Consider the following 72,089-nt stretch of genomic DNA (forward strand, 5'->3'; position numbering starts at 1 on the left):
TTTCTCATTAAAGTCATGAGAAATAGTGGGAGGTGAGAAAAAGGATATAAACTTGAATATGATTGGTTTATAGTTGTCTAATTAATAATAGTACTTCACTATTATTAAGAGTTTGTAATTTTAATTGTTAAAAGACTCAAGCTTTTCAAAACGTTAAAATTCTATGTTGTGTAAACATTCTAAAGAATAGTCTATGAATGTTGGTTTCGTCAACCTAGCATAAAATGGTTATATGTTGGGAGTTGTCCATCATTCTCTTTTATGAGAACAAGCTAATAACAAAGCATATGGACAAATTGATGAAACAAAAGGGAATAGTTTCAAAATGAGTCACAACATATGGTTTAACAACAAGACAATCCAAATTCGGCACCTCTTGTAACTATAACGCTCTATGTAGTTTTGATAAAGAATTATATCAACCACCTAGAAGGTATGGTTGAGTTTCTATATCCTTAGTAGGAGCCATGCTTCCACTAATGACTTGGATAATTCTTATATGACTACATTAAAGGTCTTAGTATGACTAAAACTTGAAGTATGGTGTATGACACCATATAATTTAAATGAATGGACTTGATAAAGCAAGTCACACATTTCAAATGGAATTACTTGAGAAGGAATTCTTTTGTGTATCTTCGTTTAAATAACTTGTGTTAGCTAGAGTTGTTGATAGTCCCAAAATTGTTGAGACATCATCAATAAGCTAATGGATCTCAATGATTGTCAATGGATCCAAGACAAGTTAGTGGGAGCAATAGGCATTCAAATCAATTTAAGTGTTAAGTTTTTAAATGAATGCTAAGTTACAACAAGGCCAGTGGGAGTGATGTCATATTTTGAGCAACAAGATATGAATAAAGTCTATTTGATAGACTTGATAAAACATAGATGTTACTCAAAAATGACAAAATTGTGACACGGTCAATTTTGAAGTATAGACTTGAAATTGGACTTAAAGATATAGCAAGGCTATCTCAAGAATGTTTAATAGGGAAATTAAATCTCAAATGTTGAAGATTTGAGAAGGTGTTTTCCTATATGATAGAAAATCACTTTCATAACCCTTATAATGAATGTGTCATAAAATCACAAAAGGGACACATGTATAGACTTGTGAGATGATATCCAAAGGTGAAAAACCACATGGGTTGTCACTTTAAGATATTACTATAGCCCAGGATCAGAACCATAGCAACTGATAGAGTATTATTGCCTTTAAGAAAGGAACATCAGAGTAGAACTCTGGAAGCGTGCATTCACTTAGGTTATTAACCAAAGTGAAAATAACTCATTTTAACAAATGGAACTTCATAATGGATGAAGTACTAATCATATGAATGTATTGTTAGTATTGTACTACAATTGTCTCAAGGTTGGAGCAATGTATGTATAAAGTATACAAACGAAATATATGGCAATATATTTTTTTAGAAACTGCTTCAAAAGGTGTTTTAAATAGAAGGGGTTCTTATAGAACCAATGATTGAATCCAAACCATAAGGTCGTTAGTTGGACACTACGACGTAATGGGGTGATAGCTCAAGCCATGGAATCAAGGTCTCATCAAAGTATTTGAACACAAGAAAGAGACATCATCAAATGTTTTAGAAACATTTGATAAGTAAATCCCTTGTAAATAAAAATGATTAATACATAACCAAGTTAACCTACAAGCATAAGTTCACTCAACTAGCATCTATGAGATACACTAGTGATTGACTTTAGTGCAAGTGGGAGATTGTTGGAAATATGCCCTGAAAGTCAATCTTTGGAAGAAACCTTTCAGGACAATGAATGTGTGTATAGATGACTCTTATAAATCCAAAGGCAAAGATACTAATTAGGACTATCTCAATTAACGATATATGTCCTAAATAGTGAATCCATGGACAATGGATCGATGGAAGAAGTAATCTAATGATGTTAGACTACAGAGACCTTCTTCTCATAACCATATTCAAGTATGTCAAATTTTTTGTTAACATGCTCCATAAATGCATTTTTTTATTATTTTACATCATTTATCACTGATGTTGTTAAGAAATTAACTTTAAAAGAGCTTAATTACTTCTTTTGTTTTTCACCAATAGCCCACTTAGGGTTTTCTTAAAATGATAAATCAACTTTGTGGAGGAGTTTCAATACAAAGGCAAAATTGTGAATTTTAGAAGAATATAGATTTGAATACCCTTCCAATTTACCTAGAGATGTGCAATATATGCATGGAAAGCTAAATCAGGCCTATAAGTCATACAACGTTTTCACAACCCAAAAAAGCTTCTTTTCTATAATTTTTTCATTACCAAAGTTGAAGCCAAAAAGGAAACAGAAAGCCAATAACATGCTAAAAAGTAACCAAACTAACAAAGAGAGCTAATGGAAATAATGAAGGACGTTGCAAAGAAAGCCACGATGCCATCCCCTCACACTATCTTATCAAAACTAACTTGGAAGGCATGGAAGCTTGTCTTGGTTGAGAATTCTGACAAATGAAGATGGGGGTCTTTCAACCTTAACAGAGTTGCTCATCTTTGCACCTTGATGCGATGCCACAAAATCCATCGCAACATTAGCTGACTTTGAGACGCAAGACCAGTTGCATGCTTGGAAGGAATTCCTTAACTCCGAATACGACTGAGAATAGAGAATGCCTCCCAGTTGCCATTTTCAATATTTCCTTTCATAGATGAAATCACCTCCTTAGAATCTGACTCCACTATTATTTTAAAGAAACCCCGCTAGTGGGTAAGAAGACACCCTTCAAGGAACGCCAGGGCTTTAGGAACACACACATTTGGGGCCCAAATCTCCTTTCTTCTGACCGCAAAAAAAAATATGGCCCGCATGTTGACCAACCTTCTAACTCGCATCAACGTTGATTTTCAATCTTTGAGGATATGGGTGACTAAGGGGTTTCATTGGATTGCTTCGATGCCCTGGGACCTAAACTGCAGACTTTTTCGATCATTGCATCCAAGAAAGATGAAGTATTAAATGAGATGACATGGATGGTTTGAAGGGGCAACGCTTGTTTGTTATTGAAAACCACTTTCCACCGAGCCTTCCAAATGTAACTACACGTGAATGCAAGATGTATTAGGGTTTTCATCCTCTCCACATTACTTCCATGATCATCTTTCATCAGCTTTCCAAGGCAACATCAAAGGTGGTAATAGAGCACTTGTCAACCTGATAACCCATCAAACCCCCCTCCCCAAAAAAAACCAAACATGGTCAACTCACAGGCTGAGAAGTAGAGTGTGTTCACCAAACATGGTCATTTCAGATTGGGCATACGGGGGAACGAGCACACCGTCTTTTCTAAAAATCTAACTTTGTTGCATTCACCCTCTTTAAAGCCCTCCACATGAAGTTGTTTTTATTTAGGGGGAGCCTTCATTTTCCAAATGCATTTCCACACATAGGAGTCTATATGCAATGAAGAGGAAGGGTGTTGAATTTGCCGTCTTCTGACCTTATTATGTAGCCAATAATACTCAGACTTCATCGAATACTTTCTTTTTCTGCTAACATGCCAAATAAATCTATCCTCTCCCTTGAGATCTTCAATTGGAATATCCAAATTAGCATAATGGTCATCTGTCGACAGCATAATGGTTCATATCAAAGGTAACTTCAAAGGGATGGATAGGGGGCCCAGAGGCAATTGCTAGGATCCACATTTCCACTAGCAACTTGGTTTGATCACCACCCAAAATTTGCCAATAAGCACCATTAAGTAACAAGTCTATTCCATATAATAAGGTCGATCAAGCCCATGTGGCCCTCTCCTTCACTCTTAGCTACTCTCATAGACTCCCACTAACCAGTGGATTTTTTTTTCTTTTCTTTCTTTTTTCACCCCACTCCAAAACCTTGTGATTGCTACATTAATATCTCTATAAAGATTATCAGGGAAGCGGAAAGTATTCATCGAATAGGTAGGAACAACTTGATCGAAAACCTTTATCAAAATTTTCTTACCCATTTGGGATAGAAATTTTTGCTTTCAACCTAAATCTTTGCCATTATTCGATCCTTAACATAAGCCAAAGCCTCCATTTTCGATGTTCCGCAAAGAATTATAATGCCAAAATATTTCCCAAGGTCCTCCACTTTTATCATGCCCAAGATCTCACACAGGTCAACTCGCACATTCTCCAGAGTATTGATGCCAAAGTAGACATAGGATTTTTGCAAACGAACTTCTTGACTAAACCCTTGACAATAGGTGTCGAGAAGACGAACTATATTATGCCAGTTGATAGTGGAAGCTTTAAGGAAAACTAAAATATCTTTACAAAAAAGAATGTGATACAGAATTGGTCAATACATGCTATGTTCCATACCCTCCAGAAAACCAATATCAACAACTCTCTGGGTAAGCAGGGAAATAACTTCACTAACATCAAGAAATAAATAAGGCGAGATTGGGTAGCCTTGTCTCAGGCCTCTAGTGGGTTTAAACTTATTGCCCAGTTGATCAGTGATAAGGACAAAGAATTCTACCGTCATCACGTAACCTATCACCAATTAGATCTAACTTCTATCTAAACCCATTCTTTTCATCACACCCTCCGAAAAATCCCACTTGGTTCAATCGTAAGTCTTGTTCATGTCAATCTTGATTCTTAATTTGAATTTTTTCTTAACCTTACTAAGTTTTGAGAAACGGAAAGCCTTATGGTAATGAACATATTATCCTAGATTTATCTCCCTTCCACGAAGGTGTTCTAGCTTGGGGAGATGATATCATACAACTAGGGCTTTAGACGATTCGCTAGGATCTTGGATAAGATTTTATAAGAGTAATTGTAGAGACTAATAGGCTAGAATTGACCCACAATTTTGAGATTTGAAGAGTTGGGAATCAATACAGTATGGGTGGAATTAAGGTGCTTGGGGCTTGTCCCCCTACTCGAGAAATCCTGAACTAGGCCATTGATCTCTTCCGAGATAATATCCAAAAAGGAATGGGGAAAAACTCTTTCAAAACCACAAGGCCTAGAGCCTTTAAACACCCTACTTGGAACAAATCACACCTGATCTCTTCATTACTAATTGGCTTTGTAAAACCGTGGTTCACATTCTCGGATATTATTGGGATAACATAGTTAAGGATAGCCCCCAATCTTGCTAACCATCGGACATGAACAAGTTGATGAAATGCTCCTCCACTGTCTGCAATGTAACATTCGCCTCTTTTATCCATACCGCTTGAAAGTGGTGGTCTGGTGAAAGAACTTTGAGTTAGAATCCCCAGCCTGCATCCATTTGATTCGAGACCTAGCTAAAACTTTTTTTCTCTTTCTTTCAATTTGTTAATACACTCTATCAAGGCCTTAATATGCTCACCATGTTCCTCCCAATCATCTTGGAGACAACCCAAATAATGCATTAGATGATCAATTTCCTCCCTTCATTGGTTAAATTTTCTTCTGCTCCTTTTCATCAAATTTTCTCTAGAATAGTTTAATTCTCGTTGCCACTTCTCCAACCATCCACACCTACTTTAAATACTCCAGCTCTTTTCAACAATCTCCCTACATCCTTCTTCCGCCAGCCAAAAAGCTTCAAATCTAAACAGCTTCTTCCCTCTAAAAGCTCTTGGTTCATTATTGACAAATAACAGACAGTGGTTGGAACCCCTCACTGCACCATGAATGACAGAAGTATTTGGCCAACACTCTTGCCACATTTCGTTTAGTAGGCCTCTATCAAAGCACTTATCAACCGGACTATTATCCCGAGTACCTCGCCACGTAAATCTCGGCCCACTAAAACCTAGACCAACTAACTCCATTATTTTCATTAATTCTTGCCAAAACTGAGGACAAATGTTCGATTCCTCACTACCACTATCTTCTCGCAATCCCATAAAAACTCATTCCAGTTTCCCTTACAAAATTATGGTGAACTAATCGGCTCCAAGACCTCTATGAGCCATCATTAAAAATCCCCTTTTTGGCTTTATAAGGGTTACCATACATTCATGATGCTTGGATCCAATCACTATTACTTCCAACTCGCACATTTGTATGAATTATATTTATTTTTTTGTGAAAACTAATATCATTACCTCAATTGGGTCGTTCCAACAGAGACTTAATCCACCAGTCGCACCAATATGAGGCACCTTAAAACCATAGTTATAATCCATTCGTCATCTTACACCTTCGATTTTATGGCTTTTCATTTTTGTTTCTGGGAGAAAACCACAGAGGTTCTATGTTGTCTTATGAGCCTGTGGAGCCGTGTGTGACCCAAAACCATTCCATAGTAAGTATATCATATCTTGCGATTGTTTCAGGCCAGCTGTTACTATCCTGGGTTTCCCTACCCGCACTTCTTGCCTGTAGAGCAGCTCTTTCTGCGTTCACAATTTCTCTCAAGATAGGCCATTATATCTTCACCTTGTGTGACCGGTACCTTTTGTAGGTCATCTTCAGCAAATAAACTCCACTCAACTTCTAAGCATCGCTCCCTCAACCTCTTGAGGAACTACCCTCACCCTTCTTCGCTTTCTTCTAGCGTGATTAATAGCTACCTTTCTCCTTTTTATCTGATTTATGTTTCAATCCAACGCCCAAGAAAGTGCAAGGCTTAGCTTTCTAGTATCGCACTTTCCACAACGAGGTGGTGCATACTAAGTGATGTAAGCCTTTTATGATGACTTGGAAAGATCATTATTGTCACTCATGTTGTTGGTACCTACAAAAACAATTCAAGGAGAAATTTTTTTCATATTTTGAGCCACTACTTGCCTCTTCACTCTTCTGGTAGGCCCCCCACTACAACTATTGTTCCCTATACGATCATCCGATCATGTGTTACCCCCATTCCTCTGAGACTCTACTCTGTGGTACTTCCTTACCGCCCTAGCATGCTGGCATTCACCTTGGTTTGTCACTGCGGATTTTCTTGCATATCTCAAACTTTTTTCGTCCTGGTCCACTCTCCATAACCTATTGTACCTCCACGATTAGGCCAAGCAATCCGAGTTCATGTAGCCGATCCTCTCACACCGATAACAAAAGTCTTGGAGACGTTCATACCGAAATTTCAATCCAAGAATCAATATTCCCCGATAGTAGAAGCCAACATCCAGTGACGAAGGTATTTTTTTTGTATCAACCAAGATCCTGACCCTTAGGAATCTCTGAGCTTAAGTCATATCTTCAAACTCCACAAACTTGCCTAGTTCCCTTGCCTTTATGTTCAGATTTAAGGGAACACCCTTTATTTGGTCCCATAAAGGGATCATGTTTAGCTTCACTTCCTCCAAAGCTATGTCATTGGGTCATCTTTTCACTAAAAAGTTATGGCTCATGACTGCCCAAGAATCTTGTTCTCCATCTCTTCATCCCTGATAATAATGACGAAGTTGTTATCCTAGACCTAGTTGATTTCAACTTCCTCTGTTATCTAAGTAGTTCTTCTAGAAAGTTCTTCTAGATAGTTAGTGTGGCCCTCAAATTGTCTGTTTGTATCCACTCTGACACCTTACTTTCTCCAGGTGGTGGAGACTCTTGAAGCCTTATAAGATACGAACCCAAAGAATAGATATTGCATAAACGCCAAGTTTGCGTTGTAAACAGAGTGGAGAGTAGTTTGATTGACTTAAAATTGGGAGTAAAGATAGACAATTAATGAAAATATGGTGGTGGATGGTAACTCTTTCTGAATAAGCAACATCTCATGTAGTTAAGGATGTCTTATCTCATTACTCCCACCATAAATGGCTTGAGAAACAGAAGACAAACAATCTCGTGAGGAAGAAACTAAGTGGAACAAGGAATAAACTTAGTTGGTCTGAGGGTTTATGGGTATTAACTAGGCAAGTGGAATGAGTGAAACAAGTAGGAAATAGGAATGGAAATAGACTCTCATGACAAAGATAAGTACTCTCAAATAGTGAGAAATTACATTGTTTTGATCTCTAAGCATTCGATAGTGAAAACTACATGCAAAATGAAAAGAAAATGACGATTTCGGGTGTCTAGATTAATTTCAATGGAATAAGATTTTGATTAATTATGTCAAGGCATATGCATTACAATAAGAAGATGAGATACAACGATTTTGAAAATCAAATTAACATGGGAATGTTGTTAATGGATGACACACCCTAACCCGGAATGTCCACTAAGACTCCGAATCGAGCTGTGCTGGCCGACACCTGGAAGACGACGAAGCCATAAAGTATAGTGATGTGAAAAATATGAATAAATTTAAACCTAATAATGTCTAAAGACAAGAATGCACTGTGAGTGGGAATGAACCCATTTCACACGCGACGTCAGAGTATAAGTAAAGTACAGTAGTGTGGGTAAGGATCATACCATCAAAGGTCGCCACCTAAACTGAGATTCACCAAGAATCCTTGTCGATACAAACTTTTAGTAGCTAAAATCTGGAGGGGAGAAAAACAAAAAATGTGAGTGGGCAAAAACAAAGCTTTTTGAAATCATTTCTCTTTCCAAAAATAATAACCCCTCGCCGTAAAACCTGTATAATTTCCCAGAAAATAATAATACATACGTATTTAGAAGTCATGCTCGAGAGTAATGAAAACCAAGTATATGCCATGTCAAGTATCTCAGCAATGAAATAAGTAATCTAGGTGAAATAAATCAATATAAATGAAATGACAGCCGGAGTCACCTAACGTGACCTGTACGACTAAACCTATAGCTCAATATGCTTGCACACGAGTCGGAACCACCTATTGTGGTCTGTACGACAGGGCTGGGTGTAAATAAGTACGCTCAAGTGGTACGATCACGTGAAGGCTGTGCGAATAATCGCTGGTCACCTATGAGTTGAAACCATCTAATGTGGTCTGTACGACAAGGCTGTGCACCAAACTTGGATCCAAGATGAGCGTGCGGTGCGGGAGGTGAACATCACGTGAAGGATTGTGCCCTGGCCACGGAGGGGAGCACTAGCACCGGGGTGCAGGATAATGAGCTCTACATGCCTCTACATATAACCATAACCAACACAACCACTAACATCATACAGTACTCACCTGAAACTTACCTGGCCACCGCAGCGTCATACAATAGTTTGCATACACATACCAATGCATATAATAAAATGAAATGCAAGTATGACATGGCATTTAAAATAATTCTCTCGTTTCAAAACAGTTTCTGGGAAAATGTAAAGCATATATACGTGTGTGTGTATAGAAAATCAAAAGCCCACTTACCTAGAGTTCGCGCTACAACTTCCTAGCACAACATCGAGGTGTCACGAACGATCGGCGCCTAGAACAATTATCTAACCACATCTCAGAATCCTTATCGATAGAACATGTAACTTACATAAAATAGATCCCCCAAGGACATTCTACAATGATTTGTAACCCATTGACCAAAACTCAACCGTCGATCTTTGATCGACGGTAGGGTCCACCACCCTACGTAACTCAATCCAGAAAATCGGTACCTCGGATTTCTAATCTGTAACTTCCAAATATCCACATTATACTTCTAAAAAACATCATACTAAAGTTTCATTACGATCCAACAGTTGGATCTTCGTCAATTGCCAAAACCAAATGGCGGTCAACGTTTCATTTTATGAACTTACAAATCCAATTTCGGAAGATCCGTCGTCGGATTCCTGATCTGTAAGTTCCTATGATCCTCAAATATTATGTAATATAACATATTAAAGTTTGGTGACGATCAAACTGTCAGATTGTTGATTCATATTTTTACCAAGTAACCTATCGTAATAATTTAGGTTCAAAAGATCAACCTACGTCATACGAATATCAAAACTAAATTCAAGACATCTAATTTAGCCTAAAAATAGCATCAACGACTCTCTGGCCACGTGACACACCCCGACCCGAAATGTCCACTAGGACTCCGAATCGAGCTGTGCTGGCCGACACCTGGAAGGTGACGAAGCCATAAAGTGTGATGACGTGGAAAATTGTGAATAAATTTAAACCTAAGAGTGCCTAAATACCAGAGTGCACCGGTGAGTGGGAATGAACCCACTTCACACGTGACATTAGAGCATAAGCAAGTACAGAAGAGTGAATTAAAAATTGTACCCTCGAAATAATCTCCAATACTAAGAATCACCACGAATCTTCGACGATATGGAAGCTCAGCTAATAAAACCTGGAGGGCGAAGACAAGACAAAGGTGAGTGGCCCTGCAAATATAATTTTACTAGAAACCATATAAAATATTATAACCCATCGCTAAAACACCAGTATAATTTCCAGAAAAATATCATAATTATACCACCAGACAACATCTCATCGGCAATATCAAATAATCATGTGGTTAATAACTCATACTAGTATGCAAGTCGGAGCACCTATGATGACATGTACAACTTACCCATATCTCATCACATATACTAGTTCATCACATTTTTCATCACTTAGGATAGCTTATCGTATTTTCATCACATATGCTAGCTTATCACATATTGATCACATATGTTAGCTCATCACATATTTACCACATATGCTAGCTCATCACATATTCATCACTTATTCTAGCTTATCACATATTTATTACATATGCTAGCTCGTCACATATTCATCACATATGCTAGCTCATAACATATTCATCACATATGCTAGCTTATCACATATTCATCACATATGCTAGCTCGTCACATATTCATCACATATGCTAGCTCATAACATATTCATTACATATGCTAGCTTATCACATATTCATCACATATGCTAGCTCGTCACATATTCATCACATATGCTAGCTCATAACATATTCATTACATATGCTAGCTTATCACATATTCATCACATATGCTAGCTCGTCACATATTCACCACATATGCTAGCTCATCACATATTCATCACATATGCTAGCTTATCACATATTCATCACATATGCTAGCCTATCACATATTCATCACATATGCTAGCCTATCACATATTCATCACATATGCTAGCTTATCACATATGCTAGCCTATCACATATTCATCACATATGCTAGCTCGTCACATATTCATCACATATGCTAGCTCATAACATATTCATTACATGCTTATCACATATTCATCACATATGCTAGTTTATCACATATTCATCACATATGCTAGCTCGTCACATATTCACCACATATGCTAGCTCATCACATATTCATCACATATGCTAGCTCGTAAGTCGGAGTCACCTTTAGTGACCTGTACGACTGAATCAATATCTCATCAATATGCTAGCTAGTCAATATCTCATCATCCATATCTCATCAATATACTAGCCGAAGTCACCTCACGTGACCTGTACGGCTGAGTCAATATCTCATCAACATGCTAGCCAATCAATATCTCATCAACATACTCACTACCATCACTATCATTAACATGTACTCATTTGAAGCTTACCTGGGCGTACGCGGCATCATTTAGCACTCCGAAGCATTCACAATAATTAGGTTCAAGTAATACACATATGAATATGTCATGATGCAATCTAAAACTCAACTATAACATAGTATTCCTAAAAAAAATATATATATATATATATATATATAATATGTCATAAAATGCATAATCCATAACGCCCTACTCCCGAACTACTTATTTTTGAAGATAATTATCAATGATAAGCCCAATTAGATACTAGTTTAATTAACTATCATTACTTACATTTCCTGACTTCAATTTCCTGATTCTTCATACATTAATTTATGACCAATAATTAACCACCAAATCATAAGGTTAAATCTTATATTTTCCACCAATGTCCCTCACATTACTCAATTCCCTAAACAAGGCTATTGTCTCCGTTATTTAGTCTCATTTATTATGTGGCTGCATCTAACGTCTCGTTACACTGCCTACGTACCCTAATTAGGGATCAAGCCATTCGTAGTTCACAATAATTAATTGTGGGTAACATGCATAATTCACTTTAGAAGCGTTTAAGGAACTATCAATTATATACCTATGATAAAAGGAAAAGACCCACTCACTTGGAGTCCACGCTATGATTCTCTAGCATGTGCATCGAGGTGTCTCGAATGATTAGCGCCAGCTTGGAGTTCAAATGGTGGCCGGAGGTGGCCGAAAAATGGTCTGAAATACGGCTGTACGCGGGACAACTGGTAACTCACTGGAATTTCTGGGCAACCTTACACGATGGCTATCTTGCCGTGATTTGGCCGGAAAACGCCTCGAAAGTGGTGGAGGTTGCCGGAAACTGGGCAAACTTTAAATCGTTATAACTTTCTCATTTCTCCACCAAATCACACGATCCAAACATGAAAATTCATCTACACAACATAAGGAATCAATTTATACCTGTGGCCAAGTCCAATTTATCCAAGAAAGGCTCCAATTTCACTTAAACCCGCCGAAACCCTAGAAAAGGGTGTGCTTTAATTCGACTTCTAATTGAACTCCGACGCCTCCAACACTACTTGGGCTTTGTTCCTTGGGTTGAGGGAAGTCTTTTAGTGGTGGTCATGGATGGTGAAACTTGCTGGAGCCACCGGGAAGAGGGATAAAGCCGCCCGAACACTCGTGGGTTTGTGGCGTCGAACAGGAAAAATGGGAAATAAATTGGGAAATCTAACACTACCAGGATGTAAGGCTCATCAAGGGCTTTCCATGGACACCAAGATCACCCAAAACGGAGTTTGTATAAATGAGATATGGCCAGGTTAAAAATGGTGGTTCGCGAGTTAAAAATGAACCATTTCGGGTCCCTCATTTCCCATCCTTCTCCTCCTCCTGATTGGGCAGCTCCTAACCTTTTAAAAAAATATGATTGGTGGCCACTCCCACAAGGTGGGAGTTCTAATAATTTAAATTAAACTTTAACTAACCAATTTCAAACATCTGTAACTATACCATTATAATCCGGACTTGCAAACGGCTTTCGCCTATGCGTTCGAACCAACGAGAACTATACAAATACGCCAAAAGAATAAGTCATACGTTCCTCTAGACGATGGTCAACAGAAATCAAAGTCCTCGCCTCCAGGGTATTTTCGTCAATTCACGCTTTTAAAATTTATAAAATTGTAAAATTTGGGACGGGTTGTCACACCACGCGCCACCTCACGCTTTGCCGTGGGTGGTAGTCGGCCGCCCCGACTAGCCGGAAAATTTCAACTATTTTTAAAAGTTACCAAAATTTACAGGAATAAAGATCTCAATGAGTAAGTTTTATACCTGTGGCCAAGTCTAATTTGGCTGGGAAACACCTTAATCATCCTCAATCCGCTGGAAACCTAAAAATTAGGTGTTCTTTTATTCAACTCCAAAACAACTCTGACGCTCCAACCAATGCATGGGTTTTGTTCCAGGCCTCAAGGGAAGTGGTGGTGGCTGACTGAGGTACCTTCGGATTTGGTGGATCGCCACCCCGAAGCTGTCGCACCCACCAGTGCAAAACCACTTAATTCCAAACTCAATCCTCTCAAATTTGAAGTGGAAATGGTAGAGGAGGAGTATAATTGATGATTGGGAATGATGAATCTGCCCATGTCGTCGGAAACATGGTGAAATTAACTGAAGAACCCACCGGTTGCAACCTGGGTCGCGGGTCAAAAGGGAACCTTGCCGGTTCCTCGAAGGGTATTTTCAAAATTTCACATTTTAAAATTATAAAAACCGTAGGTTTTGGGGACGGGTCGTTACAATGGATTTTAGGACAAACTTAATTACTAATTTTTATAATTTCTGTTTATTTTTCTTTTTCTTTAATAAGGGCTTAAAGTCCGTTATTGTTAGGATTTTAGGCCATCTCCAACCAAAGGGTCCAGATGGCCAGAGGGCCGAAAATAACCCGAAAACCGTCTCTAACCGAGGGCTAGGCCAAAGGGCTATGGAATCTGAGAGGGCCCCACGGAATCGGAAAGGGCCAAAGGGCTAGAGGGCTGGCCATAATTTTTTTAAATGTGTCGGATTTCCTGTCGGTTATAACCTACAGGAATACATTCTATTACTTAATACAAATGTATTACTGTTAACCGAAAGTAATACATTTATACTAAATAATACAAATGTATTCTTGTTGGTTATAATCGACAGGAATTCTTAAGAAAAAATTCAAATGCAACGGCTAGTTGACTAGCCGTTGCTTTTGAATTTTTTTTTTGTACAGTTTTATTATTATTATTTATTTACAAAATTTTTCATATAACTTCTGTTTTTTCCTATAACTTTTATTTAACAAAATTTGTTTCATATTTTTTTAAAATTCCATTTTTTCCTATAACTTCTATTTCACAAAATTTGTTTCATTTTATTTTAAATTCTTTTTTTTCCTATAACTTCTATTTCACAAAATTTGTTACATTTTATTTTAAATTCTTTTTTTTTTCGTATAACTTCTATTTCACAAAATTTGTTTCATATTTTTTTTTAAATTATATTTTTTTCCTATAACTTCCTAAGCCATTATACAACATTAAATTAAATTAAGTAACATGAAACAACATTAAACAATATGAAACAACATTAAATAACATTAACCAACATACAAACTATAACTTCCTTAGCCGTTGGATTTGAATTTAAGTTGTAGTTTTTAAATAATAAATTATGTTTGGCCTTATAGCCCTTTGGCCCTAGGTTGGAGACAGTTTTTTGTGACGGGGCTAAAACGAGCCCTCTACCCTCGGTTGGAGACGGAGGCAAATATGGCCATGTACTGTTCACTAAAATATTAATATCTTGGAGGATCTTGGAGGGCCAAAGGGCTAAAACGAGCCATCTGGCCAGCCATCGGTTGGAGATGGCCTTAGTAGGCTTTCCTTGCCTTGCGGTTTTAAAAGGAGGATTATTTCTTCTACTTAATTTAATTTTTAGTTTAATTCAAATTTTTTATATTTTCCGTTAAAGCTTCTCAATTAAAACTAGTTTCAATTTAGTTAGTGAGACTTTTAAAATCATTTCATCTTTGTGGGACGGACGATATTTGTGCTTATTTGCTATGCTATAATTTGATTTTTATTCTTGCGAGTACAAAAATTTGATACTTAATGAGACTAATTTTGGTTTAATTTTCGCAACAAAGGAGGGAGGAGTTTGTTTCGTTTTTAGGATGACACTAATCTGTGTAATCAATTTCACGAATGATATTGATTAATTAATCACTGCAGGGACTAAAATAATAACGATAATGCTAGAAAACCTAAATTTGTGGACCAAATTTTATAAGGGAGACTTTGAATGCAGTCCTTAGCTATGAATATTCTTTGATTGAAACCTTGTTGGTTTTTAATTGTTGATCGAGGTCCCTGAAATTAATGCGATCATTTATTTCTATGTACGTTACTATATTTTTTAAATTAAAAATTAGAAATTTTAGTTGTTTACATAAATGAGATTTTAAATAAAAAAACCATAATTTGTGGGATTAGAAATATTAAAATATAAATATACTATTGTGTGTGTGTGTGTGTGTATATTGTGAAAGCTCGTCCCGAGATTTTCATCGGGAAATGTGAAATGAGGAATTACCCTCGGACGTTATTTGGGGTGTGAGTTATGTTTGGCTTAATTTTGGGATTTTTGGAACCAATTAGAACTAAGATTCTTCTTAGTTTTGGTTGGTGGCTTTTTGGACCACACAAATCCCTATCATCCTCTCTCTCTCTCTCCTATCTCGTACCTCTCTTTTTCGCAGAACTCTCTCTCTCTCTCTCTCTCTCTTCCCTCACGTACGGACCACACCCAAAGACCCTTAAATTTTCACAGATTGAAGGTGTTGAAGGTACCATTGTATTCCTCATGGTGTGGCGAGTCGAGGGGTATCATTTTCAGGTAAGAAACCTTTCAATTTCACGTCAAAATATCAAACTTCGAATTTAGCATTGTTCACAAACTTTGTAATGGTTGGTTTTTAGGACAATCCAAGCTCACAGTGAGCTCTAGGAGGTTCCCACGAAGCTCGGGGACGTTCGTTTGGAAGTTTTGGACGTCGGGAAGCCCTAGTTTGAAGGTGGCCAGTTCTGGCGAAATTATCCCGACGAGTTTTCGAATGATTTGGAAGTTTTAAAAGGTATAGCCTTCTTCCTCTCAAAATTTGTGAATTTTTGGTGAAAATTTCGTGGAAAACGGTGTAGAAACGAGTGAGAAATCGGCATTTACAGGTTTGCCCAGTTTCAGGCGTCAGCGAGATTTTCAGGCATCTAGAGGTAGGGGATGATGAACGTGGGGGCGGGTAGCACTGTACCCCTCCCGGCGCGTGGGGGCACGTGCGACGATGAAAAATTATTTAAAAAATATCTCGACGTCCGTGACGTCGAGTAGGTCACTATCGTATATTCATATACCCAAATTGAGCAATGTATGAGAAGTTATTAGCTAGTTTTGCCTATGTGTTTTAAAATAATGTTTTTATAGTTTATTTGCATATAGGTGAGACTTATCTCGAGGACGAGCGTATCCACGGGCAAATCAGGGGCTACGACCATTCGACTTATCAGTGAGTGGGCTTTTGTTTTCAGTATATAATTATATAATTGATATAATTCCCAAAAATGTGTTTTAAATGAAAATATGCTTTGAAATAATATGCCAAATGCCATTATATTTTGAATATGCATTTCATGGTTGCATATATATATAATTGTGGTGCTGTGGAGGCACAGGTAAGTACAGATAAGTTACGTTTGGTATATGTGAACTACGAACGGCTTGATCCCTGTTTGGGGTACGTAAGCAGTCTAACAAAATGTTAGGTGCAGCCTTACAATATATGACATGAAATAATTGAGATATAAGTTTATTTGAAGAACTGAGTAGCGTGATAAACATGGTTGGTTGGATATATGAGATGTGACTAAGAAACGATGAGCTCATAAACCTGCACCTCGAGTGATTGCGATTTAGCCAGAGAGAGTTGGCACAAGCCTGTATATTATGTCACCTCCCACACCATATGCTCACATTGGATCCAATTTAGGTGCACAGTCTTGTTGTACAGACCACTATAGGTGGTTTCGACTCGTAGGTGACTAACGTATTATCGCACAGCTAGTATTGAGAAATTAGAATTGAGCATAACTGTATCTCACCCAAATCTTGTCGTACAGACCCCTTTTTAGTGGTTCCGACTTATGTGCAGTATATTGCCATATAGGTCATAGTAGTGACTCCGGCTAGATTGAGTTTGAGCTATGAATTCAGCCGTACAGACTACTCAGGAGTTCCGGCCAACATGTCATACTTCTATGAAATCATTATTACCTGGATTGTTACTTATTATATTTTGGCATGGCATACATATGAAAATGATTATGTGAAGCATGAATTGAATGGTTATGATGTCAGATATTTATATATGTGTATATGCTTACATCTTGATTCTGGGAAATTAATATATGTTTTACAGAGAAGGGTTAGTATGTTGATAAATGAAATGATTTTGTAAAACATTTGTTTTTACCCACTCACGTTTTCTGTTTTGCGCCCCTCCAGGTTTTAAGTAAGATTGATGTTAGTGGCTAGAGAGGACGTCGGCAGTTCTGACTTATTCTTATAAGAGTAGGACATTCCTGGTACTGTATAATTAGTACTTGTCCGACTGGACTGCACCTAGACTTTATACTCTGATTAGGAGTGTTACTGTTGTATTTAACTCCTACCACTTTCTGTTTCGAAGTGCACACTAGTAATATGGTTTTTAATTATTCGTATGTTTGCTATATTTATCGCTTCCGCACTGTGCACATTGCTATGTCACTCTCACGTGACGGCCAGCATGCCTTGACCTTGGTCGTGGTGTGTCATATACAAGCTTTTAAATATCGATATTATCGGCGATATTTTGTCGATAATATCGTTTTTTTCAGAGGACGATATTTTCATACTTATCCACTTAATTATCGTCAATATATCGACATTTTTGTCGATATTATCGCGATAATATCGAAAAATGATATTTTCAGCATTTTAATGCATTATATGGGCAACATATCCCGATATTATCGATAACATCGCGAGATCAAAACCCAGAAATACTCGAAAAATGCTAAGAAGTCTCAACAGATAACTGCACTTGATCTTAGCCAAAAGGGCCGAGCAAGGCATGCTTTTCTTAGCTTGGGAATGTGGCTTTTATAGGCCTGTTTGCTTGCTCACTGCCCTCGCATGGGCGATGTGGGATTCTAGCGATTACAGAAACCAAAACATTTTACTACGAGGGCTGGTACATGTGAACTTGTGACTCCAACTAGGTAAGAGCCAAATCTAATTTGGGGCCTTCTATCCTATATTTGTGGACAACGATCAAATGCTAAAGATTAAACAAACATAATATGTTCTACTGCTTAGCAAAAAAAGCTACAAACCATTTGCTTATCAACAAAAAAAGACAAGTCCTTGCACTAGATTTACTTTCAAATTACGTTGAGTAGCAACCTGATATATGTATTCGGACGAATTATAAAACAATTGACACACTCCTGGCTTCCAAAATTCAATTCTTTTACTTTATATAAACTTGAAAAAACATAATTGACATCCAAATTAAAGTTTAGTCTTATTCAACGTATTGATTTTCAATCGTTAATTGATATACTATAATTTGGAACTTCAACGCCTAGACGCATGCTTATGCGTAAGAAATTTAAAGTGTCAAATTCGGCACATTATTCTTCATCATTTTATTCACTTCCTTTTTTTTTTAATATCCTAAATAAAACCTCCCAATATTGTACTAATTCATTATATATAAATGATTATGGTGTGTTTAAACTTCTCTCATTAATTACTACATATTTTCTACACTCAATGTTTGCCAGCTCATTATATAATCAACTTAAATCAGTTAAATCCATCATGCAATGCATTTCCTTCCAATTTTTTGTGATAAACTAATAGATAATTGACTAAATAAACATCCTGCAAAGTTTCAATAAAAATTTCCAAGTTTTTCTTACAATTTCCGAGGTTTTTATTCAATTTTTATCGATATCGATATTATCCCGATATTTCCATTGATATTTCCGTGTTTTTGGACTACCGATATTTCCGATATCTTCGATATTTTATACCTTGGTCATATATAAACATGGGTACATTCATCAAAATTAACCAAAAAAATTATTGTATCAAAACATGGGTACATTCTTCAAAATCACAAAAAAATATATATATTAGGCTTAATAACATTAGTAAATTTCTTTGATTAAACTTGACATGGATACATTTTAAAATCAAAGAAAAAAGAATGTACCCATATAAGTTTAAAAATGGATTAGAAAAAAATTGAATAGATTTTATAAAAAAAAAAATGGTACATTTTACATTTAACAAATTGGTATATTTAAGAATGAATACATTTTAAGATTAAAAAGTTTTACATAAATGGGTACATATAGTTAGCATGGGTACATTTAGCAAAATAAAAAGTACAAATACAAAAATATATATGGGTACAAATACAAAAAAAAATTACAAATTAAAAATGGGTACAAACTAAAACTAAAAATATATGATAAAAAATTTAGTCATAAATATAAATATACTAATTGTAACATTTTTAACATTAAATGAATATATTTAGAAATAAAAAATATATATTTTATTATTGAAATAATTAATGATATTATTAATACCCAATGATCTTGATCAAAAATTGAAAAGGAATATGATTTTAATCAATGGAGTAGTAAAATGAATGATGAGAACCTAATTTCTCTATTTTATAAACTAAATGAAAGGAAAACTAATGAAAAGAGCTTGAAAACTGAAAGGAAAACTAATGAAAAGGGCTTGAAAACTTTGAGTTTTAATGATAAGGACAAAATAAAGGGTAAAGTGAATAGTACCAGGATTGACTTTTTAGTGTAAAAATGTGGTTTTTCGTTAAAGTGAACAGTACCGGGTGCTTTTCGTTAAAGTTCCCCTAAATGAAATGTAAGTTAATAATTGAATTATTGATTAGTATGCTTATTTGTTATTAGTGACGCATAAAATTCAATTGGCACGAAATGACGGTTCTGACCAAACAGGCAAGGCAGAGAAGAAAGTAAAGGGGAGGGCATGAGATAGAAAAGGAAGAGGAAAGTACGATAGCTGCGAGGTGTGATAAAAGCAGCCAGGTTGCAGTAATAAGCTCTCACTTTGTTACTCCTCCAATCCCCATGGCTGAGAAGGAGGCTGCTCTCGTCGTCGTTCCGTCCGATACTCCTCTCTGTTTGGTTGTAAGTTTTTAGGACTGAAAAATGTTGAACTAAAGAATCTTATATCTGGTTCTTGTATGTTAATGATTTTACGCTACTCCTTTTTCGGGTTCTTCACCCCTTGATTTTTTCTTTATTTTGAACAGGTCCTTGCTTTTAGGGACATTAGTCCCCAAGCTCCAACACACATTTTAATCATTCCTTAGGTTGGTTTGGTATTGCTATGCTTTGAAAAATAAAAAAAATTATTTCTGTTGTGCTGTGAGAATAAGCAGCTGTAAAATAAAGTAGCAGAGTGTTAGATAAACTTTTTTGTGAAAGTGCTTTTGGAAAAAAAAAATATTATTATAGTATTTGCTAAATTTTTATGTGAAACAACTGTGATTGTGTGAAATGACCAAAAAAAATATAATACAGAATGTTCCATTAATTTAATTTTCTTAATTACTAAATTTTCATCCATCTTCAAAGCAAAAGCACAATACAACACCGAAACACCAAAACCTCCCAAATCCGCCCATTCAACTGTCAATGCACTTGAATCCCCTGCAAACCCACAACCAAATCCCAAACAACACGGCGCAAAGAAACAAGTCAGGGATCAAAACAACCCAAACATGCCTCCTCCAAACTTGCTTGGCCTTTTGGCGGTCACCCGAATGCAAAAGACCACTCTTTTGTGTTGGCAACGGAAAATCTCTAAACCCGCCGCCATTAGCATCATCACACAGATCCACCTTCTTCTCCTTTGCAGTCACATCTTTGCAAAGATCGTCATTAACCTCCCCAGATAACCTCGTCTTCTTCTTCAACCCTTCGCTCGGATTCTTCCCAAGCAGCGGTGTCAGCACCATTTTCTTCCCTTTACTCGCACCAAAGCTTAGATTCCGACTGGCTGCCGACGAATTGGGCAAGTCCGAGGCCATTACTTTTCGAATAATCAAATCAAACTGGACTTGCAAGCAACTGGGGGCAAAATTATCCCGAACCAAGATCGACCCACTTCCACTAACATCCTCAAAACCGAATTTCAACTGGTTTAAGAACGAAAGCGCCTCGGAGTCATCGAGATCGGCATCGCAGATAGTGAAATACACAAAAGAAGTGAGATGCCAGAGCAAGGAAGAGAAGTGAGACGCGAGGGGTGAGGGTAGGATCGCCATTTGAAAACTTTCATTAAACATTACTGTTCACCCCGTTGCTATGATAAAAAGCCGGTTTTTGAAAGTAGCAAATAGCTGCTTCCCATTTCCAACTGTTTCTCAGAGCAGATTTGGAAATAAGTGCTTTGTTTTTGAGTTACCAAACACAATATTGAGCTCAACTTTATTTCATCTCAGCTTTTAAAAAAATTTAAGCTGTACCAAACCAGGGCTAAGGTAGTTGCTAGTACAGAATGAACTTTGTTTCTTTTTGTTTATGCGAATCCCGTCTCTTTCTCCCTATAGGCGATTACAGTAAGCAATAATGCTCTTTATTTAATTTCGGCTGTTATACATGTCCAGTATAGGCAAAGACTTCAGTCATCAGTGTCTTTGTTCTGCTGCAATCTTGTCCAGTTTGACGTCGCCTCTTTGCATGATTTTTCGAATGAAGTGATATTCCTCGTCTCTGTGCTGCAACTCTTGTGGTTTGTTTGATCTTTGCATTGTAGCCCCTCCCCTAGTCTTATGATGTAGCACAACAGGAGAGCTTGCACATGCTATAACTCGTAAATCTTAGAAACATTAATTTCTGGGAGCCAAACGACCATCTTTTGCATTTGAAACTGAATAGTTTTTGGTCTCCTGGTGCAATAATACCCAAAAAATGACTAGGAATCATTATTTGACCAGAATAAATTGGTGTAAAAGCTGTGGGAATTGAATGCCTACGTGGTTTAGTCAAAAGTGAAAAAGTAAGGAGGATTAAGCCTTGGTTTGGTACTGAGGTGATTTTGAAAAAAGCTGGTATAAAAAAAAGTTCGAGTTTTTTTGTGTTTGGTAAACATTCAGCTTCAACTTTTTTTCACAGTTTTTGGTGAAAAAAAACCAAAAACAAGAAGCTGCAAAACCCAGCTTTGAAAAATCGGCTTTTTTTCATATCTGTTTTACATAAAATTTTACCAAACACTATAATACTACTTTTTTTTTCAAAGGCATTTTTACAAAAAAGTTTACCAAACATCCTGCTACTTTATTTCACAGCTACTTATTCTCACAGCACAGCAGAAGCAGTTTTTTTTCAAAGCACAGCAATACCAAACCAACCCTAAAAATAGTGGTACTGCAAAAAAAATTTATTGTTGGATGACATGGTTTTCAACATGCATTAATTTCCCTTGTAGACTTTTGCACGTAAATGACTCTATATAAAGAGCATGCAGTGTATGATCAAACAACACACAAGATCAAGAATGAAAGCAATAATATCTATACCTCTCCCCTCTCTTTATATGCATCATTTGTATGACACAATTACAAAAATAAACAGTGCGATACATTGCACCCATTCCAATTCTCTCTAGCAAAGGTTTTCTCTCTCACACTCAATGTTCCCTATTTATAACACGTTATCAGCATTACTCTCCAACCAAGGGCAAAGCTACATAGGGCCAAGGAGGGACGTCCACCCCTCCGCTCGTCAGAAATAAGAACTATGCCCCTTTGCTCTTCTGAACTTTTCAGATTTCTGGGTTTGCTTGTGCAGCGGCGCGCATTGGTACGTTGATGGTTGCTGTGTTTTATTTTTTGGAGAATGAAATCAGGGAAAAAAAAAAGTTGCAGAGTGGTGGAAGTTGTGAAGAAGATGAAGGCTTGTCTATTTGATATTCCTACACCTGCACGGCGTCGTTTGGCAAAAGAAATTGGATTTCCTTCTACTAATCGTTTCTTTGCCCTTTTTCTCTTGAAATTGATTGTACTTTTTTTTTGTCAAACGATAAATTTTTATTAGATTAGATTAGAAGGAAAACTAATGAAAATGGCTTGAAAACTTTGAGTTTTAATGATAAGAACAAAATAAAGGGTAAAGTGAATAGTACCAGGATTGACTTTTTAGTGTAAAAATGTAGTTTTTCATTAAAGTGAACAGTACCGGAATCTTTTCGTTAAAGTTCCCTAGATTAGATGTTAGATTAGCCACCGACGGGGTTCGAACTCTAGTCGTCATACAAAAGCTCAATACATTTCCACTACTGTAGTAAAGGGTCACTTTCTTTAAATTGACTGTACTGACCCAGCTTTTTTTAACTCTTTTGCCCCACTCATTTGTTTACCCTTTTTTTCCCTTCTTTTCTCTTCTGACCCTACATTTTTTGTGGCTTGTTTACCCATTTATCTTTTTTATTTATTTATTCTTGTAAGTTTTATTTTTCTCTTTTAAGACACCTATCATATTTATCTTAAACTCTCACATTTTGTATAAATATAGTGTTATTCTTATGAAAAAAATATGTACATATCATTTAATAATTATTTGTACAACATATAATAAATTCATTTAAATCTGTCTAAGCTCCCGCCTAGATCGCACTTAGGCGTTAGGTCTCAGCCCACCGGCCGACTAGCTCCTAACATTTTTTTAGAATCTAATCATAGCCAATTTAAACTTCTTATAATGGATTGATGTTATTGTTTATAACTGTTTCGATGAAGAGAGCATTTTCTTTTATAAATATTGTCAAAACTTTGCTGTAACATCCTATATCGCCCAAGGGAGTGGATCATGTAAGCCTTATATGTATATTCTCATCTCTGCCTAGCACGAGGCCTTTTGGGAGCTCACTGGCTTCAAGTTCCATTGGAGCTCTGAAGTTAAGCGAGTTCGCGCGAGAGCAATCCCATGATGGATGACCCACTGGGAAGTTCTCGTGTGAGCTCCCAAAAACAAAACCGTGAGGGTGTGGCCGGGGCTCAAAGCTAACAATATCATGCTACGGTGGAGTCGAGTCCGGGATGTGGTGGGGGCCCGGGCCCGGATGTAACATTTGCACTCTTCAATGTGAAAAGCTCACTTCAATTGAACTTGCACTCTTTTGAATTTCGCCCTCCTCTCGGAAAATCATGGCCGCTACTGTCTCTAACCATAATTAGTTATCATTTCCTTTGCTGAAAAATGTTTCCCATAAATATATTAATGTTCCTTTTCCTTTTCTACCTAACCTGTTGTGTGTTTCCTCGCCAAGAGCTACTAGCACCATGCATTCTCCTATTCCGCAATTTAATAATTGATTATACTTTTTATTTCTTATTTGGTGTAACTTCTTATTACTAATCTTGTACTGCAATTTTAGATGGTGTGGTATAATCGTTTATATTGAATTGCATATGTAATTTTACTACAATTTTTTATATAGCGGTATAATCGCCCATCCTAAGCTGCATATTTAATTTTCTACTAATTGAATGGTGCGGTATAACTATATTATTTTAATGAGAGTGGTGCGGTACAATCACCTTCCTCATTATTTTCTTTCTTTTTGTTAGTAATACTCAATACTGCTGGCAGTGCCTGTGTAGTGAGTACAACTAACTACCTAATTTTTTTTTTCTTAATTAATGTCTAAATTATGTAAATTTCAAGCCTGAAGTTTCGAGTGCTTATCATTTTGGCCTGAAGATCAAAATGAAAACTTTGTAAGAACCAGAAGTTCTAATGCTACATTCCTTAAGAATCCATATTATTGCAAGTTTGCACATCTTATTTTTCTTTCAAAAAAAAAATTGGCGAACTTAGCAAAGCTTGATTTTTTTGCTCGTGATATCATGGGAAAAACTACCTTACCTGGGTTGTGAATACCTAGATCCATCTGGAGGCAGGAAATCTTACAGACGTAGGGAAACACTGTATCCTCTCAAGATCGGGCAAAAGTCATAATCTTTATTCGTCCCCACCTCGATGAAGGATTGAAAAACAAGTATCTAACAGTTGAAAACCCATTGGCTCTCTAGAATGCATTGAAGAATAGATATAATCATCGAAAAATAGTGATTCTCCCAAGAGCTCGTTATGAGTGGACACACTTGAGAATTCAGGATTTTAAAACAGTTGCTGAGTATAACTCTACAATGTTCATAATTAGCTCCCTAATGAAACTTTGTGGGATACTATCACTGAAGATGATATATTGTAAAAGACTTTCAGTATTTTTCAAGCCTCCAATATGCTCTTGCAACAGCATTATAGAGAGTAAGGCTTTACAAAGTACAACTAGCTGATATCAGTGCTTCTTGTGGATGAACAGAACAATGAGCTCTTAATGAAAAATCATCAGTCCCAACCAACTGGTCGGTGCCATTCCCAGAAGTGAATGATGCTTCCTTGAAATGAATACTACTTCCTTGAAGCAAACACCACCTCTTCTCATGGAATAATTACAAACGAGGACGTGGCTGCAAGCGAGGCCGATGAAATGAGAAGAGCAAGAATCATGGTGTCTAGTTTTACAACCAGGGTTTAAGGCATATTTCAAACTCGAGCTAAAAAAATGTAAACCACCATAAGGGTAAAACTCATATGAATAACACTCCTAGAAATCATGAAGGAGTTTGCCATAGGTGTGGTGGCAAATTTCTTGTACCGTACCCCGAAACATCTTGTAGATCTATATCAAGCCTCCATCAAAGAAAAAATGGCCGAAACCAATTTCATCAACCATGTTAATCCAATGGATATATTTGATCCAGTGGTCGATTATCAGGTCAATTGAACTCAACTCATCTGGATATTTCAGACTTTGTTGCGGAAAGGGGCGAGAATGAAGTATATCAATCCGCTTAAATCATTTTTATGTTTAATGTACTCTTGCTTCATTGTATGAACTTGTCGTTTAAAGTTTGTATTTCAATTCAATAAAAGGCGGCATTGCAATTATCTTTTATTATGAATAAATTGTTTTTAACTCTGATTATCTTACTCATAAAGGATGGATAAAAACTATGGTTGTTCTCAAAACAAAAATAATCGCAGAGATATTTGTTGCAGACAACGCAACAACGCATACAATACTTCGAAATCGAAAATATTTCACAAGCGTGATGCTTACAAAGGTAAAGGTAATAACAATATCAGACCAATCATATGTAATAGAACGCTCAGGAAAAGCCCAAGTCATGATACCAAATGGGACAATATTGTCCATACAAAATGTGTTGTACGTTACTTGATCTACAAGAAATTTGTTGAGTTGATATCCAAGTTTTAAACTACAAGTTCAAAAAATTAAAAGAAACATACATTAAACATGAAAATGATTTAATTGGGTTTGAATTATGCCTTGGACCCTAGTTGTAAAACTAAATACCATGGTTCTTACCCTTCCTATTCCATCTCCCTCGCTTGTAATTATTGCCACTTGAGGAGGTGGTGTTTGCTTCAAGTGAAGCAGAATTCACTTCTGGAAATGGCGCTGACCCAGTTGGTTCAGACTGATGATTTTTCATCAAGAACTCATTGTTCTGTTAAGCCACAAGAAGCACTAATATTAGTTGGTTGTACTCTATAAAGCCTTGCTCTCTATACTGCTGTTGCAGAAGCACATTAGAGGCATGAAAAGTACTAAAAGTCTTTTTCAGCATATCTTGCTCAGTTATAGTCTCCCACAAAGTTTCATTTGGAAACTAATTCTGAACATTGAAGAGTTATACTCAGTAACCGTCTTAAAATCCTAGATTCTCATGTGTGTCCAATCAGAACGAGTTCTTGGGAGAATCACCATTTTCTGGTGCTTATATCTATTCTTCAATGCATTCCAGAGAGCCAGCGGGTTTTCAACCGTTAGGTATTCGCTCTTTAATCCTTCATCGAGTTGGCGACAAATAAAGATCACAACTTTTGTCTGATCTTGAAAGGAGCAGTGTTTCTTTCCTTGATGGTGTCTCCAAGATTTCCTACCTCCAGATGGATCTTGGCATCCATAACCCAGGTAAGGTAGTTTTTCCCATGATATCAAGGGCACTAAAATCAAGCTTTGCTGCCATTTTTTCTTTTTGAAAGAAACATGAGATGTGTAAGAATGTGCAATTTATAGAGGAATATAGTGTTAGAACTTCTGGTTCTTACAAACTTTTCATTTTTGATCTTCAGGTGAAAATAATTAGCTCGAAACTTTAGGCTCGAGATTTATATAATTTAGACAGTAATTAAAAAAACCATTAGGTAGGTAGTAATACTCTCTACATAGGCACTGCCATCAGTATTGAGTACTACTACCATAAAGAAAGAAAATTAATGAGGAAGGCAATTGTACCGCACCACTCTTATTTAAATAATAGGGGTGTGCTATCCACACACCTCAAATTACTTCTCACACACCCTTGTTAATTTCTGTCCGTTGATCTTCTTCAATTCATCTGATCCGACGGCCGAAAATTAGAAAGGTGTGTGAGAAGTAAAATGGGGTGTGTGAATATCACACCCCAAATAATATAGTGTATAATGAGCGATTATACCACACCATTCAAGCACCAGGAAATTAAATACGTAGTTTAGGATGAGCAATTATACCGCACCATAAAAAATTGCAGTAAAATTAAATATGCAATTCTTAATGCGCAATTATATTGTACCATCTAAAATTGCAGTACAAATTAGTAATTAGAAGCTACACCAAATAAGAAATAAAAAAATATAAGTAATTATTAAATTGAGGACTAGGAGAAGGCATTGTGCTAGCAGCTCTTGCCATGGAAACATAAAGCAGGTGAGACAAAGAAGGAAGATGAACAATAATATCTTTATTGGAAACATTTTTCAGCGAAGGAAATGAAAACTAGTTAGAGAGTCGTGCTGATAACATGTTATAAAGTGAGAGAGAGATAACATTTGTTAGAGATAGAAGTGGAACAGGTGCAATGTATGGCATTTTTATTTTGCAATTGTATCACCCAAGGGGTTGCAGGTAGAAAGAGGAGGGATATTGGTATTATTATTTTCACTATTGTTTTTGTGTTGTTTGATCATACACTGCATGCTCTAGCCATTTACGTGCAGAAGTCTACAAGGGAAATTAATGTACATTGAATAACATGTCATTGGACAACAACAACAAAAAAAAAATGACAATACTACTATTTTTAGTCTTTCTTCTTTTTCACTTTTGACTAAACCATGTGTGCATTCAATCCCCCTAGCTTTTACATCAGTATGTCAATTGTGGTAACGTAAAATTCCTTGCGATTATAATCATTGTATCAGAGCATCGTCCCATGGAGTGAGAAATCACATAAACGTTGATTTCTTTCACTATGCATTGCCCTCCAATGTTCAAGATAAACCATAGCTATGACTTTTACTCATTATAGTCTAGTGCAAAAGCATGACATACATACGGCTTCCTATGGGCTACCTGCCCCAGCATAGGGAAACTTTCTTAGATATTTCTATTCTTATTGTGTCTTTCGGCACTGGTCCTTGAAAATGGGATTTCTGTGACGATAACAGATCTTTCTTGGATTCATGCATGGAGAATTTGACCAAAAATTATGATTGGATGACGATTGTGATAGGTTTAATATTCTTTTCTTATGATCTTGCTGGAGTTTTTCCCAATGATATAGCTAGACCTTTACTATGAGGGGTAAATTCTTTCACTTTGCAGTTGTCAACGCTCGATGTAGGCCTTTCTATACGAGTTGTTGATACACTTAAAGATATTGATCCGTGTTGTAAATGATGGATATGTTTGCCCACATGTGTATAGTAATGTGTATAGTAAAGTATCACATGTGTACTATATACTCATAAGCTAAATAGTAATGTTTTGTAATTTTCCATTGAAGTAGCTCTATAAATAGAGCAATTCAATTGTGCAAAGATTAGTGATTGAGAAGAAGAAAGAAAAGAGAAATATATCTAATAGCAATAATATACATTACTTCCTCTGCAACAGCTTGTGTCGGTATATTACTCTGCAACTGCTTCGTTCCTTCACCGAGTAAAGGTTATCTCTCTATAAATTTTGCCTATTTATAACACGTTATCAGCACGACTCTCTAATCTTTTTCTCATTTCCTTCCACCGAAAGAAAAAAAAAAAATGTTTCCTCTAAGGTTTTTTCTGTTCTTCTTCTTCCTCTCCCTCAATTGCTGGGTATACCCTCGCGAAGAACTGTTTGCACCATGTTTACTTCTAGTTCTCCAACTAATTGTCACTTATATCTTTGATTTCTTGTTTGGTGTAGATATTGACTACTAACCCACTGATTATTTATGCAATCCAAGATTGTGCGGTTCTATCGCCTATCTTGGACTGCAGATCTAATTTTACTGCAAATTTTAAGTGGAGTGGTATAATCGCCCGCTCTATCCTGCATATTTAAATTTTCCCGTTATTTAATTTTATCGCAATTTTAGGTGGTGTGAAATAATCACCCACCCTGCTTTACATCTTTAATTTTATCGCAATTTTAGGTGGTGTGAAATAATCACCCACTCTGCTTTACATATTTAATTTTATCGCAATTTTAGGTGGTGTGAAATAATCACCCACCCTGCTTTGCATATTTAATTTTATTGCAATTTTAGGTGGTGCGGTATAATCGTCCACCCTGCTTTGCATATTTAATTTTATTGCAATTTTAGGTGGTGCGGTATAATCGTCCACCCTGCTTTGCATATTTAATTTTATTGCAATTTTAGGTGGTGCGGTATAATCGTCCACCCTGCTTTGCATATTTAAATTTTATCGCAATTTTAGGTGGTGCGGTATAATCGTCCACCTTGCTCTACATATTTAAATTTTCCTGCTGTTTAAAGTAGTGCGGAATAATCACCCATCCTATACTTATTTCGATGAGAATGGTGCGGTACAATTGCCCTTCTCATTAATTGTGTAAATCTCGAGCCTGAAGTTTCGAGTACTTATCATTTTGGCCTGAAGATCAAAAAAATTTGTAAGAACCAGAAGTTCTAACAATATATTTCTCCAGTACACATATTACTGCAAGTTCTTACACACCTCATTTTTCTTTCAGAAAAGAAAATGGCAAACTTGGCAAAGCTTGATTTTGCTGCCCTGGACATTACTGGAAAGAATTACCTTACATGGGTACTGGATACCAAGATCCATCTGGAAGCAGCAAATCTTGGAGATACCATCAAGGAAGAAAGCAGTTCATCCTCTCAAGATCGAGCAAAGGCCATGATTTTTATTCGTCGCCATCTTGATGAGGCACTAAAGAGCGAGTACTTAACGGTTGAAGATCCGTTAGCCCTTTGGAATGCCTTGAGAAGCAGGTACAATCACCAGACAACGGTGATTCTTCCAAAAGCTCGCTATGACTGGACTCACCTAAGGATCCAGGATTTCAAATCAGTGGCTGAGTACAATTCGGCGTTGTTCAGAATTACCTCTCAGATGAAACTCTGTGGGGATACTATCACTGAGGAGATGTTATTGGAAAAGACTTTCAGCACATTCCACGCCTCTAACATGGTACTGCAACAACAGTATAGAGCGCGAGGCTTCACTGAATACAACCAGCTGATATCTGTGCTCTTGGTGGCTGAACAGAACAATGAGCTTCTCATGAAAAACCATAATTCCCGGCCTACTGGATCAGCACCGTTCCCAGAAGTGAATGTTGCGTCCCTTGAAAGAAATACCATATCCTCCCGTGGCAATAATTACAAACGAGGACGTGGTCACAAGCAAGGTCGGTGGAAAGGAAAAAGCAAGAACCATGGTGTCCAGTTTCACAACCAAGTTCCAAGGTATAATCCAGGCCCGAGCTTTAAAAATACCAATCGCCAGAAAGGAAAAGCTCATGTGAACACTCCTAGAAATCATGAAGGAGGTTGCCATAGGTGTGGTGGCAACGGACATTGGGCGCGTACTTGTCGCACCCCAAAGCATCTGGTGGAACTATATCAAGCCTCCTTCAAGGAGAAGGGTGTCGAGATCAATTTCCTTGACCAGGCTAAACCAATGGAAACCCCTGATCCAGTGACCAATTTATCAGGACAGTTAAACACAACCCACCTGGATGCTACAGACTTTATTAATGAAAGAGGGAATGAAGTTTATGGGTCCGATTGAATTATTTATGTTTAATGTACTCATGTTATTTGTACCTGTGGTTTAATGCTCGCATTTTCAATTCAATAAAAGTAGTATTCCAGTATGAATAAACTGCTTTTTCTTTACTCAGAGATCATGGATAAAAATTATGGTTATTCTCAAAACAAGATCAATGGCGGAGACTTTTGTCTTGCAGATAGCGCAACCACGCATTCAATACTTCGAGACCGAAAGTATTTCTCGAATTTGGTACTTGCAAAAGTAAAGGTAACAACAATATCAGGACCATCAGATGTAATTGAAGGCTCAGGAAAAGCCCAGATTATGTTACCAAATGGAACAATATTGTCTATAAAGAATGCATTATATGCTACTCGGTCCATTCGAAATTTGTTGAGTTTTAAAGACATACGTTTAAATGGATACCACCTTGAAACGAAAAGTGTAGAAAATGTGGAATATTTATGCATTACCTCCAACGATACCCAGAAGCGTATATTGGAGAAGTTGCATGGTTTATCGAGTGGATTGTATTGTACATACATAAAGACAGTTGAGGCATATACTGTCATGAACCAGAAGTTCATTGATTCAAAGGTTTACATGCTTTGGCATGACCGTCTAGGTCATCCAGGATCCACCATGATGCGTAGAATCATTACCAACTCTAATGGACATCCATTACTGAGCAGACACATTAATGTCCCGAATGATAATCCTTGCAAGGCTTGTTCCCAAGGGAAGTTGGTAATTAGACCATCACAACTAAAGGTTGATGATGAATCCCCATCATTTTTGCAAAGAATTCAAGGGGATATTTGTGGACCTATTCAACCACCTTGTGGACCATTTCGATATTTTATGGTTTTGGTTGATGCATCTACCCGATGGTCACATGTTTGCCTATTGTCTACTCGAAATGTAGCTTTTGCGAGACTTCTTGCTCAGATAATTAAGTTGCGAGCACAGTTCCCAGATCATCCCATTAAGTCCATTCGACTTGATAACGCTGGTGAATTTACGTCTCAAACCTTTGATGATTACTGTATGGCACTGGGCATTAATGTTGAACACCCTGTTCCTCATGTCCATACTCAAAATGGTTTAGCAGAGGCATTTATCAAGCGGCTTCAATTAATAGCCCGCACTCTGCTCATGAAAACGAAATTGCCAGTTTCTACATGGGGACATGCCATATTACATGCTGCATCATTGGTTAGATTGAGACCCATAGCCAACCACCAATACTCATCAATACAACTCGTGTTTGGACATCAGCCAAATATTTCACATTTACGAGTTTTTGGTTGTGCTGCTTATGTGCCTATTACACCACCACAACGAACTAAAATGGGACCTCAGCGCAGATTGGGAATTTATGTGGGTTTTGATTCACCATCTATCATTAGATATTTGGAACCTTTGACTGGTGATGTGTTTACAGCTCGTTTTGCTGATTGTCATTTTGATGAGACAATTTTCCCGTCGTTAGGGGGAGAAAAGACCGTTCCAGAAGAACGACAAGAGCTAACATGGGTTGTTCCCACCTTATCTCATTTTGATCCAAGAAGCACTCAATGTGAAAACGAAGTGAAAAGAATCGTTCATCTTCAAGGTATTGCTAATCAAATGCCAGATGCATTTAATGATGCTTCGAAAGTGACACAGTCATATATACCGGCTGCAAACGCACCTGCAAGAATTGATGTCCCTGTTGGACAAAATAAAGTGGCAGCGAATGATTCATCCAGTGCACGCCTGAAGCGTGGTAGACCCCCAGGTTCAAAAGATTCAGCTCCTCGAAAGAGAAAGATGAGGGCCCAATTGAACCCAAATGATATCATTCAAGAAAAGGAATTGAATGATAAATCCACAATTCGTGACTCTGTACTTCCAGAAAAAGAAAATGTCCTTGATGAGACACATGTCCCTGAAGAGACAGAAGTACATGAAAGCAAAGAAATATCCATAAATTATGCATGTACTAATGAATTGTGGGATCGAAATGAAATAATCATCGATGACATGTTTGCATTTGCAATAGCCACTGAAATCATATTAAGTGATGATATTGAGCCCCGCTCTGTTGATGAATGCAAACAGAGACAAGATTGGCCTAAGTGGAAAGATGCAATCCAGGCAGAATTAAAATCCTTGGAAAGACGAAGTGTTTTTGGACCAGTAGTCCAAACCCCGCCTGGTGTGAACCCCGTAGGTTATAAATGGGTATTCACAAGGAAACGCAACGAGAAAAACGAGATTGCAAGATATAAAGCACGACTCGTTGCACAAGGTTTTTCACAAAGACCTGGAGTTGATTATGAAGAGACATACTCTCCTGTAATGGATGCAATTACGTTTCGTTACTTAATAAGTTTGGTGATTTCAGAAAAACTTGACATGCGACTTATGGATGTCATCACCGCGTATCTATATGGAGAATTAGATACTGACATATATATGAAAGTCCCAGAAGGACTTAAGTTGCCTGAAGCAACTAACAAACCACGGGGTATGTTCTCAATCAAATTAAGGCGATCACTATATGGGCTGAAACAATCTGGGCGAATGTGGTATAATCGTCTCAGTGAGTATTTGATTAAAGAAGGATATGCCAACAATGTCATCTGCCCTTGTGTGTTCATTAAGAAATCAAATACTGGATTTGCTATAGTGGCAGTATATGTCGATGATATGAACCTAGTTGGAACCCCCGAAGAACTCAACAAAACTGCTGAATATCTGAAAAACGAATTTGAAATGAAAGACCTTGGGAAAACCAAATATTGTCTAGGCCTGCAGATCGAGCATTGTGTTAGTGGAATTTTGGTCCGTCAATCAGCTTACATTGAAAAAATACTGAAGCGATTTGGCATGGACAAGGCTTATCCACTTAGCACCCCAATGGTCGTTCGTTCTTTGGACATTAAGAAAGATCCATTTCGTCCAAAAGAAGATGATGAACTGGTCCTTGGTCCAGAAGTACCATATTTGAGCGCAATAGGTGCTTTATTGTATTTAGCACAATGTACTAGACCAGATATAGCTTTTTCAGTTAACTTGTTAGCCAGGTACAGCTCTGCTCCAACAATTCGTCATTGGAAGGGAGTCAAAGATGTTCTACGATACCTTCGTGGGACAACAGATATGGGTCTCTTCTACTCAGACAAGCCCACAAATGAACAAATCCTTGTTGGATACGCAGATGCTGGTTTTCTCTCCGATCCGCATAAAGCCCGCTCACAAAATGGATATGTGTTCACTAATGGAGATACTGCAATTTCATGGCGATCAACAAAGCAAACGCTAGTTGCAACATCTTCCAATCATTCGGAAATAATTGCTTTACATGAAGCAAGTCGTGAATGTTCTTGGTTAAGATCAATGATCCATCACATCCGGAATTCATGTGGTCTACCTTCAAAGACAGACACTCCAACTGTCATCCATGAAGATAATGCAGCCTGTGTCGCCCAGATGAAGGAAGGATTTATCAAAGGTGATAAGACTAAACACATATCTCCAAGATTTTTCAGCGCACATGAGCTTCAGAAGGCTAAAGTTCTTGAAGTCAGACAAATCCGTTCCAATGAAAATTTAGCAGACTTGTTCACCAAATCTCTACCAAAGTGCACATTTCAGAAGTTGGTACAGGGAATCGGATTACGTCGGCTTACAGATTTGAAGAATGCGGAATCAGGGGGAGATACAATTCAGGGGGAGCATCCATGATACATGCATGTTGTACTCTTTTTCCTTCGCTTAGGATTTTTCCCACTGGGTTTTTCCTATCAAGGTTTTAACGAGGCAACCTAAGCATGCTCAACACCATCCGGGTAAAGTTGTACTCTTTTTCCTTCGCTATGGTTTTTTCCCACAGGGTTTTTCCAAGCAAGGTTTTAATGAGGCAACTGATGTTGATATGTGGGCATCCAAGGGGGAGTGTTGTAAATGATGGATATGTTTGCCCACATGTGTATAGTAATGTGTATAGTAAAGTATCACATGTGTACTATATACTCATAAGCTAAATAGTAATGTTTTGTAATTTTCCATTGAAGTAGCTCTATAAATAGAGCAATTCAATTGTGCAAAGATTAGTGATTGAGAAGAAGAAAGAAAAGAGAAATATATCTAATAGCAATAATATACATTACTTCCTCTGCAACAGCTTGTGTCGGTATATTACTCTGCAACTGCTTCGTTCCTTCACCGAGTAAAGGTTATCTCTCTATAAATTTTGCCTATTTATAACAATCCGGTGATATAAAAAGATTCAAAGACAGTGAATGTAAGGCTCCGAAGCAATTGATAAAAAAATATCGTGTAAGCTGCCTCACACTTAATCATGTGGTGCATTGTACTTGTAGAATAGTTTGAACTATGCCCCCCTCACTATTCATATATTTCTTGCATTATTATGGTGTTCGTATGTGAGTGATTGTTTTTATAAAATAATGTTATCTTGTAATGATTTTAGCAGTAATATGTTCCTCAAACGAAAAGGGAAAACAATAGAATATGATATAAACTTTGACTGCAGTAAGCTGCTTGCAGCATCACTCCCTCTCCAATCAGTGTATGCTTTATCTGTATAAAGTTATTTACGGGCGGGAAACACCATTAGCAAGGTTTAAATTTACTGAAAACATAAGGGCTTGTTTGGTATCCTATTTGAAAATTTTTATAATTTCTCAAAACATTTCTTAGGAAATTTTCTTAAAAACAATTTTCTTTAAGACTCAAAAACTTGTTTGGTATGCAATTTAAAAAATTTAAATCTTACAACTTAAACTAGACAAAGAGATTCAAAAAGAGTGGGGTCAAGAGAGAAAGAGGAGAGAGGAGGAAAGAAAGTAAGAGATGATTGGAGGAAAAAGAAAGAAGTGGGAGGATCGGAGGAGATAGAGAGGAAGATAAGTGAGAGAAAGAACGGAGAGAATGAAGAGAGCGGATTGGATGAGAGACGAAAGGGGTAAAAAAGAAAAAAAGAAAAAGAGAAGGGGGAGAGAGAAAGAAGAAAAGAGAGATATAGCTTTGGAGTGAGAGGGGAGGAGGGAGAGAAAAAAAATGAGTGAGTTTAAGTTTAAAAACTCTAAAAACTCATTTTTTTTGTTTTTAGATAATAGACTATATTTTTGAGTTAGTCTTGAGTTCAGTTTTTCAAAATAGTCCTACCAAACAAGTTTTTAAGACCTAAAACTTGAAAATTGTTTTTTAATTTAAAAAGTTGGATTCAAGTAGAATACCAAACATGCTCTAAGCTTACCTGAAATGTTGTGTGAAATGGGATGTTTTGTGGCCATCTATCAACGTTTCATTTTGGAGTTCCCTTTTACAAGAAGAAGTAATTTTTGTATGAACGTATGCTCGTTTAGCCTTGTAATTTGTTGGTTGATAATCGACTTATTGAAGGAATTTAATGTTTTATTGGTTCTTTTTTGTTTTCCAGGTAGAGGAGAGACACACTGAGATTCTTGGTCAACTTCTGTACGCTGCCACGCAGAAGGGTCTTGATGACGGCTTCAAGATTGTGATTAACAATGGACCAAATGGATGTGCGTGTTCTTTCTTACTCTATATACTTGGGATTGATGACATACCATTAAGTACTATACCTTCTAATTGTTGGTGTTTTACTTGATGTATCTTTATAAACATATAATGACTGATACTGCATAAGATTGATGCTGCATAGGATTGATTATGCAATTCCAGAAATCATGGGTACAACATGGGCTGCACGGCACCTTTTGTGTTTCCTGACAGATTATGTGTAAATCTCTTCTTAATCTTGTAGTTGGTTTCCTTCAATTAAGGAGTATGGCTTATATCTAGTGTTTGGTATAATCTCCTTCAATTAAGGAGTATAGCTGGTCTCTAGGGTTTAGCCTAAGGACTGTTGGATGTAACTGGTTCTTCTCTTCTTCTCTTTTCTTTTATATATGTGTATCCTTGTACATTCACATTATCAGAAATACAAGAAAACTTAAACCAAAACTTCAACATGGTATCAAAGCAGTGTCATCCTTGACATGTCTCTGCCCAATTTTTTTCCATTGTTGTTCATCTTCAAGCTCCAGTAATGGTTAAAGAAAACTCAGTGAATCTTGAAGGAGAAAACTTATAAGTTTCTCCCGATTTTGTTCCAAACACTGAGATAAATACAAATCAGTGTTTATGCTCAGTTTTGTTGAATGAATTCAACTATCTCCCATGGTCTAGAGCAGTGTCTCTTGCTCTTGGTGGAAGAGGAAAGCTAAGGTTTATCAATGAAGAAGTTAAAGCACCTGAGCCTTCCACTCAAGCACATGAAGCATGGTTTTGCAAGGACCAACTGGTCATATCTTTGTTACTCAACAACATGGAGAAGAATATGGCTGAGATCTTTAGCTACGCTGAATCCTCACAAGATCTATGGAAGTCTGTGAAGGACATATATGGGAATCAGAATAATTATGCTTGTGTGTTCCAGTTGAAAAAAGATATTACATGTATTCAACAAGAAGGAATGACCTTTGTTCAACATCCTGATGTCCTTAAAACCATGTGAAATGAGCTGGATGTGTATCTTCCTCATACCACTAATCCATCTATTCTTCTCAAACGTGCTGAGGAAGATAAGATATATTAGTTGCTAGGAAGCTTAAGCTCCGAGTATGAAGATCTCAAAAGTCACATTTTAATGAGCATGGAACTGTCATCTTTTCAAAATATTTGTGCTACTGTGCAATGTGAAGAAGTAAGAAGAAGGGTGATGAACCAAGAGTCAAACCACAAACTACCTGAGGCTCGAGGGTATGCCGCAAACTATAGGCAAACTGACAACAAAGTGTACAAGTGGAGGAATCCACACTTAAAGTGCAAATACTGCAATGCTATAGGACATGTGGAAGAAAGGTGTTGGGAATTACATCCAAAGTTGAAACCTAAGTTCAATAAGAATATTAGGTCAATCACAGATAACCTCCTACAAAGCACAACATGTTGCAAATCATGCCTCGAGCTTGCTCAACCATGGCTCAGTTGACTTCACTGCCAACCTCTTATCTCTTGTCAACAAGTTTGCAGCATATCTTCAAAGCAAAGGGCATGGAGAGGTTGTACCAACTCCTAAGGTGGACAATGATAACCACATTGCACTTCTTGGCCAGTTTGTTGGGGTCCTTGCTGACCATGACCATGTTCATCCTGATAAAGCTTCAGGTGCCACTGATTATTGGACTTCAAACTAGTGTTGAACTTGATTGTTGGACTTGACTGCACTTCAAACTAGTGTTGAACTTAATTGTTGGATAATCGACTCAGGTGCCACTGATCACATGACAAATAAAGTTTCAAACTTGCATGACTTTCATCCTTTTTCAAAACCTTCTCAAGTGTCCATTGCAAATGGAAAAAATATTTCGATGATGGGCAGAGGAAAATTAAATTTGATGTCAAAAAACACCGAGTCTAGTGCTCTATATGTTCCATCGTTTCCTTTTAAATTACTCTTCATATGGCAACTCACCTTTACTTTAAAATGTATTGCCACTTTCTCACCAACTAATGTGGTATTTCATGATTGTATCACCAAGAAGATGATTGGTGAAGGCTAAATGGCCTATATTATTTTTGCAAGAAGTCCCATCTTCCTAAAGCTCTTCAAGCAAACTAAAGTAAACCCAAGGATCAACAACTTTGGCATCAAAGACTAGGTCATCCATCCGAAGTTGTTTTGTCAAAACTATTTCCCATGTTTTGTCACCCATCTTTTAAGTTTGATACATGCCATTTTTCCAAATCTGCCAGGCTACCTTTTGGTTCTTCAATGTCCAAGTCTAGTACACCATTTGAAATGGTACACACTGATGTATGGGGTCCTACTTTTGAATCAATAGAGGGTTACAAGCATTTTCTTATATTTGTGGATGATTACACTCAAATCACTTTCCTTTATCTCATGAAATCTAAAAGTGAAGTTCCAACTATTTTTAAAGATTTTCATAAGTTGGTTGTAACACAATTTCACTCAACTGTTAAAACCTTAAGATCAAACAATGGCACTGAGTTCTTATCAATATCATGACTCAATACTTAAGTTCACAAGGAATTATTCACCAAACAAGTTGTGTGGGAACCCCACAACAAAATGGGATAGCCGAGAGGAAGAATAGAAATCTACTTAAGAGACTCAAGCACTCATGGTGCATATTAATGTACACAAAACGTTTTGGTCATATGCAATCCTTACAGCCACCTATTTGATCAATAGGCTTCCTATTCGTGTTCTAGGTTTCAAATCACCATATGAAATCCTTAAAGACAGACCAATAAACCTTTCACACTTGAAAGTTTTCGGTAGCACTTGTTTTGTACATGTGCAAACTCAGCATCGTGACAAATTGGATGTTAGGGTAGTCAAATGCGTGTTTATGGGGTACTCCTCCACCCAAAAAGGATATAAATGTTTTAATCATGTCACTAACAAGTGTGTTGTATCCAGATATGTTCACTTTGAGGAAGAAACTCCATTCTTTAAAAAGGATTCTACTTCATGTAAGGGGGAGCTTTTGTGGGACTTGTTTCCATTGCCTATATACACTGAGTTTTTGCATCATGATGATTCCTTAAAAGGCAATGGCAGTCAAGAGCAAGAGGTCATGTTGGAAACGACAACTTCAACAGTTTCTCAACCCAACTCACAAGGAAATGGTGATCTTGAGGCTACACCTCAACCCTTCATTTACCAACCTTCTCAAGATGTTAAAAGGAATCCATCTCGGGAAAGGAAGGCTCCTGCCAAGTTTGTAGACTACGTTACTTATGCTTCTAGACATCCCATCTCTGAAGCAATAAGTAATCACAGTTTTTCAAAATCTCATGTGGCATTTCTTATTGCAGTCTCAAATCTTGTAGAGCCTAACACTTTTCAAGAGGCCAATCTCATCCCTCACTAGAGGAAAGCCATGTCTGAAGAACTTCAAGCTTTGGAGGAAAATTGTACTTGGAGTATCCTTCAATTACCTCCAGGAAAAAAGGCAGTTGGGAGTCATTGGGTTTACAAAACTAAACTCAAGGCTGATGGCTCAATAGAACGACACAAAGCTCGGCTTGTTGCTCGTAGTTTCACCCAAACCCTTGGGATTTATTACAAAGAAACCTTCATTTCAATGGCAAAAATGAACACAGTGTGTGTGCTACTTTCAGTTTTCGTCAATTGTGGTTGGTCGTTATACCAGATGGATGTTAAAAATGCTTTCCTTCATGGAGAGCTTCATGAGGAAGTTTACATGCAAATTCCTCCATGTTACTCTCTAGCAAAGGATGGCATGGTGTGCAAACTGCACAAGACTATCTACGGTTTGAAGCAATCACCAAGAGCTTGGTATGCCAAGCTTAGTTCAATGTTGGAAAGGGAAGGTTTTCTCAAAAGTAATGCCAATTCTTCCTTGTTTGTACGGAATGGAACCCGTGGGAAGTTGGTGGTCCTTATTTATGTAGATGATCTTATTATCACAGGTGACAATGCATCTGAAATTGGAGCTTGAAAGCCTCCTTACATCAAACATTTGCCATCAAGGATCTTGGAAAGTTGAAGTATTTTCTTAGCATTGAGATGGCAACCTCTCAACGGGGTTTGTTTCTCAACCAACGCAAGTATGTCATGGATCTACTCGAGGAAGCTAAGTTCACCGATTGCAAGCCAGTTGTCACCCCAATTGAGAGTAAACTTAAGCTTACCATTCATGGCGAGGCACTCAAGAATGTCACCTATTATCAAAGATTGGTTAGCAAGCTTATCTATCCTACTATCACCCGTCCAGACATTACCTTTGCTGTGAGTTTAGTTAGTCAATTCATGCATGCACCCACATTAGAACATCTAAATATTTTTAAATGGATTCTACGCTATCTCAAAGGGTCCATTGATAGAGGTATCCTCATGCGTAATAACCATTCCACTAAGATTCATGCATACACTGATGCTGACTGGGCAGGCAGTGCAATCGGCAGAAAATCCACCACTGGTTATTGCACATTTGTTGGAGGCAACATTGTTACTTGGAAGAGTAAGAAACAACAAGTCATTGCCCGCTCCAGTGATGAAGCTGAGTATCAAGCAATGGTTGCCACTGCATGTGAATTGATTTGGCTTAAAAGTCTCTTGTTTGACTTAGGGTTCTCGAGTACAACTCCTATGTCTCTTATGTGTGATAATCAAGCAGCCATGCACATTGCTGAAAACCCAGTTTTTCATGAAAGAACCAAGTAAGTTGACTGTCACTTCATCCGGGCTCAAGTTCAGTCACAACTCATCCAAACGGTCTTTACTCGCAGTTATGATCAATTGGCAGACATGTTCACTAAGGCTCTCTCGTCTGCACATTTTCAACGTCTTCTCGGCAAGCTTGGATCGACTATACTCCTCGATCCAGCTTGAGGGGGAGTATTGACTGATGCTGCATAAGACTGATTATGCAATTCCAGAAATCATGGGTACAGCATAGGCTGCATGGCACCTTCTGTGTTTCCTAACAGATTATGTGTAAATCTCTTCTTAGTCTTGTAGTTGGTTTCCTTCAATTAAGGAGTATGGCTGATATCTAGTGTTTGGTGTAATCTCCTTCAATTAAGGAGTATAGCTGGTCTCTAGGGTATAGCCTAAGGACCATTGGATGTAACTGGTTCTTCTCTTCTTCTCTTTTCTTTTATATATGTGTATCCTTGTACATTCACATTATCATAAATAAAAGAAAACTTAAACCAAAACTTCAACAACATAATATAGAGCAATGTCTTCCTGCAGGTCAATCGGTTTATCACCTTCACATCCATCTTCTTGGAGGACGGCAAATGAACTGGCCCCCGGGCTAATGCCTACTGCGTATGTGTGTTTAGATTGCTAATGAGAGGTCCAACAAGATTTCAATGGGGATTCTGTGTTTGTGAAGATTATACTGACATGGGTAACTAGTAGTTTCTTATGGAACTGGAGATCTCGAACCTGTTAAGACCTTCTCTCTTAAAAAAAACTATTGAACTGGAAGAAAATAAGCTGGCGTCTTACATAAGTTGCATTTGGTATCTTCTTAAGAACATGCGTGCCAAGAAAAATAGAAATACACACATATGCCCTGCCTAAAATTTATCCGAGAAACATTACATACTGGATTAAGCACCAAAAAAATGTCACTTAGTACTACGGTCTAGTGGTATTCCTCTTCACTTGTAAGTGAGAGGCCTTTGGTTCAATTCTTGCCAAAAGCGAATTTGAACCACATTATTGCTGGCCTATTGTGAGCCTAAACCCACCCCCTCTCCTACAATATCTTTTGCTCAAGAAAAAGAAAGGAAAAACAACCCGAAAAAAAAATACTAACGATTTTATGTACCCTGTATGGGTTAGGATTTGGAGACATTCTTTTTGCAAATGTTTTCACACTCCTGGTTAGCTCTGGCATTAATTTACGTCTAATGGTTGTTCATTAAATATAAGTGGCGGATTATCCTGATGGATAAGAACTTCCTTAATTCACTGTGTAGAGTTCTAACCCTCCCTCTCTCTATAGTTTAAGATGAATTTAATCTAGAATATCTATAGCCTGTAAAAAAAGACGGTTGTTTGTCAAAACGATTCTTTCCATTCTCAATCCCCTTGTTATTATCAGCAGACGAAGGACACGTTTGGAAGTCGAATTCTGTATCAAGTTTATTAATGACAAAAGTTGTCAGTTAATTTGTTTCAAAATCATATGCAACTCCAAACTTTAGAATGCCTGAAAGTTTAGAAAAGTATTAAAGTCATTAATCACACCAAACAATGACGAGGAAACAAAATAACTGACGAATTTAAGTAAAATTAAACAGGTTTAATCCTTAAATAGAAAGAAATTCAGATACAAACAGCAAGTATTTGGGTAAAAACTGAAAAATGACGTTTTTGAAAAGAGCTTCATGATTGAGTTGATGATATTGTGAGATGAGTGATCGATTGGACATTTTTGTACTCAACTGCGAGGGGCCTTCAGTCCAGAATATACATACATACATACATACATACACAAACACACACACACACACACACACACACATATATATATATATATGTATAATTATATAGCAAGTACGGAAACAGAGAGGCAATAATATTCCTGACGAAATTAAATAGAAAAAGAGGAAAGAAAATAATGGAGCGATGGAGAGTAACGAGAGGAGGTGTCAGATCGGTATCAGGAAGCAGCAGCAGCAGCAGCACCATCATCATGCTCAGAGACAAAGATACAGATCACGCTGCAACTGCAACCGCCAATGTTGATCAACAACCGCGATACTACTACAACGACAACACCATTAAGCAGCAGCAGCTTCATGTAGACGTGGATCGATATTCGAGTACTACTAGTATCAGTGTTACTGCTGATCAAGAAATCAGCATTTTTGACGCCCACAAATACTTCAACCAACTAAGCATCAACAACCACATTGATGGCCAAAGCCATAAGGTAGGTCGCCAATACAGGTTAAGAGCATTTACCTTTGCACTCGAGGTCATAAGTTTGATTCCCTATTCCTTCTATTGCTTGTATAAGAAGGAGAAGTAATGGCAGTATCTTAATTAATAACACATGCTTGTGGATTTAATGTGATGATTGAGTGACGATGGATGTATGGAATATTGGTAGGTGCAGGTTTCTGATGGGCTGTCTGGCGTTTCGAGATTCTCTTGGGCTGCTGGCTCTCCCTCAGTATCTTCAGTTGATGATGCTGCTATTAACTACCCTCTGCGTCTCCGAGCTCGTTCTTTCCATGTCGTTTCTGCCAGTGCCACCCCAACTGCTTCCTCCGAAGCCAGTTGGAACAGCCAGACTGGCCTCCTATCCAATCCTCGCTGCACTACCACCGCCACCAATAGTAATGTCGCATTCATGGTGCCTTTGCGCAGCCGGACTAGTACAAATCATCCTCCTCGTCCTCATCACGATGACCATCAGATTACTAATAAGAAGAAATTAAGAGGATGGTCCAAGACAATGTCATTGAGTCCAAGATGGCTTACTGCTTTTCCGAGGAGGTCAGCGAGATGCCCCTGCTCGGGCAAGAAATCAGTACAAGTTGTTGCTCAGGAAAAGAAATCAAGCATGTCATCATCATCATCAATAGTCAGAGTTGGAGGCGGAGATATTTATAACATGCCGGCCCAATTAATTCTCACCAAGGATGAGATACCACCAGCTGCTCCAACTACTAGTGTTATTACAGCTGCCAATTTGAACAACTCTTCGATTGCAAGGCCTCGTGACGACAATCGCCATGTGCTCTGGGGTGATGAACGTCGTCGGAATTGGGAACGCCAAGTCAGCAATACAACCATCAATGTGCAACCAGCCGCAAACTCTACCACTACTACGACTAGCTGTATTAGTACTGCTGCTTCTGGTGGCGGATTTAGCTTTCCGATACTAAAATTCAATGGGGACGGGGGAACTTCCTTGCCATCGGCAACAACTTCAATCCGGAACCCATCAAACAGTACTACTGATCATGTTCAATGCGGCCGACTAATTGGTGATGTTAATAATAAAGATGAGGATGTGGGAAGCGATGCAAGCTCTGACTTGTTCGAAATCGAAAGCTTCTCAACCAGTACTACTCAAACGCTGCAAGCAACTAATGCCGATATGCCCACCTACCCTCCACCATCGTCATCCATGTTTGAAAATTACTACCGCACTCGCCGGGATTCTTTTTCATTGGTTGAGGATGCAGTTAGCTTCACTGCTGCTCGACGTTTGAGTGCTAATAACAATTCCCGTCGAACAAGCTTAGATCGTTGTCAACATGACCCGCCTATGGCATCGTTATCGACCGATCAATACTGTTACGAACCAAGTGAGGCCAGCATCGACTGGAGCGTCACTACGGCAGAGGGCTTTGATCGATCCGACCAATACGATCACGACCACCATGATCACCATGATGATGCTGACTTGGGAACTAAGGTAATGACGAGCAGCAAACGACGGCCGCCTTCACTGGGAAGTAATAACAATAATATGGGGTTGTTGAGCTGTCGGCGGGAGAAGGCCGTCAGTGTGGGGCCCAACCCAGTGAGACTAATGGCCATGCCTGCTGCTCCTGCTGATCATGACTACTGTCAGAGTCGACATAGGGGTGTAGGAGTGGAACCTACAAGTCTATCAGTGTGTTCAAACAACTCCAGAGGTACGATGCATGTGGGAAGTAGGTCCGCAGCCTTAGCTAGACAATAAGAAGGCACAGCATGGAGTTGCAGCAGCTCGATCGGTTGTCTTTTCCTTTTCAACCGCCATCTTAGAAGGATTTACATGAAACGGGTTCACCGTCATCATCGTAGCTCGGATATTACATGCGTTGCATGCATAAAGATAACGCACGCCATCTATATGGATCCACTCCTCCAATCCAAAGTTCCTAAAGCCAGCCAGCATCTCTCTCGTCTGTATTCTTTTCTTCACGTTATTCACTTTTCCTTTGTTTAATTCGAGAGAAAGTCTTTCTTTTTTTTGTCTTGTGGTTGTGGGTGCATGTGTGTTTTTCCTGGATGCCATAATAATTCATTCTTTTTGTTTTTGTGTAAGTAGCTCTTCTTCTTGGTTTTTTTTATGCAAGTAATGTTATATTACTACTCTAGAGAGGGAGTAGGATTTGGACCCAGTAGATTGAAGAGAACGACTCAATCCAACATGCAATCTACACTTGTTCTGCATTTGATTTTTTTTTTTTTTATTCATTTTTATTGGTTTCGATAATAATAAAAAATGCAATACTACTCTAATCTATATTGTAGAGAGAAGGTAGGGTTTGGACCATGTACGCAATGAATTAAAGAGAAAGACAATTTAGCAGGAAATCTAAAGTTGCTCTGTATTTGTTTTTTCTGTTCATTTTTATTGGTTTGAATAATAATAAATCATATAAGATAAGATAATAACTAGCAATCAATCTAGCTTGGTTGAGAACATGTCAAATGGTACCCTTTGGGCACTGTCTATGTTTGTTTGTAGCCAATTGAGAGTGGACACCAAGTATAAAAACATACCCTTTTTTGTTTTTTCCTTAACAAGGGGCATTTGGAATTTGGATTATTAACCCGCACCTAAAACTACAAACTCCCGCAACAATCTCAGATTGAGTTGCTGCACCTTATTTAGATTTAGAACGAGTTGAACTAAGTTGTTGCACCTTATTTCGGCTCATCTCGAACTGCTCTACAAATCCGAGCAATACAACCCTTTAAGATCACATAGATCTGCAAAACCTAGCATCCATCGTAACCACCATCGAGTAGATCAGGGCTAAATTGCACCACCCTGCAGTAATTATGACAAGGGAACTTTAATGAAAAACTTCCGGTACTGTTCACTTTAACAAAAAATCACATTTTTACACTAAAAAGTCAATCATGATACTATTCACTTTACCTTTTATTTTATCTTTATCGTTAAAACTCAAAGTTTTCAAGCCATTTTCATTAGTTTTCCTTTATGAGGGAAAATATGCTTGCCAGTCCGATATTGATGTGGTAAAAACTAACACACAAATTAAACTCTCTTTTAGATAATTGTAGTATGCGTAAGTAGAGATCGTTATAGGCTAGGGATTAGGAGGGATGCTAATCGACACTAATTAGACTTAAAAACTAAAAACTAAGCTAAACTGACACTAAACATAAGGGGGAAGGTTTTTGGACGAATTCTAACTTAAAACAAGTAAATTGAAGAAACAAATTAAGTTTGGTACGAAAATTGGGTAAAAGGCTAGCTAGAAGATTCTTCTCCACACATGACACATATGCATACAAATCAATTTCCAATTATTATTCCTATAAACCATGAATGACAATGCCCCAAATTAATCGTGAACTGCACTAATTAACTCTCAGATTTTCCTTATTTCATTGAATTGGACTCAGCGACGCAATCAAATTATTCTTATCAAGTTCCCTATATGAACAGCATGATAGAGATACATATCAAAGATCATTAAGTTGTGTGAAAATTATAAGCATTGACAAGGCATTTGTAACTATGAACTGCATGATACTCCTGCCAGGAATTTACTTAACACAATAATGACTAGTGACTTTTATTACTTGTAAATATAAGTTCATAACGATAAGGTGAAATTCCCTTGTATTCTAGCATCAAATCCCTGCATGCAAATTAAGTGTGCACCCTGAATCAACACACAAGAACAAGTTCTTAATAAAACAGATAAGTAAATTGCATTCACGGTTTATGAAACAATAACTGAATGTAATCAATTCATACGAAACATATGATCATGGCTTTGAATTCATCTCTACCTAAAAAAAAATTTAGTTACGCATGGTCTTCATAACTAAATAAAAAAAATCTAAATTAAACATTGAAATCAAATAAGGATAGAAAGAACTCTAAGACACTTCAGCAATGGCAGATTCGGCTCCTCCTCTAGATGGCAGAATTGGCTCCTCTTCTCCTTGCAAGCACGGCTCAAAATCTCCTTCTCTCCTCCAAAAACCTGCAGCACTCTCACTAATTTTCTCTCTAAACTTCCCCTAAAAGCTACGGCAATAACTTGTATTTATAGGGCTAGGGCACGGTCTACTTTGTGGTGGAAAAGGATTGAGTTGTTTGTAGTGTTTTAGGACTCCTTAAATCAGATTAGAAGTGGTTGAATGTGATAAGGAATCCCCCTTGCAGCTGGAGATAAGGTAAGGTAGGATTAGAATATAATAAGATAAGATAAAATAAGGTTGAGATAAAACAGAACTGGATAAGATAAGGTAAGTTTGGATAAGGATAGGATAGGATTAGATAAGGTTGGTTTAGGTTTCCTTCTTTTTAGCTCATTCCTTATCTTCCAAGTCTTGATTTAATTTCTTCAGATTTGTAGCACATTCCTAGCCTCATTTAAACTTCAAAAACGTCCATCCAACTTGCTCCATACGTATGCTATCCATTCCAAATCTAAAACTGCTCCAAAATGTTCCAAATTGCCATTTTTTGTCACCTTTGTCAATTGGACTGTAAACACGAAATTTTCCTGAAACAAACGAAACAAGAGCACGTGTACAAAATAATATTTTGTATTAATGATTTAGGGGTTACAATCTCTCTCAAATTTGATCCTCTGATTCGATCTCCGTAAGGTGTTGATTTGTGGATTGTGATGCTGATCCAAGGGCCGTCGAGGCTCGATCTTGGATGAACGGTTGAAAGTTTTCTTCAAGGGCCATTGGGGGCTTAATCTTGAAGGTTGAGGGAAGTTTCTTCAAGGTTTGGGCTTGATCTTGAAGGTTTGATGGATGAACGGATCTTCAAGGCTTTTAGGCTTGATCTTGAAGAACTGTTGATGAACGAATCTTCAAGGGCCTTTGGGGCTTGATCTTGATGAACAGTTGATGAATGGATCTTCAAGGGCTTTTGGGCTTTATCTTGAAAAACGGTTGGATATGTGGATTTGTTGATGTTGTTGATCCAAAGGGCCGTTGGGGCTTGATCTTAAGATGAATGAATGATGAACGATGAACGCTTTTCAAGGGCCGTCGGGGCTTGATCTTGAATTGGTGAGAGTTCCTTCAAAGGTCCGTTGGGGCTTGATCTTGAATGAAATTTGACAAAGAACAAAGAGAGTTTTGTTGATCCTTTGGGATTTGCTTAGGAACTTTGGAGTTTCAAAGCTTCAAGGTTTTGGTGTGAGGTGAATTGGTTATGAATTGGTGTCCCAAATGAATGCCTTGGCTTCCTATTTATAGAATTCCAAAATTTGATTTTTGGGTTTAAATAATCAGATGAAATAAATCATTTCTGCCAAGCGTTGACACGTGTCATGTTTGATGACTTTTCTGATGATTCTCGATTTTTTGTTGAGTCACATGCTATGTGTAAAATTTATGTGACACATGAACGTTGAAATTCTAATTATTGATCAACATTTATTTCATCGAAATTTCGATGTCTACATGGACCTACAAACACACAAAAATAGCTTAAAACACTCTTATAAATAGGAACTAAGCAAATGCAAAGGAGTAAACTAACAAAGTCGCATATATATGCTCCTATCAGATATGAAAGTTGTTCCGAGCACCGTAACCGCTATCTGTGTTGTTCCGATCCTCATCAACCGACGGGTAGAGAGAGTCAAACTGTCGGAGAGATTTCTATCAATAGTAGCACGCGCATACTTTCAAAGTTGAATGCAACGATGTCTTCGTGAATATTTGCAGAACATCATCATAAAAATCACTCACTTCAGGCACAAAACCATGACAGTAGGAACAACGTCGATGAGTGTACTTAAACTAACAACAAACATATTTTCTGGGGAGTTGGAGTTTACATGCTACTTGTACACTAAGGAAAATTCATACATTGTATAATTACAAGTCGATCGCATGTATATTTACGTGGTATACATAACATGGTTTCTAATTAATTGCACAAAGACTGCTTCATCAAAGACTACCAACCATGGTGATTCCTTCCTATTGTTTTGAACCACACAAGGGATCTAACTCCATAGGTGCTTTCTGTGCAGCACCGCCATCTCTTTCTTTAAACTCTGTTTGCAAGCCAAATCCATATCCACCGTCACTTCCATACACTTCTCGATCCCACTGACCCACAAATTCGTTCTTCTGGTCAGCTTTTAGAGGCAGATTAGATGTGGCGCAACCGTCTGCCAGCCCTTCATCCACCCTTTGTTTCTTTCGGGGAGATGAGGGTGCGGCCGATGCATCGCCCATTGTCTCCAAATGAGCTGGCTTCTGCTTTTCCTCAGCTGATGGTAACGCTTCTGATGCTTTGAGTGAACCACCAAACTTTTGCTGCTCCTCGATGATCTTCTGCAAGTATTTACCCTGAGCTTCTATTCTCATTTGCAACTGTCTTTGAACCTGAATTGATTTTCAGACATTAGTGAATTCTTTGTAAAGCCACCAATGAGTAGACACTGACCAGAACAAAATGACAATAACCATCCCCCTAAATCGCATACATGAACAGCTCATTACAAGTTTTCATCATATTAAGTGCCTGCACTTGATTCTGAGAGGATAGGAGATCAGGAAACAGTTCCTGAATCATGCTCTACTGCAGAAATGAACGAGCAACACTATGGTCGGATCTAAGAACAAAAATTGAAGAACACAGAAAAAAGATGGGCATTTGCAGAACATCCACCCACCGATTTTCCCATCTCTACAACATTATTTTTATTGAAAAACAATTATTACCCAATCCATATTCCCAAAGCCAGAGCCAAACTCAGGCCCCGGAGAAGAAAAATGCCATACAAAAACCTTGACCTCTAGGCTATGTAATTGCTGGATTAACTATTTTCAATTTTTGCAAAATAATTTTCAGCATAAACTTGAAAACTTTCCTTTTAGCGCTTGAGTAATTCTTTTTCTGCGTCTGTCAGAAACAATTTTCTTTCTATGAGCTTTCCTTCCAATAAAGATATTGCAGGGCAGACTACATCTCTCTTCCAGCAATTTAAGGTGAAGTGAGAGAAAGAGACCTTACCTCAAGCTGTTCATGAAGACGCTTCTGAACTTCCATTTGCATCCTTAATGCCTCATTAATTTGCACTCCACTGAACAATTGAATGTTTTTTTTGGAACGTTAGATGCATATGCATGAGACAAATGATTATGCAAGTGAAGAGGGATAATGATATTGGTCATGAAAGCTTAAGAGACAAAATGTGGTCCTCGTACAGAGGTTTAACCAATAAAAGGTAAAGGAAAAGGTACCCACGGAGAAGAATCTGAGCAAGATAGGCTGTCTCCAGAACCCTTCTTCTCATCCTTAGAACCTATCAGTCAGAAACAGTACTCCAAATTCAAATTAACTCATATTTTTATAAGGTAAAAACAAGTTTTCTATTGCTAAAATAACATATATAGGAGATAGACGCCTTTACCATCAGCTGGAGACTCTGGCAGGTACTTTGCAAGTCGGTATTTCTATACAAAAGAATAATTGCGTAGTTAAAAATAAGAACATTAAATGTCCCTGAATATGTAATATAGTATAGCAAGGTGACCCGCACCTGTAAATGGCTCTTCACATGATAAATAGTTAGTCCTGGAACACCCATCACTCTCAGAACACCTTTAGGTGTTGCCCCTATGTAAAATTGCAAAAAACAAACATTTGTGAAATATTAATTAGGTAATGAATGTGATTAGAAACACTAGTTTGGGTGGGACCAGATATGGAAAAAAAAAATTCATCAAATCCCTGTACTGTGGGACTAATTTGTCCATTGGACTACATGCCACAAATAAAGGATTGGACAATTCAATCCGGTCCTACGTTTCTTCCTGGGTTTGCAAAGCACCACTAGCTATCACATATAAACTAAAATACATCCACTTCAACAAAAATAAATAATTTAAGCACAAATGAATCATTAACCAAAAGTTCAGACCAAGCAGTGAATTATTTAATGAAACATAGAGAAAGTAGATGAAATTTATAAACCACCCTGCCAAGAAAATAGGGGGAATAAAAGCTAGAAGAGAATTTCCTTTTTTTTCAATTGTTTTCAATTTATTAACTCAAAAGAAATGTGCAAATCGTGGATAAGGAATCGAACATTGACTTTTTGAAGAAAACACAGAATCATTACACTCTAGTGTAGGAAAATATTCAACATACCAATAACAATCAGAATTCCTTTAAATAAATTAACCGAAAGCAACACTAACCCTCATCCCAGTGAAAAAGTTAAGAGCCTCACTAGTCCTAGAAGTCCTTGACAGGGTTGGTTATACGATTAACTATCCAAATGAATATCCTTCACAGTACAGCATCATAATTTCAATTTGCAGGTGGACTGATCAGATGGTTATTAGTTGATATTCCCCACCTATACAAGTAGTATAGATGGTTATCCATAGAATGTAGTAGAAGATTATATGTGAAGGGAAGAAACAAAGGAACTAATCGTTGAACACATCTTCCTTGGCTCTTCTTCAATCCATGCCTGAGCAAATTTTCCACCGGAGAATTTCAAAACTTGGCATCAACGGAAGGCCAGAAGATACAGAAATTAATTCAGTAGAAGACTATGGCCTTCTACTTCAACCAAAAGCACTGTCAATGCAATATAAGTCAGAGCACCACTGATCCAGACTAGGAGACTTCACTAGAGTTTACAAAAATGGATATCTCCAGATATGCTTCTTTCACGGAAAAAACAGTTACTAAAAATAGTCACCAAAAAGTTTTCTGTGTTTCCTTCATCAATAGAAGAACAACAATATACAGATGAGAGCTTATGTTTGAGCTTTTTTTGAAATGAAAACAAAAAAAAAATTACTATTTCCTTTGGGCATTAAATAAAAAAAAAAAAGTGGAAATGTTACAAACACGCGTTCAAAGTATAGCTTCTAGTGTTTTTACATTTTTATTTTCTTTTTACAAGAAGTACATCATAGTGGACAAGATATTCACTACAAACGTTCTAGAAATTAACAAAAGCTCTAACTACCACATAGTGAAAAATAAAATATGCTGTCAAAACCTAAATTAATACCACTCCCTAAACACTGACTTTAATCTAACCTAGGGTTTCTAGAGTTAGAGACAAGTAAAAAGATTCAGTTATGATATTCACAAAGAACGAACAATGTGAATATGTCCTTTTACTTTATAAGAAACAGAATTGATTAAAAATAGAACTTCACAAAATTAGTGAACAAAGAGTCCACTTCTGTAAGAATCATTATAAATACTAGGAAACAGCCAATGAGATTGACAGTGCCAGTTAGTTGGAACCTTGCATCACCCTGTCTCCCATGCAACAGTCCGATGGAAAGTGCAACAGGAACTTATAGCAGGAGTCACTGCTCAAGAGTGGTTTTTTCTTCTTTCCTGTACTAATCTTAAAGGCATGCCAAAGTGCTCACAAGAGCAGATGGTTGTGCTATACTTAAAGAGGAACCGCCAAAAGAATAAGTAAGATCAACGGGGAAGTGGTTGCAGAATCCTCCCCGGGCCCAAACAAGACAGAAGAAAAATAAAGAGGCTGAAACAGACCTTTACTGAGAACCTCTAGATCGTGAGTCTTGGACAACTAAAAGTTTAGTAGTTTTTACAAGAAACCCGACTATGAGGGGAGCCACTAGAGCACCAAGATACAGGTAAGTATTGTTCCTTTCATAATAATATCTATCAGACAACTAACAAGTGCAGGACATTGAGGGGGCAAGTGGAGGCCATGATAAAAAACAAAAAAATGACAATGCTCCCTAGACATGTGGCCAATCATTCATAACTGGTCAAACAAACGAAGTTTCCTAAGCAGATTGCTCCATCAATAGTGCAACTCCGTCCCAGATTATAACCATGATTTTATGAGAAGCCCGACCCTGGTGAGGAAATGTAAGCTTAGAGATGAGCAAGACTAGAAAAGAAATCATTAAAAGAATCTGTAGGGTGAACAACCCTGCACTTTGTCATTGGAAATCAGTAAAACAAAACATAATCTCTCTCAGTCAGAAAGGTGTAGAATGTATCCAGCTCTTATACCATGACAATGGGTAATAACACTCATGGTGTTAAACTGACAAATCCAAGAGTGCACACATCACGTCGTTGGAATAACTGCAGACAGATACAGTTAAATGAAGAGATTATCTTACTCAGATCCAGCCAGAAGGAAGTAATCACTGAAGTCCCATGGATGATCACTGTACTGGTTATTTCCGCCCATAAGACAAAAGTGGAGTTCACACTAGCCACTCTTTTTCCGCATAGAACTTGAGTGGGGAAAATATTGGGTGCATCCAGTGCAAGGGATTCCTTCAACCTTGCACCAGACCATCGTAAGTGTTTTTTAGAGACAGACAAAAACCATTGTCATCAAGGAGGAGACCAACAATGAAACAGTATGATGACAAAAGTCAGTACCCAAATGGTTACTAATACCTTAAAGGAGTTGTTTCCGAGTGTAACATTCCATTAACATTTATCCTTCCTCCGTCCCTCCTCAACCCCCTCTGCTCCCTCTTCCCCTATATTTCCATCCAGTCCCCCCGCCCTTCTCTATCTTTAACTAATAAGACAATAACTGAAAACCAAAAATGTAGTGACAATCAAAAAGGCCCTAAGTAGCTGAGTCTGAACATGATTTGGATAAAAAAAAAAAAAAAGAGCATGAATTCTTGATACGGATAGAAAAGGAGTACAAATTCTTGTGGTCATACTAAAAGTTCAATACATTTTCGAGGTTAAACTTGACAAAACAATTTCTCTATTATCTTTTTTTTTTTTTTTAGAAATCAACTACAAAGAAGGCAGAAAGAAAACAAACAAAGACCGAATTAATAAAAATTCTTGTAAAAACAAACCAAAGCCATCTCAACCACATAGGTGCACTCATAAACATTAGAAAAATTTGGAAACATTCGATCAACGATTTCTATGAATGATTCCAACAATTTCTTCATTTCGTTCGCCGAGCATCTTGATTATAACCTTTTAATTTATAAATAAATGAAGCCCCCTCTAAACCAATTGGTACAGAATTAAAAGGATCAACAAAAAGCACAATTAAATTAATCATGTAAAAATTAGAGGAAACTGGTTCAATTTGAAGGAAGGCCATGTCAAAATTGCAAGGGAATCAGAGGACATAAATATAATGAATAAGTAAATAAATTGAAAAAACCGGTTCTGAAAAGAAAATACGCACTGTCTGGTCCGCCAAGCTGAGTAATGGCATCGACGAAGCGGTCGTGGAGATCTGAAGTCCAGCGGAGCCGTTGCTTCCCGCTTCCACCGCCGGAAGGCGTTGGGCTTTTCACGGAGGAACCGCCGCTGACAACCCCGACGTTCGCAAGCTCTTGGGAGCTCTGGGGCTTGTGTGGGACCAAGCTCGCCGTTGAAAACTTCTTGGCGTGATACATGTTAAAGATTCTGCCCAATTACCAACACCCAATCGGAGACGGAGAGAGGGGGGAAGAGAGTGAAGGTGCCGGCGGTGCAGAAAATTGAGGTTCCCTCCGAGTGGGAATTCTATCAATCGAATAGACGAGTGATAAAATTCTGTTGAGGGAGTCGGAAATGGTAAGCTTTGTCTGTCTGTAATTGGACTGGACGCGATTGGAGGCCTGCAATTTGGTAAACGGCGTTTTTGGACGATACACAAATAAGGTCAAAAGCCACGCCACCCGGCCACCCAAAGCTTTTGGTAATAAGTGGTGTTAAAACTTGCTTCCATCAAATTCTGCATCAATCATCACGGAGTGGTCCAGTGATTTGGGATAAATTTTACTCGTATTTCACATCACATGTTCTAGGTTTAATTTTTTTAGTAAATCGCACGATGATAACAGGACGGAGATTGAAATGCTTGTGTGAGTCTTTCCGACCCCAAAAAAATATACAAACGTGATAAAACCACCTACTGGTTCCTTTTTAAAAAATAAAATAAAATGTTGCACGAATGCTACCAAGAATAAGAGCCGTATTGGTTGATGTCTGCATAAGCGCTTAGAAGGACGTCGATATTCGTAAGGACCGTTATGAAAAGGCTCAATTTGCATGTTTAAAGGGAAATGGGGATGCTTTGGCCCTTAGGAGACCTAATTTTCATATCTGAAGATTTTGAACAAATCAAGCAGTATCTAGAAATTAAGGGCTAATTTGAGATTGATGTGCTTATTTTTAAAAATGTTTCTACTGTACTTTAAGAATGATCAGCTATAAATAAAGTATATTTTTAAAACTGTTGTGAGTACAAAAACAAGTATAAAAGTGTTTGGTAAATACTAATATAGAAAAGGTTTTATAACTCTGCGTAATGACAAAAATAGACGTAATGTGGAAAATATCTTTCTATTAACTTTTTTGTTAAAAAGATGACTCTCAAATCTATCTAATCTTTTTTCCTTCATATTATCTTAACATCTGTAGTTGCATCGCCAAAACCTACTTAAAAAAAAACAAATATAAATAAATAAAATTTGGGAATTGTTATTAGCACTCCAATAATCTTATTGGCACTCCAAACTTTCTATAATTAGAAAGAAAAGTACACTTGTGAGGAGTGTAAAATGAGATTTTTGAAGTGCTAATAACAGTTCCCTAAAATTTTCTTCAATGTCTTCAAACAATAATAACATAAAATAAGCATACATACAAAAAAATTATGAATGCATCAAACTTGCAGCAATGTTGTTCCAGAATGTCTCTATTTCTTGTGCAGTAGGTCCTTCGGTAATATGATATTTTTCTTGTTCTTCATCCGAGTTTGAGCCATCATTCAAGTTAACCTTCATGTTGTCAAAATGAGTATCACGTTGGGCATGCCTTCTTATATAATTGTGAAGCGTCATAGTTGCGATTATTATTTTGACTTGCTTCTTAAAAGGGTAACTAGGCATGTCCCTTAAAATGTTCCACCTCTTTTTCCATACACCAAAAGTTGCATTCAATGACACTCCTAAGGGAAGAGTGTATGTGGTTAAATACCTCTTTAGATCTCATTGGTTCTCTACCCCTACGAAAATCAGGAAGATGATACCTTTCACCATTATAGGTTCCTAAATAACCACTCATTTGTGGGTACCTAGCATCCACAAGATAATATTTTCCTGTAATGTTCAAAGCATGCTACTACGATAAAAAATTTAAAAATTAAAAATTAAAAAAAAAACTCTAAAAAGTGCCTAATCAAATGCAGAATTTGAGACATATGCACAAGTTTGAGACATTACCATTTTGAGGCTTAGAAAACTTTAAAGCACTATTTCGTAATACATATAAGAATATCCTTGTATCATGTGCAATTCATTCCCAACCTCACATGCAAAGATGAATTGCATGTCAAAATTACATTCGGCCATTACATTTTGAGTTGGTCTCCATTTCCTCTCAATATATGGTACTTGATCTCTAGAAGGTATTATGGCTTGAACATGTACACCACCAGTAGTACCAATACAATTCTGCAAATAATTATTATAACACAATTTTCAATAAATATAATTTAATTCATAAGACAAAGCAAGAAGTATCATATCTATTTATTATTTTTTTACCTTAAAGTGGGGCATATATCTAGAGTCCCTCAATATCTCTGCAAGAACACCATTAAACTCAAGATCCAGCAGTTTGATAACATCAATAGTCTTAATATATACAATATCAAGTAACTGACTAAAGTATATGCTTACAATCTTGCCGAAGTGTTGAAATCGTTATTGTGCTAACCTATTCTTTCACCTTGTCCTAGAATAAACAAAAACATTCTTAACATTTCACTAGAACACGTTCTCCTTGAACCTTTCAATCCATACTTGTTTTGCAGGTCACTACACAATCTCATAAATACCACTTTGTCCGTTTTGAACATCCTATGACAACTCCTCTCATTTCCTCGTAATATTTCCATCAACCACTTATATCATGTTTGAGAAGAATCCATACAAGGTGTTTTGTGGATATATGTTTGATAATAATGTTTTATAATACGAACACAAAGGCATTCAGTTTGGTTTAACTATTCCTCATCTTGCAAGATGTCTATATCTTGAAAGAGATCTGCAATTTTGAAAAAAATAAAATCTCATCATTTTTCCTGCAAATAGGAGGAGTACATGCATGAAAAAAAAAATTATTCTTAAATAGAGAATCCAAATAACAACCATCCAATTATAATCCCAAGTAAAACACAAAGAAATCCAAGTAACCATCCCAAATGACAAATCAAAATATAAACTCAAGTTCCAAGATATTTTAGATTATATTGTCTACCACAAAATATAAAACATTGCAAACTAAATGCATTACATGGCACCTAATTTTCATCTTGCTCATAGATAAGCAATTGAAGCTTGATGTTCAGATCTTCTATAATTAAGAACATTTCTCTCATCTCTTGTTTTAGAAATAATCGAGTTGCAAATAGTCATAAGGAGATCTCAGGCCCTGCACCAGGCAAAGATGAAACCATCTTCATCACTTCAGCAATACTACTATTTTGTAAACCCTTTACCATGTTTAAAGTTGTATTTTTACTCTCAATTACACCAACCATATGGTCAATTTGTTCTGACAACTTGGACCTTGATGCTGTTGGAATTCATAGGAAGCTTCAATTGAATGAACTTGAAGAAATTCGGAACGAGGCGTACGAGAACGCTCTTATTTACAAAGAGAAGTCGAAGGCATTCCATGACAAGATGATTCATACCAAGACATTTGTCGTAAGGCAGAAAGTGTTACTATTCAATTCCTGCCTTCGATTGTTTCCAGGTAAGTTACGTTCTAAATAGATGGGCCCGTTTGTTGTTACTAATGTCTTTCCTTATGGTGCAGTCCAAATTCAAAGTTTAAAGATCGGAAACGATTTCAAAGTGAATGGACATCGTTTGAAGCCATATTATGACCACTTTGAGGAGCATGCCGTGGAGGACATACCCCTCCAGGCCGTGGGCTCCAATGAAGCTTAAAAGAAGGTATCATCCGTTTGGAAGATGTTAAAGCAAGCGCTACTTGGGAGGCAACCCATGCAAATAAAGAAGAACTAGGAAGCTTCGGCATCACAACTAGATTTGCGTTCCTACACCCTACTTTTTATTGCTTTTACTTTGCCATGCTTGTCATGTTTGTTAGCTGTGTCGTTTGCTTGCTTATGTGTGAGTTTATGTTTAAAACATTAAAGACAATGTTTGGTTTAAGTGTGGGGGGGGGCAAACAAATGTTTTTGTTAAAAATTCATGGGTTTTTATCACCTATCCCCTCTAGAGTTGTTTCTCACTATTTTTAAGTGTTTTTAGTGTGTTTTGAAGTGTTTTAGTGTGTTTTGAAAGAAAAATACAAAAATTTGAAAAAAAAATAGAAAAGGTTTTGAAAAACCCAAAAAGAGTCGTTTTTGTGTGTTTGTTTGTGTCTTAGGGTACCCTCCAATACAATGATGAGGATTTGGTTTTTAATTACATGACCGTTAAAGAAAAATTACAAACATGGATGAAAGTTTGATATGCTCTTTGGTTTATACTTGGTTGTAATTGTCATTAACGAATTCACATGTAATCACAAAGGAAAAAAATTAGTTTTTGTAACATGCCTTGAAGGAAGGAACTCAAACTAACGTTACAACCCTGAGAGACTTAAGCCTAAACTTTGTTTGGAGAGTTATTAATCTGTGATGTTATTGTTTTCTAAAGTCATTGCATGATCTCATCATTCTTTGCTTGGTTGCTACATAGAATGCATTTTCCTCATTTTAGTTCCAAATACTAGAACTCATGTCCGTTTCATTCAAAGCATGAGATTGAGTGCATAACATATAACAAGATGAAGTTTTAGTTACCACCAAAGCCAAAAAGCCTTAATCCCATGCATATGTTTTTTAGGTTTAACCCCTTTGAGCCTTATTTAGCCTATTTTCCTTGTTAGCCACATTATCCTTACCTAACCTAGAATAGGACTACCCATACCCTTGTTCTTAAAGGATAATGAAGCATAACTTAGAGGGAATTCCTTTTGATCAACATATTGCAGAAAATAAATGTGGGGGAAGGTATTTCGTTGCAAATCTATTGAGTTGTACATTTTATGTGCCAAATAATGAGTAGGGCACGAGAAAAGAAAAAGAAAAAAATATAGAAAAAAATCATGAAAAGAAGAAAAAGAAAGGAAAGAGAAGAAAAGAAAAAAAAGTTGTGAAATAAGTGAGAAAGAACTCACAAGTATTGGTTGTTGAAGAAATAGTCCAAAAAGTTTGAATTGACCCTAAGTATGTACGAACTCCCCTTGGTGTTCGAAGTTAGTTGCTGCAATCAAAAGTTAAATTCTAAGTGTTGATTTCATTGTTTTGCTTACTATCTCTATAAGAATATTTGTTTATCCTTATCTTTCTTTGTTAGCCAATACCCCCTAGCCCGTTACAACCCTTAGGCTTCAATCTTGAGTGTTGTGTGTTCAATAATGTGAAGTTTGGGATTGGTATGAGCATATGGTATCCCTGGTTCTCACTTCTAAGTGGTGGCATTCTCACTAGATCATATATATACATGCATTAATAATTCCAGAAAGTGCCTTATTTGATTATGATATATGTGAGTGCTAGTCTACATGTTTACATCAATTTTCTCACATATACCTAGTATAGGGAGTGTAGTTAGAAAATTTGTGTGAAAATAGAGAGTATATCTGGTGAGAAATTGACGGAATTCTCTAAGGCATGTTACTACATTCAAAATGTTGTTTTAATTGATTAAATGCGAGCTAGTGAGTGGTGACTGCAATTAAGTGTGTGCTCGAGGGTAAGGATAACTAAAATATGTGGGAGTAGTGATTTTTAACATGTCATGTTTCATTGGAAATCCCTGAGACAAATGTTGGAAGGTCTAGGTTATGTTTTGTTTGTTTCGTTTTGCTCGAGGACTAGCAAAAGCTAAGTGTGGGAGAATTTGATAGAAGCATATATATATGCGACTTAGTTAGCTTGTTTTCTTGCATTTTCATAGTTAGTTTCTATTTATTATAGTGATTTAAGCTGTTTTCGTGTGTTTGTAGGTCTAAATGACAAAGTTGGCAAGAAAGTGCAATTTGGAGCATTTTGAAGCAGCTTTGGGCATCAAATGGATAGCTTATGAGTTGAGCAAGATGGATGGACGAATTTGAAGACCAAAGATGTCTAGGAATGTGTGAGAGAGATGGAGAATTAAAATTGGAAGTTTTGAAGATAAGGAATCAGCTACAAAGAATGAACATTATCCAACCTTATCTAAAACATTATCCAAACAAATCTTATCTTATCCTTTCCTAATCTAGCCTTATCCTATCTTATCTTATCCAAATCAGTTTGTGCCTTAATTCCAGCCATTTAGAGCAACTCCAGCGAATGCTGGTTGCTCGGGCGACAGGGGAGGAGAAAGGGCCTGAGGGTCGGTGGGAGCAGCTCCAGCGGGGAAGGGCCCGAGTGAGGGTGGGAGCCCGAGCGAAGGGGGGGTGGGGAGTCGACGGGCCTGTGGCCCGAGGGCTTTGCAATTTTTTATTTTTTTGTGTCAGAGAGAGAGAGAGAGAGAGAGAGATGGTTTTTTATTATTTAAACAAACAAAAAAAACTATTATTTTAATTGCTTATTGCCAGGGGGAAGGGTTCCAAGGGTGGAGATGTAAATGGCAATTACTGTTCATTAATGGTAGTTACTATTCATTTAAGGCAGTTACTGTTTAATAGGGTGGATTGAATAGTGGATTGCCAGGAGGAAGGACTCCATGGGTGGAATTGCTCTTATAAGGGATAATTATGCATTTAAAATACATATTTTAGAGCCCTTATCCCTTATGTGCCGCATATATGCCTTCCCTTTGGAGATTTAGGAATTGTAATCCGTCCCTAAAACCCATGTCGTGTATCCTTGTCCCTTTATGTTCAGAAATCTGTTCTGAAACATCATTTCTAGAAGCTTTAATTCCTGCTGCACCTTTCTAACCTAATTCCCCTTGGTTTTTGGTTGTTTTAACCCATTCCACTTGGGTTTTGGTTACACAATCCTATCCCTACTCATCCTTATGTCGTGCCTAGCCCTATATATACATACTTGTGTGCCTATTTCAGAAGTTACGCACCCATATATATTCAGATACACTTCGGAGAAAAATGAGGGAGTGCTGCAGGTTTCTTGGAGAATTCTTGGAGATTTGTGTGTGCTTGCAAGGAAGGAAGGAGAAGAAGGAGTTTTGTGTCGTGGCTTGCAATCCAAGGAGAGTTTGAAATCTGCCATTGGAGTTGCTGGGACATTCCTGGTTCTTTCCACCCTTAGATTTGTTTCAATGTTGGTTTTAATGTTGTTTTCAATTTCTAAAGACATGTGGAACTAATTTCTTTATAGTTGAGGTGAATTCGAAACCATGATTATATGTTTTATATGAATTGATTACATCTAGTTATTGTTTCTTGAGTCTTGAATGTGATTTGCTTATTTGAGTTATCAAACTTGTTTATGTATGTTGATTGAAGATGCATACTTAATTTGCATGCATGAATTTGATGCTAGAGTATAAGGGAGTTTCACCTAATCGTTATGAACTTATATTCACAAGTAGTGGAAGTCACTAGTCATGATTGTGTTAAGTAAATTCTAGGCAGGAGTATCATGCTTTTCATAGTTACGAATGCTTTGTCAATGTTTATGGTTTTCAAAGAACTTAATGACCTTTAATATGTCTTTCTATCAAGCTTTTCATAGTTAGGGAACTTGATAAGGATAATTTGGTTGCGATGCGTATTCCATTCAATTCAATGAGTTAAGAAAAATCTGATGGTTAATTTGTGCTATCATGGTTAACTTGGGGTGTTGTTATTCATAGTCTAAAGGAATAATAACTAGAAATTGGTTTGTATGCATATGTCATGTGTGGAGAATGACCCTCTAACTAGCCTTTCACCCTTTTCAATTCACCTTAAATTTGTTTTCATTGTTTGTTTCTTCAAAGTTTCTTGATTTAAGTTTTAAATTCATCAAAAACAATCCTCCATTCATTAAGTCTTGTTAGTTGAGTCATAATCTGTTTTCTTTTAATCTTTTGAGTCAAGTTAAGTTTATTTTCGTCAAAATCACTTGTTAGGTCTAGAATTGAGTCTTTTCGATTGTTTGTTACTGCTTTAGTGGAGGATGTTGAGTTATGTAAATATGTTGATCTAAATACAAAGTTAATTTGTGTTCGAGCTTGTTTCAGTCCTATTTATGGTTCCCAAAATGTCACTTATTGCAAGTTTGGGACAAAGACTACATGATGTTATCGATATATAATGTATACGTCCATTCAACTAACTTTAAATAACAGGGAAATGTTGCTTTCGTAGTTTTGTTGGTACTTGTATATGATAATACAATGTATTATAATTTACATAATTTATAGTTCATTATATATAACAATGCATATCTAGTTTATATATATTCACATAACTTACATATTGTTCATTATTAATAATAATTTGTTTCTAATTTGTATATGGCATCAAATATAACGTTTAATTTTTTATTACTCATGGCATCTATTATTAACGAAGGTTCAAATAATGTTGCAATGTTGTTGCAAATAGCATTTGCCACGGTCATGTCTTGTCGTATATAGTTGTCCAAACATTTGCAATATAAGTTTGTTGCAACACGTCCATCGTCATTATAAGGTCATCGCCAAAAGAATTTTACGACATTTTTAACACATTTCTGACGCATCCCTTCTGCTTGCAAATTTTTTTTGCAGCCAACGAATGATTATAGTTTGGCTAAACAAAATTTTCTAAAGGCAACTGGTGAAGGTGACAGTTTGGTTAAACATTAGAGTCATCAAATCAGCTCAATTTAGGACTCTTAACTATTTGGTTAAACATCAAGCTCTCATTTTTCAACTGGTTATCTATCTTAAATCTCAGCTGGCGAAAAGTCTTTGATTCTTTCACATGAGGAGGTCACTCATTAGTATTCTTGGCAAATAGAGCGATCTATGTTTGGTTACTCCCAAGTCATATTCAGAGTTATGCATTCAGACAGCCGAACAACTTTTACCATAAAGACATTCATTTCCTTAAGTATCTTTATCCTTACAACTTGATACCAATTCGGTGCACCTATATTCTCACCAATAGAGTCGAGACTGCCAGACATAGTGCAAAAGATTTAGAACTTCATAGTGATTTTCATAACCTTGTCTTTAGCTTAAAGAACCCTAGGCCGATAGTGTTCCTTCTTAGGCCAAAGTCGCTCGGTGCAGAAGTCAACAACGCATTTAATCATCACATGACCACATTCATATTATTTACACGATCTAGCTCAATAACGAGTTTGCACGCCCGCATAGCAATCAACCACATAAGAAAATAGTTATCAAATTAGTTACTTGGCCTGTGCACCACGTAAGTTTTGTAACTTTCAGAGTCAACAATACCAGATTTGTAAAACTGCAACCTAGTTCACATACAACAATCGCAAGCTCAGCTCGCGACGATGGGATTTTTCCCTTTCTTTAGCTCGCCAGTTTTATGGTTTTGTTTAGGTTTATATGAAAATAACCAATTATCAAGCAAATATATATGTGCACTGATAGTGGAAGAGTTTGATTAAGGCACAATGAGTTAGTGTGTCTTGAACTCGTGATTTGTGAGACTGGAACTTAAGATCATCCTCTTACCAAGTAGCAAGTAGGTATAAATATCCATTTACATGAATCAAACTTAAAGATCTCATACTTTCAAGTAGAATAGAGATGAACATCACTAGATTGTAATGCTAAGTGACATAATCAAGAATTATCTTTTTAGATGTGACTTCAACATTGTATAGCCTTAAGTGTTGTGCAACTATTAGATATTCTATTTTAAGTTTCAGCTATTAACTTGGCTGAATATGGTCGAAATATTAATATTGACCTAAGAGCAACTCCAGCGGATGCTGGTTGCTCGGGCGACAGGGGAGGAGAAAGGGCCTGAGGGCCGGTGGGAGCAGCTCCAGCGGGGAAGGGCCCGAGTGAGGGTGGGAGCCCGAGCGAAGGGGGGGTGGGGAGTCGACGGGCCTGTGGCCCGAGGGCTTTGCAATTTTTTATTTTTTTTGTGTCAGAGAGAGAGAGAGAGAGAGAGTTTTTTATTATTTAAACAAACAAAAAAAACTATTATTTTAATTGCTTATTGCCAGGGGGAAGGGTTCCAAGGGTGGAGATGTAAATGGCAATTACTGTTCATTAATGGTAGTTACTATTCATTTAAGGCAGTTACTGTTTAATAGGGTGGATTGAATAGTGGATTGCCAGGGGGAAGGGCTCCATGGGTGGAATTGCTCTAAGATATAATTCAATTCGAAATCAATATTCTCATGAACTAATTTAAAGAACAAATAAAAAGGAATTGAAGCATTTACCTAAGATATAAATTCACATCACCAACTCGCCTAAGTTGACGGAACCTGTATGGAATTGAGCTCGTCGGTTCTCTATAAATTCGTCAGAAAATAGAGTAGTTAGGGTTTGAACTAGAAATCACAAATTTGAAGCATATCTTCACACGCAATAGGTGTAGAAGATACTTGAGGTGATGAAGAGCCGTTTCATACCAACCTAGAGGTCGCCCTTGTTGGAATCGTCGAAGTTGTTGCTAGCTGCCATTTTGTATTCAGTGAGTCTCAAAGAGAAGAGCAAGAGAGAGGATAGAGAAGCGAGAAATGAAGAGTTTTAGGAGAGGGTTTGGTTTTGGTTCATTTGAGGTTTGAGATTTTTCAGGTGTCACAAAGAGGAGCGAAGAGAGAAGGAGAAGAAAAAAAAATCAGTATATATAATTTGTAAATAGACAGACATACTTGAAGTAACAGAAAATTAGAAGGGTAAAATTGTCACTCCAATGTGCTTTTGAATAGTGATTTAGTGTAAAATGAGTTTTAGTATATATTAAACTGTCACTCCAATATTACGTATCATTGAAGGATTTTTTTATATATTTTTTTGATACAATGATATATCTAAACTAAAGACTAAAAAATAAATTAGTATCAAACTCATCATGCACAAAGGTCGAAGTTATGACTTCATTTAAAAGTGAAAATGATATCACTAGACTTGTAATACTAAGCAGCAATCATTATATTAGATTGCGATTTTGTTATAACTTTGTTGTGGTCACTTTAGTACTACATTTTAAAGATTGCAATTTTGTTTTAACTTTATTTTGGTCACTTAATACTGCAGTCAAGTGACTTTCGTTTCTTTTCTCACAGAAAAAGTCTTATGTTTGAATCTCATGAGCGACAAGTTTGATTAAAGGTTAGCATGACCCATCATTTATATCACCAAATTATTGACAACTTAACCAACTGTTATTAGATCTAAAGTTGTATGATTAAAGCTCTCTTTGTTTATATTTCTAGTGTGACAGGACTAGGGTGGTGCTATCCAATCCTCTTTTTACCTCCCATAAACCCCCCTCAATATTTGGCCACCTATTGAAGAAAATTAAAAAATATAAATTAACAAGCCGTGTTTGAGAAGTAAAAATAAATGTGTGTGGATTGTCCTAAGCAAGAATACAAAACTTTGTTTTTGGAATCAAATTTGTGGGGCAACCTCTACTTGGTGACCAGTCACTTCACAATATACAAAAATTCCAAAAAAAAAAAATATAATAAGAAATGCCAAGTGCAGCCATGGTCCGAAATGCCGATAATATCGGTGATATATCGCCAATATTATCGGTTTTTAGGGGAATCGAAATTTTTTTCGCTATCCAAATGGTTTTCGGGATAATATCGCGATATTATCGATATTATAGATAATATCGGAGAATACTCGGAGAAGAATGCTGGAGCTGTAGAAGCTCCGGCCAACTGTAAAACAGGACCCTAGACTCCGATCTAGGTATGAAAATCAAATAGAAGACGAGATGAACGTTTTTATATATGAAGTTTGCCGTGAAACAGTCGGAGGTGTTCGGAAAGTGAGTCGACACCCACGGCCTCGCTGGAGTTCGCCGAGTTGCAGAGACGAGAAGGAGAATGAGAAAGACGAGGTTGTTGATGATGATGGGTGTGCGTGTGTGTATGTGGGTCTCGGACCCTCGATGCAGAGAGAAAGGAGAGAGACGGCGGCAACGAGGGAGAAGCAGAAGCCGATCTGCTGATGTGGGTCTTTGTGCGTGTGTGTGGGAGTGGGAGAAGGATCGAGAGACCTTGGGTCTCTGTGCGTGTGTGTGTGTGTGGGAGAAGGATCGAGAGATGTGGGAGATCTGTGCTTGTTGTGGGAGAATGGAGAAGGGGGAGAAGGGATTTCAGAGCCAGAGAAGAGAGAAGGTTCGAGAGTCTGAGAAAGAGACTGTATGCGTGTGAGGTGAGTGTGCGTGTGTGGTGTCATGTCTGTGTGTGTGTGTGGTTGGGTCATCTCATCTGAGATCTGACTCATGCGGCCTGACTGATTTCACAATATGTCAATAACTTTCTGCAATTTGAGACCATGGACATCAAATTATACTGCTTTTATAATGAAATTGTGTGCCACTGTGAGTCTGTGATATTCTTTCACATGCAGAACAGTGTGCCATTGTCTATTATATTCTTTCACCTTATCAGAGGTGGAGTATCAGAGGCATTCAAAGCATTTTAGTTTCTTCTTCTTCCCTTACCATTTTCAAAGCCATTCCAGATCCATTCCAAAGCTTGAACACAAAGGGTTCCATATTTATGGTAAGTTTTACAAACTTATATTTATATTATTGTAATTTATACAACAACAAATAAATTTGTGTGGACTCGTATGTTAATTTTTTTAAGTAATTAATACTTGCATGTTACTTTTTGTAAGTAATTAAGTAATGTTAACAATTACATGTTAATTTTTTTAAGTAATTAAGTAATGTTGTATAATTATTCCCTAGGATAATTTTAATATGTTTAATGTTATTTATTATTTTATTAATATTAGGTTTTATTATCAAATTGGATTATTATTCATTAATATTAGGTTTTATTATCAAATTGGATTATTATTCATTAAATTGGATTATTATCAAATTGGATTATTATTCATCACCATGTTTTATATTAGGATTATTTTTTTATCAAATTGGATTATTATTCATTAATATTAGGTTTTATTATTCCATATTATTTGTATAATTACTTAAATTTTTACAATCATTTTCTTTACTTTGTATTTAATTCTTCTGTAGAATAACTTTATTATTTAGGTTCTCTTATTTTATCAAAAAATAATTGTCTAATTTTCATGAAAAATAAATATAGGTACGTTTAAGATGTCCAGTGAAGTTACTAAACGTGATCCAGCTTGGGAACATGGAGACCCAATAGACGGAAACAAACATGGCACAATTTGCAAATATTGTGGTCGGGTAATGAAGAGTGGCGGAGTGACACGACTTAAGTACCATCTTAGTGGATTAGATCCAGCAAAAAATGTCCAACGATGCGATAATGTCCCCCCAGAAGTGAAGGCATTCATCAGCACATTATTAAAAAATAAAAAACAGCAGAAGGAAAAGATAACACATGGAATGGAAAATATTCGAGCTGGGCTACGAGGAGAAGTCATTGGCCAAGTGGTTGATAGTGATGATGATGACGATGAAGACGAATGTGATGATGACATGGGACCTGAAGAACGACGCAGTTTGAAACAAGCATTATGTGCCTCCAAACAGTCAGCATGGGAAAGAGAACACCTTCATAAAATTCCTAATAGAGCACAAGGTTTCGGGATAAGTGGTGGTGCACAACTGAGACGGGGAGGTAGTCTTAGAGAATCACAACCAACACCACCAATAGCTCCAAGTTTATATAAGTCATCCAAAGCACGTCAAAAGAGTGTTTGGAGTTATTTCACTGGAGGTAATGTGAAGGAGGGAATGAGGCGTCTAATTAGCAAGTTCTTTATCTATGAAAATGTCCCTACTGAGAAAGCATCATCACATCATTTCAAAAATATGGTAGTGGGATGTCAACAGGCCGGTGTTGGAGTACAACCTCCCACTCCCTATGAGATAAGAAACAAATATTTGGATATGGAGTATAAAGACATTGGCGAGTATGTTAACAAGTTGAGGTCAAAGTGGGAAACTAATGGTTGCACAATCATGTGTGACGGATGGACTGGCCCGACCAGATTGTCTATTATAAACTTCATGGTATACTCCAAGGGAAAGACAATTTTTTTGAAGTCTGTTGATGCTTCAAACCATATAAAGAACTACAAGTATATTTACAAATTATTGAGGGATGTAATCATGGAGGTGGGAGAGCATAATGTTGTCCAAGTCGTAACCGACAACGGTTCTGCATTTGTCAAAGCTGGAAAAAAGTTAATGAAGCATCATAATGTGTTTTGGACATCATGTGCAACACATTGTATTGACCTCATGTTTGAGGCAATGGGGAAGAGAGAGAATGTTGCTACTGTGGTCAAAAGAGCTAGAATGATCACAAATTATATTTACAATCATGGTTGGTTGTTGGCAAAGATGCGTGAATTTTGTAAAGGAGAAATTATTCGTGCAGCTACCACTCGATTCGCCACCAACTATATTGCATTAGACAGCCTACTTAAGAAGAAAGCAGGGTTGAAGCAACTATTCACTAGTGACGATTGGGCCAACCACAATTTCAGCCGCTCAAATACAGGTCGTATGGTGGAAAGTATAGTGCTTGATCATGCTTTTTGGACTCAATCAGAACATGTGTGCCAAGTGTTTGAACCTCTTTACAAAGTTTTACGGATCGTTGGCATAGAAGTGTATTCTACTATGGGGGCAGTATATGAGTTGATGCGTGTAGTGAAGGATGAATTGGAAAAAAAACATGGTGCAAGGTGGGTCATAAAGATAATTGAAGACCGATGGTATAAAACATTATACCATGATTTGCATGCAGCATGTATAAATTATGTCATAATTTGCAATTCATTTCTTTAGTTGCATAAGTATTATTTCTCTTATTAGAGTATGTGTTTCTTTAAAACAGCATATTATTTGAATCCTCGATACCAATACAGACCCGGTGTTGGAGATGATGGTACCTTTATACGTGTTGTACATAATGTATACTCTAAATTAGACCCTGCATCACCAACAGTTGGCCAATTTGGAAATGAGGTACACAATTACTTAAATTATAATAATTACTTTGTTGGATTAAACTAACACGATTTATTGAATTCAGCTAACATGGTTTAAAGATGCAAGAAGAACTTTTGGAGAACCAACATCAATTGCTGCTCGAACAACAATGTCTCCTAGTGAGTGTAAACATATTTCACTATAAGTTTATAATAGAATTTGTTTGAGTTATTAAGCTTATCAACATTATTTTTCATTGTAGCTGAATGGTGGATCATGTATGAGACCGATGCACCAACTGTGAGAAAGTTAGCAATCAAAGTATTATCACAAACAGTTTCCTCATCTGCTTGTGAAAGAAATTGGAGCACATTTGCACTCATACACACAAAGCAAAGAAATAGGTTGGCTCATAGTAGGTTGGAAAAATTAGTTTTTTGCTACTACAACATAAAACTTCAAATTCGAGATAAGAAAGCAGAAATAGATCATGTCGACCGTGGTGACCCACTAGATGTGTTTGATATTGTTGGTGAAGATGATGATACAGAGGGTAACCAACTTTATCAATGGATTAGACCTTTTCATTTAGATGATGATGAAGGCAACCCAGCTCCCAGAGTTGCTGAAGAAGCACGTAATGAAGGGATAAATGTAGAAAGAGTATTAGAGGAGGAGGTGGGATCTAGCAGCGCTGACTCTTTGGAAGAACTTTTGCGCCCAAGACCAAGAAACACTGGAATTCCACCTTCTTCCAATCCTACACAACCACAACATCGTGCTGATACTAATGATAGCTCTAGTACAGGATTAGGAGACTCACCTACCACTGGAGGTGGGAATGATGAAGGATACAGTGGAGCTGGAGGTAGTGGTGGTGGATATGGAAACTATTATGGACCACCTCCCAGATTTATGACCCCTTTCACTGGTGAGGCAAATTTCACGCATGCAACACAGGATGATGACCATGGCAGTAGGCGGGCAGGACCAGGAATTGGTGCCATAGGGAAGGACTATACTCGTAGAGAAAGAGGCAAGGGGATTTTGTCAAGTCAAGAAGATGACTCGTTATCTAGAACTTCGGACTCTGTTAGAGTGGGAAGTAGTAACTATGGTTATACTCATAACCAACCATTTCCCTACCCTTCATATCTCATTCCTGTTGGGATGGAATCGAGCGACTCATGGAAACAATCCCAGACTTAATCTTCAAATGATTTTGCTTATGGACAACCTCAACCAATCTTGAATCCATATGGGTAGCATGTTAACAATTACATGCAAAACTATTTTGGGGATTTATCATTTGATAACTACTCTTCACAATACACTCACTCTACACATAGAGATGATGAAGATAGTGAAAAATTTGAACCTCATAGAAACTCTATGTGGTACTAAAGTGTAAAATATTGTACTAATTCATTATATATAAATGATTATGATGTGTTTAAACTTCTTTCATTAATTACTACATATTTTCTACACTCACAATATTTGTCAGCTCGCTATATAATCAACTTGATAATGTTAAATCCATTATGCAATGTATTTCCTTCCAATTTTTTATTATAAACTAATAGATAATTAACTAAATAAACATCCTGCAAATTTTCAATAAAAATTTCCAAGTTTTTCTTACAATTTCTGTGATTTCCATGTAAATTTTATCGATATCAATATTATCCTGATATTTCAATCGATATTTCCGTGTTTTCAGATTACCAATATTTCCGATATTACCGATATATACAATGATTCAGATGGGCATCAGAATGTCGATGTGAATTAAGGGGGCTGAAGAGACAGAGGAGAAAAAAGTGATGGCAAACCCTCGAAGGAACACCCAGAGCTCAGAGAACCCCTTCCACGCCCAAACCCTCACATCCTCTTCAGTCACTCACTTTCTCAAGAAACCCCACGCCTTCCCCTTCCTCCTCTCAATCTTCCTTTTCCTGACGTGGGTCTCTCTCCGGCTCCAGCACTCCTCTTCTCCTTCTCGTTTTTCCATCAACAGAGACGACGCCCATAAAAAATGGAGCCAATCGAGCGATTCCAGAGCCAATCTCGTGAGGTTCGGTTCTGGGTTTCCTTCCCCGATTGCCAAAGACAAGAGGGGATGGTTCCTCGACCCCATCTCGCTCGCCAAAGATTCTCGCATTTCAGGTACACCCCCTTTCTCTTTCTGCACTTTTCGCTTCTGGGTTCGTCGAGAGAGTCGATTTTTCACCAAATATGCAATTGAATTTCTAGCTTGTTGGTTGTGTAGATTGATAGTTGAATTCGCATTCTTATCAAGTTATATTGTTATAGGAAAATGAATTGCATCGTTTTCGTTTTCGATTTTTTTT

The 72,089-nt window shown here is 37.2% G+C and overlaps 7 protein-coding genes and 1 long non-coding RNA gene across 10 annotated transcripts in view; 6 read left to right on the plus strand and 2 right to left on the minus strand.

Moving 5' to 3' along the window:
* Positions 1 to 15,632: 15,632 nt before the first annotated feature.
* On the plus strand, positions 15,633 to 17,653 carry LOC139190069 (uncharacterized). The gene is made up of 4 exons (XR_011574058.1): positions 15,633 to 15,782; positions 15,866 to 16,020; positions 16,380 to 16,446; positions 17,442 to 17,653. It is a non-coding gene; the product is annotated as an uncharacterized lncRNA (long non-coding RNA).
* Positions 17,654 to 20,670: 3,017 nt separating this feature from the next.
* On the minus strand, positions 20,671 to 21,312 carry LOC139189824 (phytolongin Phyl2.2-like). Its single transcript, XM_070809055.1, has one exon. The coding sequence runs from the start codon at positions 21,310 to 21,312 to the stop codon at positions 20,671 to 20,673; it is 642 nt and encodes a 213-aa protein (XP_070665156.1).
* A 7,653-nt stretch (positions 21,313 to 28,965) lies between these two features.
* On the plus strand, positions 28,966 to 31,258 carry LOC139189748 (uncharacterized). Its single transcript, XM_070808929.1, has 2 exons — positions 28,966 to 29,069; positions 30,102 to 31,258. Exon 2 carries the CDS (start codon positions 30,110 to 30,112, stop codon positions 31,163 to 31,165), a length of 1,056 nt encoding a protein of 351 aa, XP_070665030.1. The 5' UTR covers positions 28,966 to 29,069; positions 30,102 to 30,109; the 3' UTR covers positions 31,166 to 31,258.
* An 8,306-nt stretch (positions 31,259 to 39,564) lies between these two features.
* On the plus strand, positions 39,565 to 40,680 carry LOC139189825 (uncharacterized). Its single transcript, XM_070809056.1, has 2 exons — positions 39,565 to 39,988; positions 40,340 to 40,680. The coding sequence occupies exons 1-2, from the start codon at positions 39,565 to 39,567 to the stop codon at positions 40,678 to 40,680; spliced, it is 765 nt and encodes a 254-aa protein (XP_070665157.1).
* Positions 40,681 to 40,748: 68 nt separating this feature from the next.
* On the plus strand, positions 40,749 to 41,702 carry LOC114819990 (uncharacterized mitochondrial protein AtMg00810-like). The gene is made up of 2 exons (XM_029089826.2): positions 40,749 to 41,401; positions 41,621 to 41,702. Exons 1-2 carry the CDS (start codon positions 40,749 to 40,751, stop codon positions 41,700 to 41,702), a joined length of 735 nt encoding a protein of 244 aa, XP_028945659.2.
* A 1,497-nt stretch (positions 41,703 to 43,199) lies between these two features.
* Positions 43,200 to 45,826, plus strand: LOC103448272 (uncharacterized). Of its 2 annotated transcripts, none has more exons than XM_008387522.4 (2): positions 43,200 to 43,635; positions 43,816 to 45,826. In XM_008387522.4, exons 1-2 carry the CDS (start codon positions 43,321 to 43,323, stop codon positions 45,400 to 45,402), a joined length of 1,902 nt encoding a protein of 633 aa, XP_008385744.3. In that variant the 5' UTR covers positions 43,200 to 43,320; the 3' UTR covers positions 45,403 to 45,826. The 2 variants fall into 2 exon arrangements, with proteins under 2 accessions (XP_008385744.3, XP_017191015.3); XM_017335526.3 differs by having other exon boundaries at positions 43,239 to 43,635; positions 43,822 to 45,826.
* A 3,620-nt stretch (positions 45,827 to 49,446) lies between these two features.
* Positions 49,447 to 55,444, minus strand: LOC103448271 (myb family transcription factor PHL7-like). Its single transcript, XM_008387521.4, has 6 exons — positions 54,866 to 55,444; positions 51,215 to 51,291; positions 51,086 to 51,128; positions 50,920 to 50,977; positions 50,686 to 50,755; positions 49,447 to 50,054 (listed from the first exon to the last, which is right to left on the minus strand). The coding sequence occupies exons 1-6, from the start codon at positions 55,077 to 55,079 to the stop codon at positions 49,644 to 49,646; spliced, it is 873 nt and encodes a 290-aa protein (XP_008385743.1). The 5' UTR covers positions 55,080 to 55,444; the 3' UTR covers positions 49,447 to 49,643.
* Positions 55,445 to 71,493: 16,049 nt separating this feature from the next.
* LOC103449060 (uncharacterized) overlaps positions 71,494 to 72,089 on the plus strand; it is a 2,216-nt gene continuing 1,620 nt past the window's right edge. For both annotated transcript variants that reach the window (XM_008388334.4, XM_029090785.2), the window contains exon 1: positions 71,494 to 71,904. In XM_008388334.4, the coding sequence (XP_008386556.1) occupies positions 71,562 to 71,904 (343 nt within the window). In that variant the 5' untranslated portion in view covers positions 71,494 to 71,561. The remainder of the gene's footprint in view (positions 71,905 to 72,089) is intronic.

This window comes from Malus domestica, chromosome 12, assembly GCF_042453785.1.
Source record: "Malus domestica chromosome 12, GDT2T_hap1".
Taxonomy (NCBI): Eukaryota; Viridiplantae; Streptophyta; class Magnoliopsida; order Rosales; family Rosaceae; genus Malus; species Malus domestica.

Bases quoted from the DNA above. Each gene is read 5' to 3' on its own strand.
- LOC139189824 (XM_070809055.1), bottom strand. From the start codon at position 21,312: ATGGCGATCCTACCCTCACCCCTCGCGTCTCACTTCTCTTCCTTGCTC.
- LOC139189748 (XM_070808929.1), top strand. From the start codon at position 30,110: ATGGCAAACTTGGCAAAGCTTGATTTTGCTGCCCTGGACATTACTGGA.
- LOC139189825 (XM_070809056.1), top strand. From the start codon at position 39,565: ATGGGGTACTCCTCCACCCAAAAAGGATATAAATGTTTTAATCATGTC. The intron at 39,989-40,339 runs GTAATCACAGTT...TGCTACTTTCAG, and splicing joins TCCCATCTCTGAAGCAATAA to TTTTCGTCAATTGTGGTTGG.
- LOC114819990 (XM_029089826.2), top strand. From the start codon at position 40,749: ATGGCAACCTCTCAACGGGGTTTGTTTCTCAACCAACGCAAGTATGTC. The intron at 41,402-41,620 runs GTAAGTTGACTG...ATGCAATTCCAG, and splicing joins GTTTTTCATGAAAGAACCAA to AAATCATGGGTACAGCATAG.
- LOC103448272 (XM_008387522.4), top strand. From the start codon at position 43,321: ATGGAGCGATGGAGAGTAACGAGAGGAGGTGTCAGATCGGTATCAGGA. The intron at 43,636-43,815 runs GTAGGTCGCCAA...GAATATTGGTAG, and splicing joins TTGATGGCCAAAGCCATAAG to GTGCAGGTTTCTGATGGGCT.
- LOC103448271 (XM_008387521.4), bottom strand. From the start codon at position 55,079: ATGTATCACGCCAAGAAGTTTTCAACGGCGAGCTTGGTCCCACACAAG. The intron at 50,756-50,919 runs GTGGGTACCTTT...TCAATTGTTCAG, and splicing joins TCTTGCTCAGATTCTTCTCC to TGGAGTGCAAATTAATGAGG. The intron at 50,055-50,685 runs GTAAGGTCTCTT...AAATCAATTCAG, and splicing joins GTCTTCATGAACAGCTTGAG to GTTCAAAGACAGTTGCAAAT.